General features: G+C 36.7%; 1 long non-coding RNA gene across 1 annotated transcript; it reads right to left on the minus strand.

Moving 5' to 3' along the window:
- Positions 1-18,349: 18,349 nt before the first annotated feature.
- On the minus strand, positions 18,350-30,229 carry LOC132667165 (uncharacterized). The gene is made up of 5 exons (XR_009605016.2): positions 30,178-30,229; positions 26,274-26,473; positions 23,726-23,866; positions 22,208-22,267; positions 18,350-18,415 (listed from the first exon to the last, which is right to left on the minus strand). It is a non-coding gene; the product is annotated as an uncharacterized LOC132667165 (long non-coding RNA).
- Positions 30,230-72,089: the final 41,860 nt, after the last annotated feature.

Below are 72,089 nucleotides of genomic sequence, written 5' to 3' on the forward strand. Positions count from 1 at the left end.
TGTTTGGGTTCCAAACTTTGGATTAAAGAACTTTGATCTCCTCTTAACATTTTTAAAGGAAAGTCTCTGTGGCTACCAGTCTATGAACAGGTATGAAACAGAAGTAGGATGTTGTACCCCCAAGAGGGTTAAAAGGATTGGTCGGTGACTGAGTTATGGATCAAGCATAGAATTGAATCTGGCTGAGGTGAGAGATGCTTTACCAGGGAAGGTCATATTCCATATCTGCTGGCAAATATGACCTTTCACTCCAGTCATGGAGTGGCCAGTGCATAGTTGAGAAAACAAAGCATAGAAGCATGGCAAGATGAAGGTGTTTACTCAAGAAGACTTACAGTTAAGCTGTGAGTGAGACATAATTCGAACCCAAAGTTTTTGATTGCTACTCCAGTTGTACCTACAGGATACCTTAATATCTCACCTAATTCATTTTACTTAAACAACATTTCATTGAGGTTATTCTGGACACTGTGGGCAGAACTCTGCAGAGAGAGACAAAGTCCCTCTCCTCAGGAGGGCATCAAGAGGCAAGATAAAAAGAATATGGACATTGAATGACATATATTTAATTAAAAAAAATTTTTTTAATCTTATTTTAGAGTGAGAATAGAGCATGAGTGTGGGAGAGGGGCAGAGGGAAAGAGAGACAGAACCGTAAGCAGACTCTATGCTCAGCCCGGAGCCTGATGCCGGGCTTGATCTCACCACCCTGGGATAATGACCTGAACCGAAATCAAGAGTTGGGCACTCAAGTGACTGAGCCACCCAGGTGCCCTTACATATATTTAAGATTAAATTCCACCTTTGAAACTTACAATGAGACCCTGGGCAAATATCTCAGGTATTCTGTTCCTTTGTTTTCTCAACTCATCTTTATAAACGAGGATGCTTGCAAGATTGTTTTAAGGATCAGAAATAACACAGAAATGTTCCGCAAGTGTCCAGCAGTAGCTTTTCACTAAATGTCCTCTCTTATTATTAATGGAGCAAATGGCAAGGAAACAGGTTATTCTAAGGCTAGGAAGACTAAAACGAGGGCCATAGGGAGGCACAATGAGTGCCGTGGGCATTTAATATACAAAAAGGTATACTGTGGAAAAAGTGTCTGTGTGTGGGTTTCTCTTCTGGAATGAAAGAGACTGAAGAACTGAAAGAAATCCTACCACCCTTATATCATTTCTTACCACCACCTCAGGTCTTTCTTGTGCTATTTTGGCTTTCGCTACCTTACTTCTTTCCCTTATATTATTTCCTATTTATGGAGTATACATACCAGGCTCTCAGTGTCATTTCCTTGAGCTCTATGAAAATTGCCCTCACGTTGTAAGGATTTATTTGGACATATAAGAAAAACGCTAATAATATAATTTGATACAGTCTTCTTTTCCTTTTCCATATACATCTGTCTTCAGTATTATGTAGACAGATTTACTACTATTGTGAAGTATCTGTGGGATGAGTATGTTCCTTGAATATTAATTTCTTTCTGAGAGCAAGCCAAATGTATAGGGGTAAATTCTTCTAACGCTTTTGTAAGTTTTTATTTTGTTAAAGCAGCTGTTGAAGCCTCATGAAAGACTTAAAGCATACATTTATTTTTTAGTGCATTTCTCTATTTACGATGTTCTTTTTTGTCTTAGTGCTCATTACTAGCAATATTTGCATAAATATAAATTTCTATCATTTCAATTTTCATTTCTCTCTGAATCTTATTGCCCACACTGAGTTATAATCTTATATTTGTGGAATTACCATCAGATGTTATGAAATCTCTTACGAATTTAAGGCACTAATGGCTATTAGGAAGTTAAAGATTTCTCAGAAGTAGATCAACTTAAAACCATAATCTTTTGTGCATAAAAAAACACTTTGAGATTAAAATTTAAATTGGCGAGGACAGAATAAGCAAGCATGTATCATATCGGTAAACCAATTTTGACAGATTTTTATACCATCACTGAGTTTCTTGAAACATACTGAGATATGATAATCCTCTACTGTGCTCTGATGCGGGAGAAAGGGTCCAGGGGGCTCAGGAAACTGGGGTCCCTTGTCAGTTCTCCTTCCTCATACCAGAGACAGTGTATGGTGCTTGTTCAGAAGGGGCTCAGGATCCAAAGTATCTGAGTTTTCACCTCCACCCTGGCACCCCATTAATTACAGTCTGTGAAAGCTGAGAAAGTCATCTAACCCTGCTGTGGTTCAGTTCCCTCATCTGTAAAATGGACACAATAAAAGTCAACCTTATCATGAAGACGATTACTATGGAGATTTATATATCTATGTATATATGTATACACATATATGTATGTATGCATACACATACATATGTTTGTATATACTCACATATTCATACATATTCATTTATATTTATGTTCCTGGCACTCGCTATTCTGATATACACACATATATAAATCAGAACAGCAAACACCTGGCTTGTGTTGAACTTTCAATGATTGTTATTTCTTTTTAACTTCCATCCTGGTGAGCTGGAGAAGGAGGGAGAAGGAGCAAGTCATGTTTCATGTACTACAGACTTCTCTTCTTACTGAGACTTAGTAGATTTTCATCAAAGCAAAGTTTTCTCCTATGCTGTCTGGTCTTAGGAGAATTTCCAGAGGCATTACACCGTTGTTCATGCTGTTTTAAAAATAATTTTCAGCGGTGCCTGGGTGGTTCAGTCGGTGAGCATCCGACTTCGGCTCAGGTCATGATCTCGTGGTCCGTGAGTTTGATCCCTGAGCCCCGGGTCGGGCTCTGTGTTGACAGCTCAGAGCCTGGAGCCTGTTTCAGATTCTGTGTCTCCTTCTCTCTCTGACCCTCCCCCATTCATGGTCTGTCTCTCTCTGTCTCAAAAATAAATAAATGTTAAAAAAAATAATTTTTGCCAGTTATGTTTGGTTTACTGAGGAACACGTCTGTGGGGATTCTCAGGTTGCCATTCAAGAACTAGCAGTTTGATTTTATAAATATGTATTTGAAACATTTTAGGGCGATTACATATCTGTGAGAAATTTTGTTCAAGGCAGAATTATTAGATTCCTTCTAATTAATTTTGCACTCAGCACAGACATATTTCCCTTAATTTATATGGACCTAGAAATTCCAAATTTTGCTGAAGGCAGTTTGAAACGAGCTTTCTAACTTGTGCAAACGAGAGATTCATAACCAATCCAATGAAGTGCACAACAGACTGAATATGAATCATGTGCCTGTTACTGTAGTCATAGCAGTAGGTACACTTATGAAGATATATATTGAGAAGAGGTGTTATGGTGATACGTATAATCATTCTTAAATCACTTTCAAGACATTGATTTCTGGCTTTTAATTTATAGTTTATATTTTTATTTAGTGTTCCCTTGCTTTCTGGAACTACAACATGCTCGAGGTTCTTTTTTAAAAATGTTTACTTATTTTTGAGAGAGAAAGAAAGCACGCGAGTGTGTGGCAGTGGGGGAGGGGCAGAGAGGGGGAGCCAGAGAATCCCACACAAGCTCCCTGTGGTTAGCACAAAGCTCGAAGGGGGGTGCAGGAGCTCAACCCTACAAACCATGAGATCGTGACTTTCGCCAAAATCAAGAGTCAGACGCTTAACTGACTGAGCCACCCCCGGTGACCCATCATGCTTCAGGTTCTGACCTAGAATCAGTCATTTGTCTACGAAACCCTGGGCCCTTTTATTGGACAATGGTGTTAGAAACCAAGATCTGGGTGCTGGGTGTGCTCATTACTACTGGTCTCTAAACTGGCAGAACAAGGATATCTATTGTGTAGACCTCCTTTTTAAAAATTATTTTCTGCCTTGTACTGTAGAGTAATATGGTAGGTTCCTATTACTTCCTAATATAGAGACAAATTGTACCGTTAAAATCATCTTTAAAATGGAATTGTACCTATGTATCCGATTTTGTTCTCTCTTATCAACTATGAGAAATTCATTCCCAGACTTAGTGCCATTCTGGATGAATTACTTACCTACCTATTTGAGAAACTAAAGGGGGAAAAATACCTTTGCTCCACTATCCCCTTTAAAAATACATCCCTCGGGGCGCCTGGGTGGCTCAGTCGGTTAAGCGTCCGACTTCAGCTCAGGTCAGGATCTCCCAGTCCGTGAGTTCGAGCCCCCGCATTGGGCTCTGGGCTGATGGCTCAGAGCCTGGAGCCTGCTTCCGATTCTGTGTCTCCCTCTCTCTCTGCCCCTCCCCCGTTCATGCTCTGTCTCTGTCTCAAAAATAAACGTTAAAAAAATTAAAAAAAATAAAAATACATCCCTCATTATTTTTACTAAAATACTGAATGGTTCATAACCAAGCTCAATATTTCTTTTCAATCAAGGAACCTTTGTAAAAGCAGAACAGCTGTGAATGGATTCATTCTTAAAGACAACAGTAATAGCAGGAAAAAAAAAAAAAATCTCTGACAAAAGAGGTACCTGGCTAATGATGGTATGACAGAAGGAAGAATCCCTGGAATCAGAGAGCATAACAACAGGGGTCTGGAAATAACAACTATTTTCATTCTTGTTTAGGAATGATCCACAACAGCAAATAAAGGGGTTTCGCAGTGACTAGAAGTGCACTTTGCAGTGATAATGTTAGAGTTGGGAGACATGAGTGCCAAAACTGGGAGGGAAAAAAGAATATCAGTGGCCTAGATAAAATGCTAAAGGAGTCGCTACTTGTATTAGAAAATTAGCTGGATAAGATGCCAAGGGGAATGAAATGAAAAACCTCGGTAACAAAATGACTTACAATTATATTATGCCTTTAGTAAGACTCCTGTCCATTTGCCTTAAAAATAATATTTTCATTTCTTCATTCTGGAGATTAAAAAATTAAATTACACAAATGTTCACAATTTTAAGGTAATTAAACACAAAGATAGATTATTATCTCTTCCCAAATTACAGTCAAAGCTAAACTTAGCTTTCTAGGTGTTTGTGTATTGACTCTACATATAAATCACTATAAATCGGGGTAGTTTCCCCATTACCATGAATGTATCTTCAAGACGCTTCCCAAACTGGATTTGAATAGAAGAGCGTTTTTAAAAAACAACTCTGAGTTGCCGGATGAAATAAATTTCCATTTCTGGCTTTTTAAATTGCAGCTGAAGGGCTTACTAATGTAAGTGACATCTTATCAATTATGATGGCCTCCTTTTTGGTTTCCAGTTTGCTGGGCTTCAATGTGCATCTGAAGTGAAATCAGTGGTTTCATGAGGATCATTAATATTTGCATTTAATGACTTCTCTTTAAGTATCAAATTTAATTTTTCCAGATGACTTTCAATTAGAAGCTCAGTGACTATGCTTGTAAAATTCCAGGGCATTTGGGAGGACAATTGGCTCCAACACTAACAAGATACAGCAATTCTGGGTTGTGTTTAAGATGTCAGATGACCTTAAACCTTGTATCAGCTTATTCATACTGAATAAGATTTGGAACTGAGGCAGGGGGAGGATCCTTAAAATCATTTCAAAGCATATGGTTTGTCTTTCAGTTAGTTATTACAACGACTTTTTCTGCCTCTTACGTTGATAGGCATTGGAGTATGTGTTAAACAATGCTTGAGTGGGGTGGGGCACCAAAGAGAATTGGTTCAAGGCCCTCTACAATGTGTCACATTTCCTACATGTATTGTAACTTGCCTGCACAACCATAGTTAAAAGTAAATTTGATTATTCCCATTTTATGGCTAAGGAAACTGACTCATAGAAGTTAAATAATTTACTCACAACTCTATAATGGTCCCGATACCCATTCACTTTCTACTACATACCCGTGATAGTTGAGCTCCACTCAAGAGTTTTATTCCATACTTTCGGCAAATAGAAAACATTTTCATACTAATACACATGATCATACTTTCGACAGTACTTTTAAGGTGATAATCCTCTATTTCCTGGCTCATAATAAAGCAATCATGTCTATGGAAAGTGGATGAAGTAAAGAAGATTACCTTAATAACACAAACGAGGCAAAATTACCAGAATTCCACCTTTAATTTCCTGTGTATTTTGTATTTAAACCATGGTTTAGGAAGTCATAAATTCAAACTTCAAGAGAACAGCACCAAAGATTGTTAAGCTACTGTGTTTTAGCAAAAGGAAACCAATTTTTAAAAATCATCGATCCTTTTGTAAAGTCTTTATTGTCTTTGTTTTGTTTAAAGCTATTATTATAAATTTTACACGAGTATGTGAATCAACCTAGGAACTAGAACTAGCTTGTATTTGGGTAACTCATCAGCTTGTTGATAATATACACATTCTAGTGTGAAGAGAAAGATTTTTTCCCCTATTTGGACAGAAATGGTGTAACTATTGCCTAATAAATGCATCCTTCTTGATCAACACACCGACAACAATTGCCTGATGAACAGCATCACGCTCGAGGGAACTTCACATCCCTGCCCTTGGAAAAATTATAGCAAAGACTAGTGAAATTGAAGAATGGAGGAAGAGGAGGCCTGGCATTAAGGAGAAGAAAAGCAGAGGGGAAATGTTCTCAGGGAATCCAGTTGAAGAGGAACACCTGGCAGGGAGTATTATAAAAGATTCCTAAGACTTCTAACCCTAGAATGAGAGCTGCTTGGAACTTTCAAAATGATCAATGTTAAAATTCCCAGGCCTAGGTGAAAACCTGATTCTTAAGATTTTACTTCTAGGGGCACCTGGGTGGCTCGGTCGGTTAAGTGGCCGACTTCGGCTCAGGTCATGATCTCACGGTCCGTGGGTTCAAGCCCCGCGTTGGGCTCTGTGCTGACAGCTCAGAGCCTGGAGCCTGTTTCAGATTCTGTGTCTCCCTCTCTCTGTGACCCTCCCCCGTTCATGCTCTGTCTCTCTCTGTCTCAAAAATAAATAAACATTAAAAAAAAATTAAAAAAAAAAAGATTTTACTTCTAATTGCATAAACACAGGGAATGTCAGAGGTGGGGAGAGACATTAACAAAAGCAGCCCCTCTTGATGTTAACCTAAATATCTGAAATGTTTTCTCGGTAAACATGGTCAAAATTTCCCTCCTTACCAGTTTTTAAGAATGTCGCAAGTTTGGCAGTCTACAAGAGACTTATCTACATAGTGAAAATGGGAACATTTTCAATTGCACGCAGGTTTTCCTGCAAGAATATCTTCCTAACAGCATCCTTTTTAGACACCTCTGTTGGGCTATTTTTCATTTTGGGACTTAATCAGTAGGAGGGCAACTTTTGGAATTAAGCTATTTTGATGAGAATTCAGGTTTTACCATTTAGATAAGTTACTCACTTTCCCTCACCAGGAAAATGATATAATTCTTGCCTCCTTAAAACTGGGAATAGTTAAAAGAAATATATGTGCAAGGCTTGGTACAATGCTAGTCGTGTAATTAGCACTTGCTTCATGTAAGCTGTAATTATTTTTCATATTGTGGATTACCCCTCCACCCACAGGAAGTGGGAAATGCAGTGGTAATTCTCTAAGGCCGTGGACTTTTATAGATCTGGGTGCAAACTATGGCTCCATTATCTAATAATTCAATGACCATGGCAGGAACCTCACTTTCCTGGTTAAAGTTTTTCCTCATGTATAAGACGGAGATTGAGGACAACCTATTTTTCAGAGTTGTCAAAATGATTGCATATGCTAATGTACTTAAGGCATTTAGCACTGTGCCTGTCAGGGAGTAACTGGTGGCAGTTACTGAGGCCAATATCTACTTCAGACAGACATCTTTCTTGCCTACTTTTAAACACTTAAACCAAAGTAGTAACTCATCGCAGGAGAAGTTCCTTGATCTTTTGGCACTCTTAATATACTCTCTGTGATTAGACAAGAAAAAAAAAAAACTTTTAAAATACCGCAGCCTTGAAATTCTCATATCTTCTTATGCTTTTGCTCATATTCTCTTTTTCCACACTGAGAACCCAAAGGAAGGTTTTGATGCAGGTGGTGCTTAGAGGTCCTGGAGTCCTTTATTCTGTATCTGCCTTTTTTTCTCTTCGAGTAGATACCCCTTCACTGATTCCTACCCTTGTGTTTTCAGTAATCTCATGCCCTCTCTTCCCCCTCATTAAGCTCCGTTCTCCTTTCTTGGTCACCTTGAAGTCACACTTGATAAAACTACAAATGTTGGCCCTCTCAAAGCCACACACATTCAAACTGGGATTAAAATCTTAAACCTAAGAAGGGAGAGTAGCTATAATTCAGCAGAGAGGTAGAATTCAGCTCTACAGCTGCAGGCGAGAGACAGCAGGACTTTGTGCTAGTCCCTGAAAATTACGTCTACGACTAAAACGAAACCTGTCTGGGAAAGTAAGATGATAGGATCAGGAGTGGGTAAAAGGAAGAGTGTACATGGCCAGAGAAGATACCAATTAGTATTATGCCTTGCCTTATTTTCTCTCTTCCGGTCTCTATTTACTTTCCATGCAGCCTGGGTCCTAAGTTTGATCTATTTCCATCACCTATTAGATGCTAAACATAAGCAAGTCAAACAAATCATCTAATCCTCGATTTCCTTATCTGTGACATATTTATTTTTAGTGTGTGTGTGTGCAAATTATTGATGGTATATGAAAATACTTTTCAAGTCCTAGCCTGGAATTGTTAGGAGAATGCTTTTCTGATCTAACTCAGGTGCAACTATCAATCTAGACCTCGCCCTTTCTACTTAGACTCTTACCCTTCATACTCTAATAAAAATTAAGAAAGATATTTTGTAAAGACAGTGTGTAAACATAATTTCAGACTTAAAAAAATCACACAAATCCTTATTAATAATTGAGTATAACATTTTACTTGAAAATACTGTGAAAAGTCTGACCCACTCTTTTTCTCATTTATGTTATATTTTTAGTCATTCAAAAGTGAGATCATTGTTTTCTCTTTCCTCTTGTCCAAGAAACACTAAAGGAGCTTTCGTGGTGTTACTGTAAGGAGGCAGCTGCTTAAAACTGCAGAAGAGCTTCTCCAGAAGGAGGTTTAGAAAGGGAGAGTTGCTTTTGCATTTAGCCTCTGTTGGACTGGCAAACCCTTCGTCAAAGTGTTCCCACCTGACTTTCACTGCTGATGTATTACTCAAGTTTTGGCGTATGTATTATTAGGAAAGAGTAAGCAGAGTCATGAATTATTCTCAATGTACTCATTTAATCAAGAGAGTGATTCCTTGAATCCTTACTAGATTTTACTTCTGAAAGAATGCTTAAGTTTACATTTTACGCAAAGGAGTCCATTTTGAGTGGAAATGCCTTTGATTGAGGCATTAATGTGATAATCAAATTTCAACTAGAATCAAGTTTCATGGAATTTCCTGTGCCTTTTTTTTCTTGCCATGAATAATAATTACTCATTTGTTATTTAAACAGATCTAGCTTATTCTATTCAGGTCTGATATAAGACAGTGAAGGCAGCCGCGTAGTTCCTGTCGAGGATCTGAAATCACCCAGTCATGCTCCTTATTTAGCAGATGGGGAAGATGGTGCTCAGAAAAGCTAAGAAGAGAAAGGCTTCATCCAAGGTCACACCAATGTGTGTTGTTACAAAACCGTACAGCAATACCTCATCACTTTCTTTGGAGCGTTTCCTGTGGCCTCTCTTCTTTTTAATCATGTCTTCTTTTCAGCTATTGTCTGGTCTTGTCCTCAAGCTCTCTGAGTGTGCCAGTGCTACAGATGGTGTCAACACTCAGACGCTTTCCTTCCTTGGTCTATATCACAAGATACGTGTCCCTTGTTTCCATGATATGTTATTTCATTATAAAGCACTAACAACCGATGTTGGATTGGCATACTATCGTATTTCCCAAATAGCATGGTTCAGTGTTGTAACTTTATGGATTTATGGCCCGTATATATCTCCAAATGACTTAAAATATTAACTCTCGAGAGTTTTTCGTATAACTCTCAAATAACACCCTCTATGTTTCTGTTTCCTCCAGTTACATGTAGAGTTGTCTGCATTCTCTCTAAGCTACAAAAAAAAATAAATAAATAAATATTCTGCATCTCCTCCATTTTAAGTGTTTAATAAAGATGTATGACCTTATTCATAAATGATTTTTTTAATCTCTTTGTTAGTAAAGCACAATCAGGTCCTGAAGAAGCAATTAAAACACTGAATTAACTAAAATGGATTCCAGGTAGGCCATAAGTGGTAAGAAGGGGTATTCAATAACCATGTTTTACTCTACAGCTCATCTCTCTTAAGTCTTTTCCAGAACAAGTCCATGAGAAAAGTGATTCAAGGGAGGAAGGAGAAATATTATGGATTCTTTAGTGAAAAAGGACAAAAAGGATACTATTCATGAATATTGGTGAAGATAGTAGTACCCTGAAAGAAAGTTTTTACCCAAGGTAAAGTTCAAGTTAATACAAGGCATGGAGTTGTATTTAGGGTAAGCAATACAATTGTTTTAACAAATTACACTGCTGAATAGTTACTTGTGAAATAAGTTGAATACAAGGATATAAAATGCAGATAGAATATGTGAGAGAAAAGTGATTTTATTTACATGTGTGTTACACTAGAGTTATAAAATTCTGTGTTTTGGATTTCTACTTTTAGGGACATGGAGTAGACTTACTTTTCCCTGTGCCTCCCATTAAGTACCACTAAAGCCCCTGGACATTTCATTAAAAAATAAACATGAGAATCTGAAACATGGAGAGGGGGTAGAATGATTAGGAACCGTGGAATCTGAGGAAGAGCATGTTTGTTGAATTCCTTGGGTTTTACTTGTCTTCATGTGCCTCGGACTTGGATCTAAAGAAGCCAACAACCAACTGGTGCATACAGAAAATGTCACCCCAAAGCCTCCTTTCTCTAGCCGAAGAGAAAGAGAAGGGGCAGTCTAGCATGACAGAACACTTGTGAGCAATAATTGCTTTACCACAAAAATAGTACCAGAGAAAAAACTATGGCCCCCACGGTGTATGTCACCTGTGCCAACAAAGTCTGATTAAGGAGCCTAGATTTGACCTTCATGACACTGTAAGGAGGTACCTAACACTCACATAGATGTGGTATCAGGGAAGGCCAAGTACGGAGCTGGGTCCTTCATCGCTATTGACCCATAATGGGGCACACCTCCCTCTGATGTTAGTAGAGACTGTGTGAAGAACCAGTCTGGAAGTAATGAGGGGCCCTTTCACTTCCCTGTTGGCATGGTGCGTGAGGTCCACTGAAGAGTCAGGATTTCCATCTTTGCCCGGAAGCGATGAGCACCTCACACTGTGGTGTAATGGAAGACCACCTGCATAGCTGGAAATATCACCCCTCCCAGCAGTAACAGTGAGTTGTTTTTCTCAGGTGTCAAGGGAGGCCAAATGGGGAACAAGTTCTTCTACCTCCACTAGGCAGTAAGGAGGGAGTGACCTCCTTCCCCTACCAGAGAAGTGTCAGAGAAAACCGGCTAAAAGAAATGGTTTAAATAAAATCTAGAGCCTCATAATATGATACAACAATGTGCAGGTTATCATGCAAAATCACGAGTCATACCAGGAAACAAGATTGCAAACAGTATGAAGAAGACAATCAAAAGATGGCAACACCAAGATGACCGAGATGATAGAGTTGGATGACAAAGATTTGAAAGCAGCCATATAAAAACATGATTCAATATGTACTTATAAAAGTGATTGAAAGAAATGAAAAAAAAAAAAAAAACAGAAATTTCAGTCAAGAAACAGAAATTCCTGGGAAAGACTAGAAGATATCAATGGTAACCTAATGAGAGAAGAACAATTGGAAATAAAAGGCTCAGTAGATAGGTTCAACAAAAGAATGGAGGGGACAGAGGAAAGAATCAGTAAACTATAAGACAAACAATAGAAATTGTCCAAACTGAGCAACAAAGAGAAAATAGACTAGAAAAATGAACGCAACCATAGGGACCCATGGAACCATAACAAATGATCTAGTATTTGCACATTTAAAATGTTTCAGTTTATAAATTAAAACCACAAAGTGATATCGTTGCACACCAGCTAGAAGGGCTAAAATAGAAAATAGTAACATCACCAATGCTAGAGAGGAAGAAGAGAGATCATATCATTTACATATTGCTGGTGGGAATGGAAAATAGTACAGCCATTTGGAAAAACAGTTTGGCAGTTTCTTAAAAACTGAAAATACAACTACTACACTCAGAAATTGTAGTGCTGGGAATTTATCTCAGAGAAATGAAGACTATAGTCAAACAAAAACCTGTATGTGAATGCATACAGCAGCTTTTTTCTTAATAGCCCAAAACTGGAAGCAACCTTCACATCCTTCCACTGATGGATTAAACATTGGTATGTCTATACTGTGGATGAATGAAAGGGAATAAACTACTGACACATGCAACAAGCTGGATGACTCTCCAGAGAATTATGCTGAGTGGAAAAGCCAGTTGCAAATGTTTACTGTACTGTTTCAATTTATATAAATGTCTTGAAAGAACAAATTTGTAGAAATGAAGAGCAGATTAGAGGTTGCCAGGAATTAGGAAGGGGGGGAGGAAGTGGGTGTGGCTATAAAATGGCAACATGAATAATACGTGAGGTGGTAGAAATGTTCTGTGTATTGACTGTCGATGTTGATATCCTGGTTGTGATATTGTGATGTAGTTTTTGCAAGATGTCACCACTGGGGGGGAAACTGGGTAAAGGGTATACATGATCCCTCTGTGTATTATTTCTTATTGCTGCACATGACTATACAATTTGTTTACAATTAATTTTTAAAAATTATTTTTTAAAATTTATTATTTACTTTTGAGAAAGAACGAGTGTGTGGAGAGGAGGGGCAGAGAGAGAGAGAGAGAGAGAGAAAGAGAGAGAGAGAGAGAGAGAGAGAGAGAAAATCCCAAGCAGGCTCCGAGCTGAGAGAGAGAGAGAGAGAGAGAGAAAGAGAGAGAGAGAGAGAGAGAGAGAGAGAGAGAATCCCAAGCAGGCTCCGAGCTGTCAGCACAGAGCCCGACACAGGGCTTGAACTCCAAACTGTGAGATCATGACCTGAGCTGAAACCAAGAGTTGGGTGCTTAACCAACTGAACCACCCAGGTGCCCCTATTTTTTTTAAAATTCTGTGCCTTATGTATATATATACCTTCGAAATTTTTCTGTCTAGGAAGGAAAATTCAGTATGTTGCATATTTTCTTTTGAGGAAATCTAAACAATATGAATAAATAATTTTAGATAGGTATGTATTTTCCTTGGAAAACTTGCACATGAGAACATATTGGTCTGAGTGAGGCAGTTAATGACTTCACAAGCCTTGGAATACTGTAGTCAAATCCATTCATTTCTATTAATTACCTGTATTAAAACTGCTAACAGTTCTATCATATATGTTGAGGAACTGAAATAGTATGTTCAAGATTGATTCTCAAGCGGTTCTCAAAGTGTGGTCCAAAGATCCCTGGAGATCTCTGAAACTATTAAAGGTATCCTCTAGGTAAAAAGTATTTTTATAAACATGATTTTCTTTCTTCATTGTGCTGATTTTCCCATTGACAGTGGGTAAAACTGTTGGCACTTTAGCCAGAATCAAGAAAATAGCCCTAAACTTTACTAGCAGTCATTACATTCTTCACTGTCATGGACCCACAGTAACAAAAGTGACAGTTACACCCTAAGAGTGCCCTTAACGAAGCAGTACAAATTATTAATTTTATTAAACTTCAACTTTTAGGTAAATGTTGTCTTTAATATTCTGTGTGCTAAAATGGGGAGTGTGCATCAATCACTTCCTATGCATATCAAAGTGTGATGGCAGTCTGGAACAAAAGCATTTGTGAGATTCTTTGGATTCTGAGTTGAGCACGCCGCTTTTTTCACGAAACATCATTTTACTCGAAGGAACCACTGACACACAAACTTTGGTTATTCACACTTGGGCAATTGGCAGACATTTTCTCAAAAACAAACAATGTGGGTCTGTCATTTCAAGGAAAACAACTGTCGGTGTTTGTTGCCAATGAGAAAATTTGTGACTTCAAGTAAAGATTAGAAATTTGCAGCATTTGAGTCTGCCACTGTGAGCTTGGCAACGTTCTAATACTTAAAAGTTCTCTGATGAGATTGATGGTAATATTAACAAGTATTATTTTTAATGTGTCAATATTTGGAAGATATGTGTACTTAATGGACCCATATTTTACAAATGGCCAATGAGTTATATAACACAATCATGCATCAGTAAAAGAACATCTGACATACAAGATTTTCTTGTACTGGATTTTCTTGGAACTGAATAGGGAAAGTCAATTGATGTCTCATTGCAATTTTCTTTTCTTTTCTTTTCTTTTCTTTTCTTTTCTTTTCTTTTCTTTTCTTTTCTTTTCTTTTCTTTTCTTTCTTTCTTTCTTTCTTTCTTCTTCTTCTTCTTCTTCTTCTTCTTCTTCTTCTTCTTCTTCTTCTTGTTTTGAGACACAGTGAGAGAGAGAGAGAGAACAGGGAAGGGGCAAAGAGAGGAGAAAGAAAATCTTAAGCAGGCTCCACCCCCAGCACGGAGTCCAAGATGGGGCTCGATCTCAAGTCTACAGGATAACCTTTTTAAAAATGTTTTTATTCATTTATTTTGAGAAAGAAAGTGTGCACATGTGCAGAGGAGGGGCAGAGAAAGAGGGAGAGAGAATCCCAAGCAGGCACCATGCTGTCAGTGCAGAGCCCGATGTGGGGCTTGATCTCGTGAACCAGGATATCACGACCTGAGCCAAAATCAAGAGTCAGATGCTTAACCAACTGAGTCACCCAGGTGCCCCACATTGCAACTAATCTTTAAGAAAGTATGTCTGGTTGTGGTGTGGTATCAGAGGACAGCCCCAATTATCTCAAAAAGCTGTTTAAATAATCTTCCTTTTTCCAACAATACACATGTGTGAAACTGAATTTTTGTCATCTACTTTAAGCACAATATATTTCAACAGATTGAATGCAGTAGCCAATATGAGAATCTAGTCACTTTTAATTAGTCCAGACATCAGGAAAACTTGAGAAAAGTATACAGCAATGCCACTCTTCTTACCAAGTTTCTGAAAATATAGGTTTTTTTGTTTGTTTGTTTGTTTTATAAATTAGGTCCTTTAGGTTAACATGTAATGGAGCTATTGTTAATTTTTAATAAATAATGTAAAATTTTTAGTTTAGATTTTTAACAAAGAATAAGCATAAATATAACCCACATTAAAAAAATATATTTAGACTCTTTTACAATGTTTAAGAATAAAGAGGATCCTAGGACCCAATGTTTTAGAACCACTGAGGTAGATCATTGCTACCAACAGATAAGACAGATTGGAACACAGAACTCAAGATCACTGTGGTAGTAGCATCATTCCCTTAAAACATGGTAATCCTTCAAATAATTAAACTGTTGGTAAAACATCTATATTGAATCTGTACTTGGAGAAGTACTAAATATATCATTTTCCAAAGCTGCACAAAAATTGGAAAGGGGGGAAAGTTATCTTCTTCCCAGTTGTACTTCCAGGTTGCACAGACTGTAATTTACAGTCTTTTAAGATCCTTTTAAAGTCCTTTATATATGGAATTTTTCAGATGTATATTTATTTTTAAAAGTAAAGAGAATAGTGCAGTTAAAGTCCATCGACTTATCCCATTACAACAATTATCAACATGCTGCTATTCTTTGTTCAATTATCACCCTTCCATTTTTTTTTACTGTTAGTATTTAAAAGAAAATTCCAGACATCATATCTTTTCACTCACAAATGCTTTAGTGCTGCTAACAGATAAAGATGTTAATAATATAACCATGCGGTAAATCCAGTAAAATGAGACTCATAATGAGAATAATTTTTTGCATTCCTGATAGTCATTCTATATGATCAATTGCTCTCAAAAATGTCTTCATAGTTCATTTGCCAGTAATGTGAGAGTGTAAACCAGACCATATATATATTGCCTATGGATTATAAATTCTGTAATCCATAATAGTTCCCCTTTCCTCTTTAAAATGCCAATTCTTTTTTTTCCCAAATGTTTCATAGTTCATATATTTTATGTGTTCACTGAGAACAGTGCCTATGTGTATGACATGAAGTAGATCAACAAAGGGACGTTATATTGCACAAAGGGTCATCTTCACCCATGAAAGCTATAAAGCCACTCACTGTTTTGTTTTGTTGTTGTTGTTTATTTTACTTTTTAGTTTTTAAAATTTACATCCCAATTAGTTAGCATCTAGTGAAATAGTGATTTTGGGAGTAGATTCCATAATGCCCCTTACCCACTTAGCCCATCCCCCCTCCCACAACCCCTCCAGCAACCCTCAGATTGTTCTCCATATTTATGAGTCTCTTCTGTTTTGTTCCCCTCCCTGTTTTGATATGATTTTTGTTCCCCTTCCTTTATGTTCTGTTTTGTCTCTTACAATGCCAATTATTTATTGAAGGAAATAGTCAATTGTCATATAAAATTCTCCTCTTTCTGTATTTTGCTGATAGCAATCGCATGGTATTGTTTAAAGTGTTCCTTTATCCCATTTACTTCCTATAAACTTGATAGGTAGAGAGGCTTGCATAGATTCAGATTCAATTTATTTTTTGGAGGGAGGAGCTAGAATAATTCATAGGTGGGGTTGTATATTTATTGCTGCCTTATACCAAAAGGGATATTAGTTTTAATAATATGGAGATTGATCAATGGGTTCTGGTTGTTGTAAGACTGAAACTTCATTTAAACGTTCCCAGAAATCTTTCTCTGAAAGGCTTTAGCAGATATCGATAACCATTGCCTATGCATAAAATGTCATTAGAATATTCGAAATGGTGATTTTCTGATTCTATCATTACCTCTGCTCTTATTAGCTTTGATTCTTCTATAAAAATAACATTCATTGACTATTTATAGTCCACACTGGAAAGGCAAGATAAACGCATACTTTTTTGTACTTATTTACCAAATTTTAGAACGAGTGGGTATCATAGCAACCTCCAAGAGTGACCAGTAAGTAATTTTTGTAAAATAGCATTATGGTTTTGACATATTTTCTTTAGTTTAATCCATTTCTCTCACTATTCTTTTTGATGTTCCAGTTGTTCCATTTTTGACCATTGGTAGTCCCTTGTCAGCTCCTGTATGCTTTGACATTTCTGTGATTTGCCTATTTTATGTAATAAATGTATTTTTTGCCTATTTTATGTAATAAATGTATTATGTAATAAGGTGTTTTGGAGATGTCTCTACAATGTTTTCATTATGTCTTTGCTATGGTGTGTCAGGAACTTCCAGGTTTCCTACCCCAGTCATGAATTAGCCATTTCTCCAAGGAGCTGGTACGTTTTAGGGGAAGTGATGGTATTTAGAGGTTGCAATCTGGGTACCAGGGCTTCTCATTGACTTCAGTCTATTGCTGCTTCTTGGTATTTACCATGAAGAGAGCTAGGGAACATATACTTTTTTATAAAAAGAGAAAAATAAATCGGGGCACCTGAGTGGCTCCGTTGGTTAAGCAACCAACTTTGGCTCAGGTCATGGTCTCATGGTTCATGAGTTCAAGTCCTGTGTCTGGATCTGTGCTGACAGCTCAGAGCCTGGAGCCTGCTTTGGATTCTCTGTCTCCCTTTCTATCTGTCCCTCCTCTGCTTGCTCTCTGTCTCTGTCTCTCAAAAATAAACATAAAAAAATTTAAAAAAAAATAGAAAATAAATCAAGATATTGTAAAATTCAATTTAAATTCAACTTTACAGGCTTTTTACTTCTATGATTTCATATTTTAATTTTTTGCTTATATTGAAAGCTTGAATTCTAACAACATTAATGTGAACAATTGTTTATTTGATTCTTCAATATATAAATGTATGTACATATTTTATATCCATTTTTACAGATACATATCCAATATTTTAATGTTCTAACAGTAAGATTATTGAAAGCATTTTGTTTTTCTCTGCCAAGATGTTGAGCTATTCCATATCAATATCTTACTAAACAAAATGGTTATAGACAATAAGATTTAGCTGTGGTTGGATAACTTATTTTCCAATGGTGTTGGTGTTACAAGAAGTTACATGTTTATAGTATTCCTGAAATCTACTCCATTGGTCTTATAATGCCTCATTATACATTTGGAGCTTTGCTGAGGTTCCCTACCTAGCATTCAATTTTCTACTGATATCTGGAATGCTTGATAAGCAGTTTCATTCCTGCTAGAGGTGAGTGCAGAATCTTTTTCTTTACACCTGTGTCAGGCATTAACTTTTTCTGTAAAGTATAGATAACAAATATTTTAGGTTGTGTAGGTTATATTATCTCTGTTGCAACAACTCAGCTCTACTGTTGCAGTGCAAAAGCATGTTAAAGAATGAGTGTGGTGGTGTTCTGATAAAACTTTATTTACAAAATCCTATGGCAGCAACACTCACCTCTTGGAAGTAATCTCTCAGCAAATGGAGCCCCTGTGCTATCACCAGACCATGATGGGACCTGGAATTGAAGTAAAATCAGTTTCAGGATCTCTGGATGATGGCTTCTGTCTCAGGAATTGAAGTGAGAGAGAAGAGAGGGAGCTCTGTTCCTCTGAACTCCATGCCTAATTTCTCAGAAAAGTTCTGTCTGTTGGCCTTCACTCTCCTACTGAAATGGTTTCTGGGAAACGCCAGTCTGGACTTTCAAAAATGACATTTCAGGTTAAAGGCGAGGAGAAATTATTAAGTTACTTAGCAGGAGTCTCAGGGTCTTTACTGCAGCTTCAGTCAGGCTCTTGGCTGGATCCCCCTTTGGCCAGGATTTCCACCCCATGCCATATTCTTTATCTCATTAAAAGCACAGTTTTTACAAGGAAAAAGAGTACACTCAACTAGGCAGCTCGCATAGTCAAATATCCTTTATCGTTCATTCTGTTGTCCCCACAACCTGCTTACTTCCTTGTTCAGGAGATACAAAAACCTACATGGAAGGGTTAGCCTATATGGATGTGCCATTGAGGGTCTCTCAGATGATGTGTCGGGCGGGGGGGCAGGGTATTGTTAACTCCGAGAAGTCTACTGAGTCATATCAGGGACCTGTCTGCTGTACATGGTGTGATACAGAAGTAGGATGTGGGTGGTGTGGGCAGGTGGAGGGAATTTCTGCTCTCCCTAACAGTGGTTCTCCAGGTTCACTCACCCAACACACTCAGTTCCAATTTCTCTCTAGAGTTAGCATGTATTACATGTTATTTTCTTCCAGAAAGGCTTTTCCTTGTAAAGAAGGACATTTCCTCTAGGTAATGACACTGATTGAAAAACAGAATTTATAAGGAATAAAATGTTGCTGCTGCTGCTGCTAAGAAGTTGCATAAATTGTAGGAACAGAGAGGAAAATAGTGCCAGGAGCTGGAGGTGGGGAGAGAGGCTGAAATTTTGGGGGTTATGAGATGTTCTTTATCTTGATTTTGATGTTGATTACACACTGTATGTATTTGTTAAAACCCATAGAATTACACACACATGCACACACACATCAGATGATGGGCTGTATTTGGTCTGTAGGTTGACCCCTATCCTACTTCATTAGTTAAGATCTTTCTGGAAGCATATGGCACATATACTCTGTCTGGAGATTTCCCACTGCAAAATCAGTTAGCAATGCCTTTTTGAGCCATGACTGAGGTCTTTCAAATAGGAAGTCAACATTGACCCTTGGAGATCACTATCTATGACCAACTTGGTTTTCACAATCTATTCCCTCTTGGATCTTCACTGAGTGTTACTGAGCCCTAGTTCACTCCCAAGGTTATACAAGTCTTAAGTTCTTAAGACAAAGAAACCCCTATGTAAAAAGTCCTGAACAAGACAGAAGTCTATTACTTTCTCACTTAACCTCCTATTCCAGGATAGAAAGGGCATGGCTGACATTCTTAACATATGGCTTCCATCTCTAGATCCCATGATACTAGTGGCTTCAGTTCTCATAATCCCAGTTAGTAGGAAGTGAGAAAAGAGACTAGGCGATCCTATGTATGTTTCTTTTTAGGGCTCCAATACAGAAGTGGCATGCCTCACACATGCTCACTTATCATTGGCCATTTCTTAATCACCTGTTATATCAAGTATCAAGGGAGGATGGAAAATACAGTTTCTAGCTGGCCATCCATATATCCACCTAACACTCAGGAATTCTGTCATTAAAGAAGGGGAATATAGATTTTGTTGGTCAACTAGAAGTCTTTATGGGATTATGTTAGGATGAATGAATGTTTAATGAAAGAAAAGCACTTTGAGAAATGTGTTGTATATCCATAAAATGTGGAGTTTTTTGAGAGCCATAATAGATTGATGATCTATTCATTCCCGCATTTTTAGGATATCATTAAAAAAAAAAAAAAAAAAAAAAAAAACACTCCACAGTCTCTATTAGGACCTAGTTCAAGATCTAGTACTGTGGCAGAATATGACATTAAAATCCCTAGAAATCACTCCCTAATAAAAAACATATAAGCTTAGCTTGAACGAAAAATGAAACTCCAGATGCCAGAAATGAAAGGGAACTCAAAATGAGAAAACAAATTGATGTTGCAGTGGCTTGGGGAATTATTGAATCTGGGTAAAGGTCCTTAGGGCTTAGGGCTTGAGTTTGGTAAACAGAATATATTTGGGCTGTAGTTTTATTTAATCCACTCTCTCAATCTTTGTCTTTTCATTGGTGTATTTTGACCATTAAGCTTTAAGATAATTACTGATATGTTAGAACTTAACACTGTCATTTTATTATTTGTTGTTTCCTCTGGTGCTTATGACTCTTTCTCTTTTTCTACCTCCCTTTAGGTTCCTTGAATAAGTTTTAACATTCAATCTAGCTTTCTTTATAATGCTTTTGATTTATCTCTTTGTATAATTTTCTATGTGTTGTATGTATTACAGTACACTATGTGACTTATCACGGTTTACTGGTATTAACATTTTACCATTTTTTTGTGTAGTATGGAAACTTCACTTCCCGTTCAGTTCCTTTACCCTCCCCACTTTCCATATCATTGGCTGGAGTATCCAATGGTATAATGTTTATTTCCATTTCAAATATAAAATTCACAAGAGAAACTACTGCCTATTGTACGTGACCATACTTCTGCTTTGTCCATTGATCTTTCTTCCTGATGTTCCGAGTTTTCCTTCCTTTTTTCTTTCTCTCTCTCTCTTTTTTTTTTTTTTTTTTTTTTTTTTTTTCTGTATTTCCTTTGTGTTAGAAGAACTCTCTCCAACCAATCTTTATGGGTAGGGCTGCTGGCCAACCACAAATTCTTCCCAGATGAAATACCTTCATCTGGGCATGCTTTTATTTCTCTTCATTCATGAAGAATAGTTTTAACAGAAACAGAACGCATGGTTGACAGTTCCTTTCTTTTGGCACTTGTGACATGTTTCGCCACTTGTTTCTGACTCCATGCCTTCGGATGAGAAATGATCTGTAACATCAATTGGTGCTCCCCTATAGGTAATCAATCATTTCTCTTTGGCTACTTTCAAGACTTTTCTGTCTTTCCTTTTCAGATCTTTAATTATGATGTGTTTTGGCATGGGCTTCTTAGGAAAAAGCTTTCTTAGCCTTTTGGTCTGTTTTCGATAAGATTATAAAAGGTTTTTCTTTATATTTTTGGTAATCTGCCTAGAAGACAAAGATTCTGTGTTTTCATCGAAATAATTTCCTGTGCTTCATGTTGTCTTTATCAAGTGTTTGATTACCTCAGAAGACGGACTTTTCTCTATTAAAAGAGATAAGTTTTTTTTCACAACTATATAACTTCTGTATTTGCCTTTGAAATCTTTAATTGCCCCGCAGTTAAATGGATTTGTTTCACAGTGACCTATGATCTTATTTAATCAAATGTTTTAAGTCTTCTGATATTTTTGACAAACTTTTCAAAAATCAAATTTTAAATTAAGTTTTGATCTTAAACTGACTTTGGGTTTTTTTCAGGTCTTCTGGAACAGCTCAAAAGATTTGTTATCTCTCCTTATACAAGAGAGATATTAAAATAATTAGGCTTATTTGATATGTTAAACCATGTGGGAAGCATTGTCAAGTAAGAAATGATGCAAAGTTTTCTTTAGGTTATATTTATATAAAAGTATGTTATTAATGTAAGTATCCTTGCAAAAGTGCTTCCCCAAGCTACCTGCATAGCCCCACAATAAGTCATGGGATGGTAACCCAAGATCTGTCCCTGTTCTCCTTTTCCACATCAGTAAAGTGGACACATTACATCAATAATACAATGTTAAGATGTGAAAGACTTGCCTTGTCTGCAGGACACTTTGCTGGAACATCTATCTGCAAGGAAGAAGGTGAGTAGTGAACCTGCAAAAATTCAAAGTTTAGGCACCACTGTAAAGTTTTGGGGCATCATATGGTTGGGTAAGTTGTGTGTTGTCCCAGAAGCTGTGATTGAAAAGATGTCAGCCTATGTAACCCCTAAGAACATGAAAGAGACAAGCTTTTGTAGTGATTTTGAAATTTGGAGGAGTTTTATTTCCCCCTGCCACGGTGCCTCTGTATTTCATACTGCCTGGCGAAGGAAGGGCACATGTGACTGGGTATCAGAGCAACAAGTCACTTTTCAGAGGGCAAAAATATTAGTGAAGCAGATGCTTGGGCATCTCCCAAGCAAGGCTACCATTTGAGTTAGATGTGTCTGTGGCTCTGGAAGGTATAAGTTGGGCATTGTGGCAAAGACAACAGAAGGGGAGAGTACCTCTAGGATCTGGGTCCCAGTTCTGGAAGGGGGCAGAAACCAAATATATCCCCATAGAGTAACAGCTCCTACCAGTGTACCCAGAACTCCTACAGGTAGAGCCAGTCATGAAGGAACAAATGTTATATCTTGGTAAGAATCCCCTTCCTATCGAGGGATGGCCTGGGGATATGTTCCATTAATCCATCTCTACCATGACTTAAAATCCCAGCGTGCCTATTTGCAGCAGAGGAGCATCATTTCTAATAGCCTAGAAATTCAAGTCCTACTAGGTTCTATAGAGTATGTAAATCTTCCAAATGCCCTTGCCCCTATTTCTGTGGTGGCCCCTACAGCCTATAGAGAAGGAATGGGAGCGATTCCAATGACACAGGGGCCTAGAACCTGTAACAAATCACAGCAGCCAGTGGACTACATTCAGAGCAGTTTGGCTGGTGATCACTCATGAGTCCTTGGCCATGAAGCCTTTGTAGTTGTAGTTGGGCCATTCGAAAGGGATTGACTCTATGATTGGACAATAGGAAGCCAAAGGGTGGGTGATCATGAATAAATGCTTGAGGGATCAGGATTTGTGGGGAAAAAAAGTTTTGGTTCACTTGCAAGAGCCTGAGGCAGTCCTCACTGTCTTCCATATCCTGGCTTCTAAGGTGCTAACAGCTCCCGGCAGTCAGGAAGCTGCCCCAGCCTGGGTATGAGTCCTAGCACCAGACCCAACAGTAGATACAGCAGACTCGGTGCATAGGAAGAGTCCCCACAGTGGTGCCCAGGTGGGATGGCACATTGCCAAAGACGCCAATTTCCTTTGAAATACAGCGACTTGGTTAATTCAGTAATAGCATGTTCTGTGTGTTCTAAACAACACTCAAGACAACTGCCAAAGGAGTCTGGGGCCATCCACTGGAGTTCTAAACTGGTGAGGGATTGGCAAGTTAATTGTATTGTCCCCCTTCCTCCAACTGAGGGTTATAAATATGCCTTGGTTCTTGTGGAGTGTTTGGCCTAACCAAAATTTACCCCGTCATCATGCAAACCAGGATGCCACAATTAGGCGATTAAAAAAGTACCATGTTCTGATAACTTTGTTGAATAGTCAGTAATCACAGGTCACATTTCCAAGGTCATGATGTCCTGATGTACAAGACTGGGTAACAGAACATGATATTGAGTGGAGGTTCCATCTTCCTCATAACCTGCAAGCAGTCAGACTGATAGAAAGGAAAAAAATGAAAAATTAAAGCAGCAGATTAAATTATTAACAAGTAAAACTATCTTGGCCAGGTGGATTAAAGTACTATCTTAGTCTTCAATACATCTGAATAATCAACCAGTAGGGCCTGTTGCCCCACATGCTAGATTGGGATTCCTGCCAAGACACCCAATACTGTAAAGATATGGAAGTCACAGGAGACAGCCATTGTACCAACTCTCACTGTGAATCAATGTGCTATGCTGCTGAGAACACGGGGCCCCATCGTGCCTGGAAAAGCATTATCAACTAGAATTTGCAATGAGCTTCCCACCAGGATGGGTGAGTTACTTCATACCCCTGGTTGAGGGGGAACTACTCAATCTCCACTGGGATCCCACTGCCCTGATAATAAGCTGAAGCTGTTGAAACACACCATACTTGGAATGAAACACAAACCATTGAAAGAGGGGAAAAAGTGGAGATCCTGGTCTGGCATATCCTGGTCCCAGTTCATCTCCTCGCACCTGACAAGGCTGCCTCCCTCATCTAAAATGTATGTTATGTATAACCAAGTCAAGTTCCTAAAGCTGCCAACCCCCTTCTCCTCAAGGCTAAGGGGCACATTTTTTTTTCCCACTAGTACAATCATTTGGTGGCCACTTTTGCCTCTGCATTGTCCTAGAGGACATCATAGCACACATAGAAGCCCTTACTAAATTCACCCAACAAGCCTTAAATGATAGCTCCCAAAGTCTGTCTTTACTTAACACTGTTAATGTTTCTAATGAGAAAAGCTATCCTGCCAAACAGCATGGCCTTGGATATTATTATCACCTGTGCCGTTATCCAAAAAGAATGGTATCTGTTCATACCTGAAGAGTCTGCTAATGTATCACTTTTATTAAATCACATGAGGACACAAGTGAATGCTCTGAGTGATCCAACCCTCATTTCTAGGGGACTTAGTAAATCAATGCTTTGGATCTTGAGGCTCTTGGTGGAAAAGATCATTACTTATTTTGGGAATCATTATCTTAATCTATGTTTTCTCTTGCATGTGCCTGGGTTGTTGCTATAGTGTGTGCTTTCAATACAGCCCGATAGCTGCCAAATGAGCCACCACTATGCTAATGGGATCCTTGCTGATGGCGTAGCACACAGTGTGGGAGAAGAGGGCGGGTGAGGTTATAATAACCAGTCTTGAGGGGTGAAGGTTGGGCGGAGGTCATCCAGAGGACTTGACCTCCAGCCGACCCAACACCTGTACCAGGGCAACTGGAGGCCCCTCTCTCCTACCCCATCCTTGGAATGTATGTTCTGCCCACCATTCCCACAATCAGAGCCCTTTTATTTTATTTTAATTTTTTTAACGTTTATTTATTATTGAGAGACAGAGCATGAGCAGGGGAGGGGCAGAGAGAGGAGGAGACACAGAATCCGAAGCAGGCTCCAGGCTCCCAGCTGTCAGCACAGAGCCTGACACGGGGCACAAACTCACAAACCGCGAGATCATGCCCTGAGCTGAAGTTGGCCGCTCAACCAACTGAACCACCCAGGGCCCCCATCAGAACCCTTTTAAAGGATGCAGCCTTGGGAGAGAAATGCGGTCTGAGGCCACCTGCACGGTGTAAGTGAGTGAACCCAGTTAAGGACTCTAGATAAACTTTTATGATTCTGGTGGGCAGGTGTGGAGGTCTATTTGCTTTGTAGCTGCTCACGACAAGCCTCCTATGTAAGTGTCCTTGCTCGTTGAGCCTACCAATCTGTCACCTACTGGTCTGCAGTGGTCTGTTTGCCTTTCTTCTGTCTTTGCATGGGAGCCAGTTTGCAAACCCTTTTTCTCTCCTTTTGAGACTTTGATTATGTGAATATTGGATCTTTGTTAATATGCCAAAGCAAACAGACTTTGGTAAGTTTTTTCAGACTATTTTCTCTGTTTTTTGTTTGTTTTGTTGCTGTTGTTTTTATATTGGATAAATTCTATTGATCTGTTCTACTGATTATATCTTCAGCCATAATAAGTTCTGTTTCTTTGCTGAGATTTTCTATTTTTTTGTTTGTTTCAAGAAGACATATAGTTGCCAATGAAACATATTTATGATGACTACTTTTAAAATCTCCATCAGATAATTTCAACATTTGATTCAGCTTGGTGTTGGACTCTGTGATTGTTGTTTCGATAATTGTTAAGTGATTTTCCTGTTTCGTGTTATGATGGGTGGTTTTTTATTGTATCCTAGACATTTTTACTGTTATGATAGGAAACTCTGGGTCCAATTTGAATTTTATTTATTTATTAGCAGAAAAATACCCTGTTTAGAGGTTTATCACGAAGTGACTGGCCTGATTTTATGTGCTGTGGTTTCCGATAAGAGTTAAATTTTCAGAGTCTTTGAGGTATTATTTTGGTCTGCTTGGTTTACCTGGTCCTGCTGTTTTCTTACTGTTTCCTGCTGGGGCTCCCTACAGAGGCAGAAAGAGGTTTTACCAGATGAGGCAGCTTGTTGTATTTTAGTGAGGATGAGGAGGTTTCCCAAACCAGGTGCTTGTTATTGTGATTTTTCCCCCAGCGCTCTTCAGATGTTGAGGCTTGAGTTTTGATCTTCAGTATAGGAACTTGGATCTAGAAAAAGTACATATCTCGATTTGAGATAACTCCTTAAAGTTGGGACTGCAAAGAACCATTCAGTCTGTGAAAACATAATCGAGAAACTCTGCTCCTAGTCTCCGAGAATTCTACCCGCTATTAAAGACTTAGGTGAGTTTCCTCCAGGCATTGGGCAGAAAAACATTTTTGAAAAAATCTAGCACCACACATGCACATTGGGTCTAAATTTACATTACTTAAGTGAAGGGTGAATTTCAGGCTCAGAATAAATTCCACAAACAGATCTAGCTCTTGTAAAATCCCTGATCCCTTAAGAGAGTCATTCAAGGAGGCTTCTTCAAGATACTCCTAGATCAGGTCTCTCTTATCTCTGATAGAAGAAAAGGCTGAAAGTTAGAGTCATAAATCAAAACATAAATGGAATGACCGTAAAAAAGTGCCAGTGGCTGCTATAAAGAGTAAAACTGACATCCCCAAATGAAGTAAAATAGAACAATCTAAAAGAGATTATAAAATTACTATATTTGTAATGACGAAAGAGGTCAAAAAGGAAGAGAAACCATGACAAATGAAGAGGATGTTACGAAAGAAAATATATCATGTGAGGAATTAGGAACATCATTCATGTTTCTTGTTACAAAGTTCTTCCACCCAGGTGGTACGTGCCTGGGACTGTACTTTTCCAAAAGGCACCTAATGTCACAAAAAGACAGGCTGTGAATTAATGAAGGTAATTGTAGGCAAAGCTCTAAATTTGTCTCTAAATTGTCATCATAACAATCCTTATTGAAAAAGTCAAAAAAAAGAAAGTTTTACTTTTAAAGATTTAGGTGAGAAGAATCACAACTGAGAAGAAACACTTGTGTTGTCTCCTACCTGAAGCTTTTACATTTCAAATGGTGTTTAATGACCCATGAGATGGATTAAATTGAAAGCTTAATGTGTCTTTAGGTTTTGGGCATCTTATTTTTTATGATTTATAATTTTAGTTCTCAGTTTATCTGAACTCTCCTGTGTGCCAGAAAAAAACAAAACAAAACAATTTTCATGTTTGTGAAGATTCAATGACATCTCTTACGAATTGGATCCGCATCATTCAAAGCTGGATGGTTTTCTCTTACACACACTGTACAAGCATAATTCGTATATCAAGAGGAAATAAGTCAGTAGGATTTCAGACTGGCTTACAGCAGACATCCTTGAATTTGATGTAAAGCAAAAGCTACATGGTCAAATACATGTATTTAATCATTGTGTATGCGATATGCTATTATTTTCTTCAGGCAGCCACACAAATTAACAAGTATATGTTGTTATAAAGGATTGCACAAGGAGAAGCTTGTGCTTCTCCTATGTGATGTTTATTTATGTTAAAATGTGATTTTGGCTTGTATTTTATGTTGAAAGGTACTGGAAATTTCCATTGCTCCATTTTCTCCATCTCTGATCAGGTGACATACATTATTAAATTTAAGTAGAGAATATCTTATTCTCTTATTAGGCTTAATTGGAAGTCCTTCCACTTAGTGTATACTTTTTGTCAGCATTAATCTCGCAGGTAACTGTGAAACAATAGAAGATTTTATTTGAAGCATTGCATTTTTCTTGTCCCATCCCCCTTTGTGGACTTTCTTTCATACATGCCTATATTTCTGAAGACATGTTTTGATATTAACTGTATCTTCCCCAGACATGGGTCATCCTCAATCATGATACTGTTTCCCCAACAAAACTTTCATTCCTACATGTCTTGGGTCACTGTTCTTTACCATTGTTGAATATGAAGTTTTCTTTTTGTAACCAAATGAATATTACAAACTCCTCTCTTAGTAGCAATTGTTACCTTGATGTCCGATGAATCAGAAATTAGTATGGTGACGAGCTAACTAAATATGCATGCACATGACTTTTGAAGCAGTTTGTATTTAGTTACACTCTGTGAGACGCATGTATGAAATGACAGTGCATTGGAATGTAACACACTGACTCAATCTGCGAACAACGCCTGCTCTGTACTTTCATTTGTAGAACCTTTGTGGTAATTGACCCAACTATTGATCAAAATGATTAAGAACCAAAGCCTACACCTTTTTCAGGGGTAATTGCTTCGGTTTCCCATTTTCATTTCCTGCTCTGATATTATCCTCTCAGGGATTCGCGTAATAGGCATTTAAAAGATTTGTTGAATGAATTAATGGCCCCATACCTTTCTTCACGATGGGTGGTAAAGCCTTTATTGTATAAGATGTTTTCTGTTAATGTGCAAACTGGCTAATGTGCTTTTCTTTCCAGGTGACGACGTATCCAAACCCAGTTAAAGGGCAAGAGTTTTATTTTGCTTAGTTTAATTTTAGAAGACAATTTAGGAATAAAGCTTATTTTGTGACCGTAAGATAGTGGAGCAGGCTGAAAAGCAAATCTCGTGTCACCTTTTCCACAATTGGGATTTATAAGTACAGTAGCCTCCCTCAGAGGTTTCTCAGGAAGATAGATTGCCGGTGCCATGTGGGTGGTTTCCATTAGGCTGATGAAATTTTTTCCAAAGACATTTTATCTCTGTTGAATGAGGATGAATAGTTTGCCTATCACAGGAACTTTGGGTAGGTCGCAGGAGATTTGACCTTAAAAAGGCAACAAGCTAAGATCTGGAAAGAACCTAAAATTACAATTCCGACAAATAAAATAATGTAGAGATTCTCCAGGGTTTAGAGAGATCAGTATATTTGTTCTTAGATGCAATTATCAAGTATTTGGTGATGCACCAGATTGGGATAGCCAAAAAACAACGAAAAGCCAATTACCGCCATCTAAAGGAAGGTGAAGCAATAAAAGCAGTAAACTTTCTTCACTTGATCTTTGGTCTTTATAAAGTAACTCTACTTATGGCCTTGCTTAAAGTGATTATTGTTAACCTAAGCAGCTCAGGAACCTAATTTAAGCCAGAAGGCACTTCACAAAGTTTTTGTATTTTATAAGTCAAAGGTCTCTAAAAACAAGCTAACAAAATTAGCCACCCATATCCTGTGGTTTCAGTGATATCTGGCTGTGAGTTTTCAGGCACTCTCCAATTGATTTTATTTCTTTTTTATTTTGTTTTGAAGCTTATTTGTTTCTATGGAATGCTTAATCAGTCTTATTGGAAAATAATGCTATCTGGTGGAAGGTAGAATAGAGTTTACTCTTATTTTTCTGGATTGAATTAGATAAAACCTTTTTCAAGGAATCTTGAACCAGAGTATAGGCAGACATAGATTAACTTTGTTCTAAGTGTTATGTGTATTTCAGCTTTAATGACTTCCTTTCATTTTTGTGTATTTTTTTTTCTGGGAGGCAAGCTATTTCTGTCTTGAAAAATGATACAAGTATTGCAGAAATCCTCTTAGTGAAAACAATCGTGATTAATGGCTGATTATTAAATCCAAAAATTTAGTTTATATGTGGAATTACAAATATACACATGCGGTAGGCTGGCTTATCCACAGGGGATACATTTCAAAACCCCCTGTGGATGTCTGAAACCAAGGATAGTACCAAATCCTCAATATACTATGTTTTTTCCTATACATGCATACCTGTGATAAGATTTGACTTATAAGTTAGGCACAGTAAAAGATGAAAAACAATAACTAATAATAAAATAGGACGATTATAACAACATATTGTAACAAAAGCTATATGAATGTGGTTTTTCTCAAAATATCTTATTATGCTGTACTCACCTTTTAATTTCATGTGATGATGTGAGATGGTAAATGCTTATGTGATGAGATGAGGTGAGGGGAATGACTTGGGCATTGTGATGTAGCATTAGGCTACTATTGACCTTGTGACCATATGTCAGAGGGAGGATCATCTCCTTCTGAAGTGTGGTTGACTGCATGTAACTGACAGCCAAACCGAAGGAGGGGTGAACTGTGTAGAGTTCTTATTCTGCAGGGTTCTTGTTATGCACACATAGCAGTGACCAAAAGTGATTTAAATAACACCCATTCCTCAATAAAAAGGTTTCTATTTCAGTTACCGTGTGACATTAGCTAAGAGTAATCACATGAATTTCAAACTTTGTTGCTAGATCATCAAATCCTCAAATTACTAATTAAATAACAAATGTGCATCATGATTGGTGACCAATCACATCACTTCTGTCAGATTCTGTCCACGACCGGTCACTGCACATCTGTTATTCAGTTCACACACAGACAGCACAGGTGTAGTTGTGTTGCCTTCTCATTGCCCAGTGGTAAATGCATGTGATATTTTAAAACATGGATAATCCAAAAAGGTAACTGACCAACCAAGGTGAAATGCAGCAAAAAAAAACCCCACAAAAAAGCGATGACACTGGAAGTAGAATTCAATTACAACAAATTATGTATAGTTATAGAAGTTATGTATAGCTATAGAGGAAATAGTTACATATAATTATAACATATATACATATATATGTATATATATAGAGAGAGGGGCAGAGAGACAGAGAGAGAGACAGAGAGAGAGAGTTAGGGAAGAAATAGCTAACCAAGGGAATGTTGATACTTTTGGCATTCTAGAGACTCTACATATTTATCAAGAGGAACTTAGTCAAGGAAATTTATCAACATAAATGAGGTTGTAATGAAAAGGATGCCAGCAAAAATCTTAGCAATAAGAGAACTCTCAGAGATATTTCATAAACTGAAAGAACAAAAGATAAAATGTTGGAAAATGATCCAAATTTAAGAATAAGAGAATTCTCTCTCTCTCTCTCTCTCTCTCTCTCTCTCTCTCTCTCTTTCCTTTCACTCTTACTCTCTATATATTTATTTTTTTCAGAACTTTTAGAAAGTTGCCTATGGAATACCACCTTTCACTGTAAATATTTGCTCATTTTCTAAGAACAAGTACAGTTTCTCACAAAATGATGATGCAGCTATCAAATTCAGGAAATTTAACATTGACAAAATAGTACTGTCTTATCTACAGTCTATATTTCAATTTTGCCAATCGACCAAAATTTCTTTTATAATGCTTTTATTTTTCTTGGTCCAGGGTCTAATGCAGAACCATGTGTTGTGTTTGATTGCTGTATGTCTTTCTTTAGTTTTCTTTTACCTGGACCAGTTCCTTTGTTTCCCTTTGATGAGTATAGGTCAGTGACTTTGTAGGATACTCTCCAGTTTGGATTTGTCTGCAGTTTCTTCATGATTATATTCAGGTTATATATTTTTGAGAGAAATATTTCATAGATTATGTTATCCTCCTCTTAGTGCATGACATCCGATTGCTTATGATGTTGCTTTATCCCATCATTCCTTATGTGGTGGCCACCTGTTCTCCGTAAATTTATTATCCTTCCTTTGTAATAACTGTGCACTGTAGGGGGAGGTTCTTTGACACTGTGTAGGTCTACCCTTCCTCATCATGTTTCCACCCACAAGTTTAGATTTTTTTTAAAATTTTTTAATGTTTGTTTATTTTTGAGAGAGAGAGAGAGAGCGAGCAGAAGGCAGAGAGAGACAGAGACACAGAATCCGAAGCAGGATCCAGGCTCTGGGCTGTCAGCACAGAGCCTGACATGGGGCTTGAATCCATGAGCTGTGAGATTATGACCTGAGCCGAAGTTGGATGCTTAACCAACTGAGCCACTTAGGCACTCCAAGTTTAGCTTTCTTGTATAGTTGTCTTACTGACACCAAGATGGTGTGTATTTTTCAAAAATAACTTGTCTAATATTATGATTTTGTAAAGAATTCAGCTGATTTTTAAGAAAAACAACTTTTTACAAATTTTATAAATATATCATATGTATATATACATATGTATATTTGTATGTATATGTATACGTATATGTATATGTATATGTATACATATGTATATGTATATGTATGTATATGTATACGTATATACCTGTATGTATATGTATACATATGTATATATACATATGATATACATATTTACATATATATAATATATATTAAAGCAGCTCATTTTGTTTCATTATAATTTATATTTTTAAGTAATCTCTAAGCCCAACATGGGACTTGAACTCAAGGATCCCAAGATCAAGAGTCACCTGCCCTGTAACTGAGCCAGCCAGTCACCCCTACAAATTTTGTTAAAATGAGAAGTACCTCTAAACAGGAAAAGTGGTATACACCAATGACTCTTGACAAACAGACAACTCAAGATTGGGAGAAGTGAAGGGAAAACAAAGTAGACAACTAGTTTTGCACACTCAAGGTGTAGTAGATATCATTCAATAGTTTTTAAAGAAAAAAGGGAGAGTGTTGGTTCATCCCACAAGTTGGTTAGTTAGGGATCAATAAATATATTGTTTGTATTTGTCAAAATTGTTTTCTTTGAATATAGCTTTGGCTTCATTGCATTGGTTTTATTAAATAGTATTTTCATGGGCCAGGACTTCACGAATAATGGAGTAAAAAGCTTAGTAAACTACCTTCCCAGCAAAACAACTTTAATTGTTTGAAGTTTAACTTTAACCCATTTTAATTGGTGAAAGTTATGAAAAAAAACAAAACCCTACTTAAGGCCACACTGGAATTATTTTGTAAGCATGCAGAAAATGGAGAAACATTCATTCAAGAGAATTTGCTAAATCTTAGAAATGAAAAATTCTGTGGCCTTGGAGCCGTCTCCTCTTCATTAATACCACCCAGATCTATGCTATAGAAGCTGTATGTGAGGCATGTGTAGCCAAAAAGGCAAATGCTTACTCTCCACTGAGCTCCAATTCTGGGATTAGGCTTCCATACTGGGAAAGGCAGGTTTCTGGTGTTTCTCACCACCCTCCTCTAGCCTCACATTGCAGAAATTCTATTTTAAGCAGCTGTAGCTAACCCAATTTTGCAAAATCCTGAAACTAATCCTGAAACCCATCTTGAAACTCATATGAAAGTACAAAGGGTGCCAGAAAGCCAAAACAATCTTGATAAAGGAAAATAAATTTGAAAGACACATACTTCATAATTATAAACTTACTACAAAGTTATAGTAAACAAAACAGTATGGTACTGCAATAAGGCTATGACATGTAGAACAATGGAAGAAAACTGACAGCGTAGAAGTAAATCCTTGTGTTCATGGTCAAATAATTTTAAACAAGGATGCCAAGTCTATTCAATGGGAGAGGAATTAGTCTTTTCAACAAATGGCATTGGGACAACTGATATCCATACACAAAGTCATGAAGCTGGATTTCACATCGTGTGCAAAAATTAACTCTAAATGGATTGGAAGCTTAAATGTATGAGGTAAAGCTATAAAGTCTTAAGAAAAAAAACAATTAGTTACTGTTTTCTTACAGGTGACACAAAAAAGGCAGGTGACAAAAGAAAAAAATAGTTAAATAGAAAATCATTAAAAGTAACAACTTATGTGCTATAAATGATACCATCAAAAAAGTGAAAGATAAATAACAAATTAGTAAAAAAATATTTGCAAATGATATATTTGGTAATGGGCTTATACCCATAATATATTCTTAGAACAATGACAATTAAACAAAAAAAAAAAAAAATAGCTCAATTTAAAAATGGGCAAAGGATTTATATAGACATTTCTCCAAAGAAGCTATACAAATGAACAATAAGCACATGAAAAGATGCTCAATAACATTAACATTTGGGGAGTGTAAATCAGAACAACAATAAACTCTAACTTTATACCTACTAGAATACATATAATAAAAAAGTTAGGCAAAAACTGAATTGGCAAGGATGTTAAGAAATTGGAACCTTTATACATTGCTGGTTGGAATTTATTATGTTGTAGCTATTTTGAAAAACAGCGTTAAAGATAAAAAATAGAGTTATCATACGATACACTTCCAGTCTCAGGTATATACACAAGAAAATTGAATGCATATGTCTGCACAAAACCTTGTACATGAATGCTTACAACAGTATTATTCATAATAAACAAAGTGGACTCCAATGGACAGCTCAAATGTCTATTAACTGATGAACTGATAAATAAAATATGGTATATCCACCCAAATGTTATTTAGCAATAAAAAAGGAATTTAGTAATGATAAATCCTATAACATGGATGAATCTTAAAAATATCATTCTAAGGTAAAGAAGTAGTTTCAAGGGATTGAATATTACATAATCCTTTTTATATAAAATGCCCTGAATAATCAAAGCTGTAGAGACAGAAAAAATATTAGCTGGCGCTAATGGGTAGGGACAAGGAGTGGTTTGATGGGGTGTGGGAAAAGGAAGTCACAGTTAGTGATTACATATTTCACTTAAGAGAGATGAATATACTGTACAATTAGATTGTACTAACAGTTATATAACCCTGCAAATATACTGGAGAATAATGAATTATACCCCATAAATCAGTGAATTACATGGCATGAGAATTATATCTTAGTTAAACTTAAAAATTTAAGTAATTAATTAACTAATTAATTAACTTTTATTTTAGAGAGAGACAGAGAGCATGAGCAGGGAAAGGGGCAGAGGGAGAGAGAGAAGCTTGTTAAGTAGATTAACATGTTGGTCATGGAGCCATCCCACAACCCTGCGGTCATGACCTGAGCTGAAATCAAGAGTTGGATGCTCAACTGACTGAGCCACCCAGGAACCCTGAAACATAAAAATTTAGATTGTGATACTGATTTTATCAATGGTCTAAGAATTATTCAAAAGAGTTTTTTGTTGTTGTTGTTGTTGTTGTTGTTTGGTTGTTTGGTTGTTTTTTTGTTTTTGTTTTAGTTTTTAAATTGTGATTATTTTATTATTTATTTCTAGGATTATATTGTTTTCGAGTCAAACAATACTATGTTCACTACTTTCACTCTTCATTGAGATTTTTTGTGATTATTTATTTAGGCATCACACATGGTTGATTTCTGTTTCATGGATATTGGATTATAAGATGCATTCTTTCTATGTGATATTTATTTGGATATATATTTATAGATAGTGGATCTCGGGATCACTATCATACCACCGAAGTCACACTTTTATAGATTTTGATTACATAGGCCTCTACCATTTAAATGAAATCCTTGGTAATTCAGATGCAACATGGCTTTTGAGAATTACTCTATTAGGTCAGTTTTATTAATGGCATTATTTGCAATATGTCTTTTTTTTTTTTTTTTTTTGGCTATTTGGTCTATGAATCACAAATTTCTGTTAAATTTTCTCTCTACTGTCTTGTTTGGTGAAAGATTTTCCTCGGAGGATTTTTTATGAACTCTTGTTGGGACAGGTTCTTTCAGATTGGGGCTCACCCTGTTCTGTGGGAAATGCTTTCTTTCTGTACCTTCTGGTGAGAGGGTGAGTTAAGGTGATTCCCAATGGCTCCATAGTTTTTAGTTGATTGGTGTTTAATTTACATTTGGGCCTGCACAGCTGTGTAGGGTCTGTACTTTCAAAATACGCTTGCCTCTCAATCTCAGCCATTACTTTGTATACCAGAAAAATTGTGTTACTTGGCCACACAACTTACTTCATTCTCCGCAAGTGGTGGCCTTTGCCAATTTTCAGCACGAGAGCAGGTTTGATCCTTGTCATCCACACAATTTACCCACATCGCCAACTACAGCTTTATTTAACATTATTGGAATATGCCTGATTTTCCCCTATTTAATTACGGAAACACTTAACTGAGTCCAAGAATTTCAAAAGTGTTTTACTTCTTTTTATCAATTTTCACTCTGGTTGCAAGAAGTTTTTTAAAATTGTGATTTTTCTGGCTCCTTTTATTTGGAGTTATAGTATACAGTTTGAAATTTTCATACATTCAGATAGAATTTGATTCATTATTTTGATCTTTGCCTTTCATGTTGTAGGCATTAAAAAGTATGCAGAACTTTTTTATCAAATGCATTTTTGTAAGTTATCTCTACTGTTAAGTATTGGTTTTTAAATTTCTTTTTGTTTAGAGGTTTAATTTGGATGGGGTTCAAAAAGAGGAGTTTCAGATAAAAATGATGTAACAATGGTGGTTTTGAAGATGTTTTCTGTTTGTTCATATAATTAATATACACTTACGGAGGCATTAGATGCTCATCAGGACCATGTAGTACAATGGGGCAGAAGGAGGCACAAGCGAATGTTAGAAGTTCCATCCAGCAATTGAATAGAGTGAGCATTTTGGGAAACCTAATGAAGCAGGGAAACTGAGTAGAATCCATTTATTACAAATATTATTACAATAATCTAAGCATGATCAGAGAGAAAGAAGCAGAGGTCAGAGATGCTGAAGAGGTAGAATTGCCAGCACTTGGTGGCTGTTTGTATTTGGGGAGATTGAGGAGGGAAACAGAAGGAGGAATAAGACATAATTCTCAGTGCTCTACCTGGGCAACTGGCTGGACAGTAGAGAAGACTGGAGAAAGCAGGCTTACAGTCTCAGAGGGCATTTGAGACACCAGAAGAGTTTTAAATTAACTTGATTGAACTTTTTGTTTCAAATCAGAAATCTGTACCATGTATTTATGGATGAGTACACTCTTTAATTGAATTAAATTACCATTCTTGGCCTTTGAGGCAAGAGGAAACAACAAAGCCTGCCTTCTGCCTTCAGCGGTTTTCTGTGCCCAAAACTGAAAACCAAGAGACAAAACATTGTCCGTAATTGAAGTGAGGAAACCCTGGCCTCAGTGACCCTAACATTGCAGCAATAGGGAAATGATTTAAAAGTTCTTTGTGGAAATGTTGATTTACAATGTAGAGCTAACTAATAAAGATGGACTAAATTGCCCCCATATGTTCTATAAAACAGTCATCCATAACCCCCGAATTCTCCCTAATTGTGTACACTTGGAAGACAGTCAGTGCTATTTTTTACCCATTGATGCATTTTTTTTTTTCCCCTTTTCATTGTGATTCATTGTGTGCTTTCCTTGGAGCAAATATAATCTGAGATTGAAATAGCCCCATTGGGAATGCTCACATTAAGCATGAGCTATTTTTTGATGCAGACTATCTGTTATACCTTAAGTAGAGTAACAGTTTTATGATCTTCATAGGCTTAGGGAGGCGGAGGACTTAGCAGGAAGGACAGTCGCACAGGTAGACTAAAGCCTGTGATTCGATAAGGCTGGATGGAGTTTCTAGAAGGAGGCTCTTTTGTGTATCTACTTTAGCTACAAACCATTCATTGTGAATAAACATGCCATGGACATTCTAAGAAGTACTTTCCCCTCTCCTCACTTACTTAAATCATATAAACGTTCCAAATTAAGCATGGTTTACTCTGTAAAACCTATCCCCGCCCCTTTTTTTTTCTGTCAGATTTATGTGTCTCTGCCCTTGACTCAAAGAACATTTCTTATTTGCCTCTTTCATTTGGTCTTTGGCAAATGCTGCCTTGTATTGGTGTTACTTTTTAAATTCTTGAATGTGTTGTGTGTGTTCTTTAGGTTTCCTTCATGTGATCTTTTTAATGTTTATTTATTTATTTTGAGAGACAGGGAGAGAGAGTGAGAGAGACTTTTGTGCTTTTGTATGAGCAAGGAAGGGGTAGACGAAGTAGACAAAGAAAGGTTGAGATACCTTCGAAGAGTTCACATGGTAATATGCAAACTTAGAATTAAATGAAAAAAAAAAAATCCAAAGGGATAGAATAGAGAAAATGATGCCTTTTCCAATTTCAACACATTTAACAATACTTAGGAAGGAGCAATGATAAGTATGGAGGTCATACGTGATGGGGATTTAAAAACTTACCAATAGAAATAAAACACATGAATAAATGAAGATAGATACCATACTACTGGAACTAAAGACTAAATTGTTTCAAGTATTCTTTCCAAACTAATTGTGTTTTAATGTGATTCATATCAATGCCAAAAATAACTTTTAGCCAGCATTATGAAACTGAAATTTAATCGTAAGAATAAACAGAGAAAAACACTGGAAAGTTTTGTAAAGAAAAACTGAAGGGTAAATTGCACCCTTCAGCCATACAAATGACACAGTCTATCATGATTAAAGCAGCATGGCAACTGTTGGGAAATAAAACAGGTTATTGGACCAATCACCAGGTCCAAAACTAAATATTTAACATAAAAGTAGACGTGACATTGAAGGAACAATTAAAGGCTGTACTATTAAATAGACGTTTTAGAGATAATCGGGTTAATTATTTGGGAAAACGAGTTAGATTCTAAGGAGTTCAGCTTCTGACCAGAAACCTGCCTGTGATCTTGCAGGCCAGACCACAGGTGATTTCGAAGGCTTTACCAGGCGGGCCTCCTGGGGGAAGCTGTCCTCTCCACCTCAGAGTTGGTGCACAGCAAGACACTGAGGCCTCTGAAGGAGGCTCAGCAAGGACTCATTTGCCCCTGTATGGCTAAAAGTCATGCAGGTATTTTTGAGGCACGTATACATTTTCTTAAGAAATATTATAAAAATATAAAACATATTTTGCAACCAGTAAGGGAATCAGCACCATAGCATTAGTAATAAAGGTAGGGGCCAAAACCACTGTCCATAATAAAATAGAAATGTACATGGCCAGTAAACATACAAAAATACTTATGGTCTCACTGGATAAGACAAAAATCAATTTTAAGGCAAGTGAAAGGCACGGCATTGGTGGGGGGCTTGAGTGCCTGTGAGTCTGAGGGGTGGGGCTAGAGCAGGGCCAGGCCCCCAGGTCTGTGCCTGCAGGGTGAGGGGAAGAGTATCCTGACTGCCCCAGGGCTGGGCCTTCCCTGGCAGGCCTAAGTACTGGCTTCCCACCCTCAGTCCCATATAGGAGTCTGCAGAAGAAGGGTAACTAGTGTTGGGCTCAGAAAGGAGGGTTGGAGGGTATTCTACTAGGGACTCAAGGGCCATAATCCAAAGCAGGGACTGCAAATAGTTGTAATCCTCAAAAGCTTGTTGTCTTTAGGGTTTACAGGAAGAGGAACCTCAACAAAGCATTATTTGATTTTTTATAAATGTCGAAAATGTCTCATTTTGGGCTATTGAGTTAATGATTTCCATATTCATTGAGAACATATACAATGCCATTTTCTTTGAAATTCCTGAAGATTTGGTTTCTGGCCTACTATATAATTTTTAAGATAGTCCCTGTGTACTTAGAAATCACAGGAAGGTTCTTTAGAGGGAAATATATAGCTCTCTGTGTATACATTTGATAAAACGTATTAAATGTGTTATTTGACTATTATGGGATTGGCTTAGTTTTTCAGCTAGATAAATTTTGAATAAGTAATATCAAAACATTTAGTATAATTATTTGTTCATATATATTTTCCCATACTACTGTTACTGTTTTTAAATATTTAGATGCATATCATGAGTATGTATATATGAATAACATATTAATGAATTCATTAAATATGTATATATTGCTTCCTATGTTCCACAAGCTCTACTAATAGTTACAACGAATTCATTTAATCCTTGTAGCAACCATAGGAGTTAAGACTATTTTTAGACTTACCAGCCCAACTTTTCTTGCACTCATTATCAGTTGTTTTCATGAGCCATTTCCGGGCCATCATAAAAGAACAAATAAACATCTGGAATCATGATAAATCAGGGAAACTGAAAATATTATTATCGTATATGGTGGTGCCATATACATTCTGCATGTTAGCACCACAGGCGAGTAGTTTAGCTCTCTTACAATCTTCTGTCCAGTCCAGGTATTGGCAGAAAGATGGTACAGTTTCATTAAAACAAGAATTTAAAAGATAAAACAATTTCTAATGTATTTCAGAAATGTTGTGTAAATGTCCTATATTTTAGCACATTGCAGTGACTGTATTCTATTTATTTGTACTTCTCTAAACCCAAGGAAACACTCTTAAATAGGAATTCGGTGAATAGTCATAATTGGCCAAGGTATCATTTCTTTGTTTTCTCAGACCTTCCGCTTTGTACCCTAACTCACTGCAGAGATGTAGTCTAAGATTATCAGGACAAGCAGAAATTTTAAATGTGTTGAGCAGAAATTTAATTTTCTTCCAGAAATTGTTGGTTTTTGAAAAAAATTATTCTATCGAAACAAAGTGTAATTTTCCTCTTTACAAATAAACAATTGCCAAATGCTTTGACTATGATTACATGGGGTAAATGCATTCCAGGAAGTTATATTTAATGACACAAGTCCTTGCTCTGTGTGGAAGAATATACTCGTTGGAAACCACTTCTTAGCAAAGAAAAGAATTAACTTTGAAAATGCAAACTGTAGTGTGTCACTGAGATTTTGGGAAGATTTGCTTATTTATAAATGCATGAAAAATGTGTTGTCATTATTATGGCTTGTAATTAATTTGTAGGAACAATGGTTTACAGATACTGCACATAGGAAACTAAACAGATATTTGGAGGAAACACTGGGTTAAAATTCAGTTCAACTGTGACCTAATCTCATATTTTTTGGCAAGTGGCTCTATAATTGAAACATTTGTTTTCTTATCCGTAAAATTGGGATAATAGCTCAGACCTATTCTGATATATTTTAGTTTTTACAAGTAAAGTTTAATATAATAGGTAGAATAATGAAATATACATTTGTGAATACGTGTGTGCATGAGTGAAGATGCGGTCATGAGGTAAACCACTGAAAACATAATTTGTTACTTAAGGTATGTGAGCATGCTGTCAAGACTGTAAGCGTGTAATTATAAAGATATTACTTATATTTGTTTTTCTCCCACGCAATAATATTCACATCTATGGTTTGCGTTGGTAGGGATACCCATAGTACCGATTCAGTAACAATTTGTATGATCCCGCAACCCAGTGGTCCTCTGTGGTAAGGAACCTTGAATACCTTGATATTGCTTTCAAATTGAAGAGGAACTTAGGGAAAGGAAAGAATATGGAAGAAGCAACCAATAATTTGTCTCTCAATTTCTTACCCTTGTCACACTCTTGTTATATATTTACATGGCAAGATTAGCATTCTAACAAATTTCATTATGAAAGATTACACTTTTTATTTAAAATATCTCCCTTTATCATACTCCTTTTTCATTTGCATTCCAAACAATTTCTATTTATTACAAAATTCAAGGAATCCACACTTCCACAATTTCTACCCATCTATCTACTACTATGGGAAGAAGCAAAAAATCCAGGCGGATAGGTCAACACCCAGGTCTTAAAGCAGAAGAGTCCATGCAAGCACCCCTTTATAGCTTAATCATTGAATAGGCTTCCATTCAGTTGTCAGTTTTTATCAACATTAAAAACCACCCAACATGGCTCTTTTTTTTTTTTTTTTCAGTATCTAGGTAGTTTAGTAAGTCCTACTTGCTTCAATGCGGATTCTGTGCCTAATCTCTGGAAAAGACAAAGAAATTCAGAAATGTTGACACATAGAAGGGAGCTACAGCAATATATTGATTGTACAGTCAGTTCTCCTTATTTCTGGTAGGTATGGTCTATAAAGTTGCTGTGAGCACCAAATTAGGGAATACTGAACCGTTGCTCCTAGGAAAAATACAAGGTTAGGGTCTGTGAGCCTATTGTCACACTTTGTCAAGAAATCAATGCATGACTTTGTTTTATATGTGTTTCTGTTTATAGACTTTATTTAACATATGTTGACTCATTAATGTTGAACACCCAGCCAGTTGTATCTTGCCTAACTAAAGTTTATCTGACCGACATCAAATGGCTGAAGCTTATCTAGTACACATCAGGCTGTAAGACACATCCCAGTCTTCTTGGGCTTAGAAACGCTAGACAGCGCTTCGATACTACCCTTTGGGGCTGTGTTAAACTGCCAAAAGAAAAGCACAAAGATGTAAACAATGTGGCACTGAATAGAGCACAAAAGGAACATCTGTTTACAGTATGAGAGCTAAAACAAGAAGGCAGAACACCACCCTGTGGGACTTCAGCTGGGAACATACCTGTTGGGCAACTCAGATTCTTCCCGGCTCCGTGTGTGTCTGTGAATGACTCTAAAATCACAAGCAAGTGTCGATTGGGGGAATTATTGATAAATTCTAGCTAACAGGTGAATTTGCAAATGTGGAATCTGCAAAAAAAATGAGGTTCGATTGTATCTGGATGGTTAACTGAGATGCTGAGTTTTCCTGAATGAGTATGGAAACTTGTAAGCAGTTAATAGTTGGCTGAATTCATGAAGTTTTCTCAAGTCACCTAAGGAAAGGTGAATCTTAGTTACTTTTCAAGTACTACTTCTGAGCATTCTAGAGATCCTCAAGTGGCTCTTCCAGGGGGTCAGGCTAAATTAGGTAGGAGAGGACAAGGGAGCTCATGTCATAGATTTATCTCTGAAAGAGAATGTGGTTTTGATGGCGGATGGTGAAGGTGGAGTAGTGGAAGAGAAAAACTCATCCAAAGAGGATAGTTACCGAACAGCAAGAGAGAATGGTTAAGTGGATTGCCATAGGACAATTATGACCAATGTACTTGTCCTTCCTTTCTCCCTCCCTCTCTCCTTCTCTTCCTTCCTCTCTCCTTCTTCCTCCTTTTCTTCCTCCCTCCCTCTTCTCTTTTCTTGAATGCCTTTTTTTTTTTTTTTACTGACCATTCTTTTTGTCCACTTACAAGGTGGCAATCAGACACCTGCTAGCTTGAAGCAGCGTCTTCTAAGACCCTTGGTTGTTGGTAATTTACGAAATATCACCTCCACTGCGGGACAAATAATTTTCATGGCAGTCACTTCTGCCCATATATATTGGTAAAAATAATCATGTTATGCCAATTAATTAACACAATAAAAGCCTCAGAGCTTATGGGAAAAAATGGGACTGGCTCATAAGACTCAAAACTTTAGTCAGTGACACATTAGAAAAGATAGGAGCCTAATTAAACCAGGAGCACAGTTTTACACACATTAAATGGTTAAGAAATATATAAATTTCTTACAATAAAGGTGGTGGTTTTCCTGGATCAAAAGCCTTAAATTCTCTTGTGGAAGTGGGCATCCAAAATGTTGCTGCAGCTTTTGGTACGGTCAAGTGATGGAAGGAAGGTTACCTGAAAGCAGATGGAATGTTGTAATACCACGTATTCATGGATGCACTCTCAACACACAGCCCAGGCAACGAGTTGAGGTAGCTGGTAACAAGTTTGAGGTGTGTGTGTTTTGTGTGCTCTTGCCTGGCTCATTCAGCTAGGGACAGTTTTCTGCATTCATCTGGTGTTTCCTGTGGATGGAGTTACATGTAAGCAAATGCAAATATTCTTTATCTTCAGATCCAATATATCAATATAAAAATCATGTTGGATGGGGCGTCTGGGTGGCTCAGTCGGTTACGCAGCCGACTTCAGCTCAGATCATGGTCTCGTGGTTCGTAGGTTTGAGCCCCGTATCAGGCTCTGTGCTGACAGCTCAGAGCCTGGAGCCTACTTTGGATTCTATGTCTCTCCTCTCTCTCTCTCTCTCAAAAATAAAGAAACATTAAAAAATACAAATAAAAATTATGTTGGAAAAATTCAGGTTTGTGTCACAGGTTTTGTCACAGAACTGACTGTACAGCATTAGTAGACTGCCGTGTGATTAAATTTTTGTTCAAGCTGAACTTCTAGATTCCCCCAGAAATATTCACTGGTACTTAACGGAGCAGTTGAATCATGTTTTAGGTCCACCCTTTCATCTCCTGAATTTATACTTCAGAGGTTTTGCCATCTGTGCGTGTATCCGCTCAGTACTCCGCTCTTTTCTTTCTGTTTCTACTCACTGTGGCTTATTATATTCTCAAAACAGCGAAGAAGGAATATGAGACTACACGGCAGGGGAAAGATCAGGTGATCTCCTTAAGTATATGACGCACGGTTGTCTTCATCTAAACAATTCACTCAACCTGTATAATTTCACTGCCTTTGCTGGGCGAGGGTTTTTCCTAATACAGCCTCAATGGACTGTGTGGGTCTGGATTTTGGCTGAGGCTCAGCATATTTCATCAACACTGTGATTTCTGTGGATGCATGCCAAGATGACAATATTGAAAACATTAAGAAGCAGAGACACGCTTTCAGTATTAAAGCAAAATGACAAAACTTCCTTCAAAGGAGGAGTCCTTTTGGAATTAGACTTTTATTTAGATACTTTTTCCTTCCCTTTGACCTAAGTTTACTCACCCCTCCAAGACTCATCGTCCTGCCTCCTCCAATGATTCTTGAGATGCTATTTCCACCCTTCTTGTTTTCACATACCCCACATTATCCATCAGATCTAAGTTCGTTGCTTCAGTCTCCACATTGCTTCATAACCCTGGACTCTTTGAAATCTGCCTTTCTCTTAGCGGTTTGTAGAGGGCATAGAAGGCATACCTGCCTGGAGCAGCACGCCTACCTTAGTGAGAACCTTCCTCTTCATAGTGTCCCTTGATTGACTACCTTTTTTCCATGAGCTAATTAGGAGGAAATTGTCCTTTAGTTGTTTCGCCTTTAATAATTTGTTCTACTCAGCTGACTTTTTGGTTTCAAGAGTAAAAGATACCTAGCAAAGTAGATTCATTTACTAGACCCTCTTGGTTTTGTAAGACTCCTAAAAGTCAGCCTTGCCCAACTGCTCGTCAAACTTATACATATTTTTGCCAGTGAAGAGCTTACTATTTGTCGAGGCAGCTCACTTAGCATTTAGAGAACTCTTTAATAATTTTTTTTTCTGAATATGGCACTGAACTATCTATTAAGAGTATTCAAAATGCCATCTCGTAAGGCCCTCCTGGAACAACACACATTTTTGTCTCCAAGAAAAATTTTAAAATATACTAAGAAAGCCAACTTTCCCCACCAGGGCTGAGTTCATTTTTCTTTGGGCTAATGTTCAGTTCCTTAAACTGATTCTCAGAAAACACAGACATGAATCCTTTCAGTGGTCATTTCTTTGAATTTTGAAGTGTGTCTATTTCTTTTTTTAGACCACAGCATCCAGAATCATACCTGAAGGTTGTTTTGTTTTCATCTTTCACAGTAGTTGGTACAATGTTAAGGCAATAAGGAGATGATCGAAATATTGATTATTTGAAGTAGATTTTCTGTATGATGGATTTTAGAACTGCTCTTACAGGAGACTTTTTTGAGAGCAATATTTATAGATGACTTGAGTAAAGAAGCATACAATTTTCAAGAACTTTTCATCCTTTGCTTTTAGGTAACCCTGAAGATTCTGCAAGCTCACAGTCAACTTCCCTTGCAACATCCTTCTCTTTTTATTCGCTTGCAAATGTCTAAACTTAAGTGTTAAAATTGCTAAAACCATTAAATGCCTCTTAAAATTTTGTCATTTGATGATATAAACCATGAGAATCTCCCAGTTGGTTTCGCCACATGAGGAGAAGTTACACACAAACACCCCCCTATAGCCCCAGGTCAGATTTCTGGAGTCCTTGACAACCTGGAATATATCTCAGTGGAGAACTAACAGATCCTCACCCAAGTTCATTGTGATGTCTGATGATCTTCGATGTCAAGTAATTTACCCCCTCTCCAACACTCAGAAAACCAAAAATACATTGAAATTTCTTCTGATTGATATTGTATGTTTGTTTTTACACTACATCTTTTATTAGCAAAGGAATAGACACTCTTCAGGCCTGGTCTGCACAGTATTGAAAGGAAGAAACCCCTACGAAAAATATGTCTGTATATGGATAGAATACCAGTCTCCTCTAGAATGAGAAGAGAAAGTGGGAAACCAGGAACATTGAGGAGAGTGAGAAAGAATATCCAAATTTTTAAGTAGAAAAATGTGGGTAGGTAGCATATTTAAGATTACTTAAATCCCTATTCACTCAGGAAATTATGAAGCAAAAAAAAAATTTTTTTTTTTTTGCCTGAAAGCATGACATAAAATGTACGGTCACTATACAAAAGAGAGAAATTTTCCACAAATTCATTACTACCAGCTATGGAATAAAGTATTTTCTCTTACAAAATCTTACTTGCCTCTCATGAGGGGAACCACCACTAGACATATTACCTGGCTCACTGATAACGTGTGTATGATTGAGTTATGGTGATTCACTGGCTAGATCACCGGCTTTTCACTATCTAGCAGGCTAGTCTAGGCTTATTCACATCATGGTGGTCACAGAAGTCCCAAAGTCAGCAAAAGAGAACAAACTCCAAAGCACAAACACTCTTCAATCTGTGTTGTATCATATTTCCTTTTGTCTCACTGGCCAAATGAGGCAAAGCCAGATGGAGTAGGGGAGATTGACTCTGCTTCCTGGTGGAAGAAAAGAATTTGTAGTGGCTTTTGCAATCTATAGTATCCAATTCGACCTACCACCATTTATTGAAGAGACTTTCCTTTCTCTGTCATTCTTTAGTGTTATTAACCACAAAACAAACATTCTATAAGAATGGGTATCATATTCTCTTTATTTTAAAAATATTTGTAGGTTGCTGTCATGTTCAATTTTTCATTAATTATATTGATTATTTTACTTTCCTCTCTTAATGTCTCACCCATGTCTTATCAATTTTTTTAAGGAGGCTTTATGCCCAGTGTAGAGTCCAACATGGGGCTTGAACTCACAGCACTGAGATCAAGGCCTGAGTTGAAATCAAGAGTTGGATGCTAACCATCTGAGACATCCAGATGCCCCTGTCTTACCATTTTTATTAGTCTTTTCTGAGAACCAACTTTTAACAATTATGTATGAATCTGTGGATTGTTTTCTATTGTATCTTATACTTTTTTTGTTTCTCATTTCTTCTACTTTCTTTAGGTTTAACTTGCTAATATTTTTTAATTTAATGTTTATACCTATCAGTGTATGCTGTGTTATACTATTGTAATGAACAGCCTCCAAATCTGAGTTGCTTAAAACCATAGAGTTGTATTTCTCATTATTACTTTGTGCCCATCATGAGTCTTTTGATTTTTCTTCAAAAATCATTATTCACACTCTGTGCCTTCAGTAACTGAAGGGTCAGCATCTCATAATTGTAAATTCTAACTTTTTCTTAGATATTTAAATTTTTACTGAGATCAGAGCCTCAACCAAAATCTGTGAATGTATAATTGTCAAAAGTCAAATATCAGGAGGGATTCAGGATAAAAAGCTCAGAATTTTCCCTAAATACTCAAAATACTTATCTTATGATTGGGACATGCCATATATATAGCTTGTGCAAGTTTGTTTACTTTTTACACTTAGTTTTAAGGAGAATTTTAGATGACAAGTACCTGGATTTTTGTCTTCTATTTTTTCCTATGTATTATACCAGAGGTCTAACAGTACATTTCTGCTCCCTAGAAAATGTCAGCCATGCTCCATGTGATTTACAAGGGAAGGATTTCAGAAATGGTAACACACAGAGACGACATTTTTCACAACCACTGTGTGAGTCCCTAAGGCAAATTTTCAGAGGACTGTGAGCCCGATAACTCCTCTAGGAGGGGATTCTATTTTCCAGAATCTTAGGTAAAATGCCTGAAGGGGCATGGCCTATGTAAGATGTAATTTGGAGGTTGTAAATTAGTTTTAACAAAGCGTGTAGGGTTGCTGAATCCAGTACTCTCCACATGTTGCAAAATTAATGCTTTGGGGCTTTTTTTTAAGCTTGGATAAAGCTGGGTACAGATTGGGTTTTCTTCCATGCAGGACATCGTCATAACAATTACTTTCTGTTCCGACTTGTCTGGAGGGAGAAATTGAAGCTGAGGGGTGTGCCCCAGGCCATTAGGCAGTTTAGAGTCCTTGCTGGGGCACAAGATTCATCTCTTGGCTTGTATACTTTATATGAACTACTTACTTAGAATTTCTTCCTAAGTGTGCCTGTCTGGATAAAATATCTCAAGACTTGAGATATGTCTATATATCTAGATCTAGATCTAGATCTATATATGTATCTACATCTGCCTATATCATCTATATATATGTCTAGCTATATCTATATCTTATTTATCTATATCTGAGATGTATACGATACATATATCATACTAAAGCCATCTTGGGTATACATACCCAAGATGGCTTTAATATGCCCCTCAGGTTTACTAAACTTCAGATATTCTCCTTCTTGGGGCGCCTGGGTGGCTCAGTCGGTTGAGCGTCCGACTTCAGCTCAGGTCACGATCTCGCGGTCCGCGAGTTCGAGCCCCGCGTCGGGCTCTGGGCTGACGGCTCAGAGCCTGGAGCCTGCTTTCGATTCTGTGTCTCCCTCTCTCTCTGCTCCTCCCCTGTTCGTGCTCTGTCTCTCTCTGTCTCAAAAATAAATAAACGTTAAAAAAAAAAAATTTAAACTTCAGATATTCTCCTTCTTGACTATAGGCCACTGATCTTCCTTCCCTTCTTTAAAAAAGTTTTTGTTTAAATTCCAGTGAATTAACATACAGTGCAATATTAGTTTCAGTGTACAATATAGTGATTCAACACTTCCATACGTCATCCAGTGCTCATCACAGCAAGTGCTCTCCTTAATCCCCATCCTCTATTTCACCCATCTGCCCTTTCATCTGTTAATCATCAGTTTGCTCTCTATAGTTAAAAGTCTGTTTCTTTGTTTGCCTCTCTCTTTTTCTCCCCCTTTGCTTATTTGTCTTTTTTCCTTAAGTTCCACATGAGTGAAATCATATGGCATTTATCTTTCTTGGACTAACTTATTTTGCTTAGCATAATACTCCCCAGTTCCATCTACATCATTACAAATGCTTATTTGTCTTTTTTCCTTAAGTTCCACATGAGTGAAATCATATGGCATTTATCTTTCTTGGACTAACTTATTTTGCTTAGCATAATACTCCCCAGTTCCATCTACATCATTACAAATGGCACTATTTCATTCTTTTTTATGGCTGACTAGTATTCCATTATATGTATATACCACATTCTTTATCCATTCATCAGTGGATGGACACTTAGGCTCTTTCCATAGTTTGGTTATTATAGATAATGTTTCTATAAACATCAAGGTGCATGTTTTCCTTTGATGCAGTATTTTTGTATTCTTTGGGTAAATACCTAGTAGTACAATTGCTGGGTCATGGGTTAGTTCTATTTTTAACTTTTTAAGGAACCTCCATACTGTCACAGTGGCTGCACCAGTTTGCATTCCTACCAACAATGTACAGGGGTCCTTTTCCTCCACATCCTCGCCAGGACCTGTTGTGTCTTGTGTTATTGATTCTAGCCATTCTGACAGGTGTGAGGTGATATCTCATTGGAGTTTTGATTTGTATTTCCCTGATGATGAGTGATCTTGAGCATCTTTCCACGTGTCTGTTGACTATGGCTATGTGTATGTCTTCTTTAGAAAAAAATTTCTCTTAATGTTTTCTTTCCATTTTAAAATGGGATTATTTGTTTTTTGTGTGCTGAATTGTATAAATTCTTTATATATTTTAGATACTAACCCTTTGTTAGATATGTCATTTGCAAATACCTTCTCCCATTTGGTCAGTTGCCTTTTAGTTTTGTTGCTTGTTTCCATTGCTGTGCAGAAGCTTTTTATTTTGATGAAGTCCCAATAGTTTATTTTTGCTTTTATTTCCCTTGCCTCAGAAGACATATCTAGAAGGAAGTTGCCATGGCCAATGTCAAAGAGGTTACTGCCTGTGTTCTCTTCTAGGATTTTTAAGATTTCAGGTCTCACATTAGGTCTTTAATCCATTTTGAATTTATTTTTGTGTTTGGTGTAAGAAAGTGGTCCATTTTCATTCTTTTGCATGTTGCTGTCCAGTTTTCCCAACACAATTGGTTGAAGAGACTGTTTTTTTCCCAGTGGATGTTCTCTTCTGCTTTGTCAAGGATGAAGTGACTATATACTTATGGGTTTGACCTTCCTTTTCTTAAAATATTAACTTTAGAAAACTTTCAGTTATAAATTCTTTCTCTGCTCCTTTGAGATATAAAACTTCTCCCAGACTCTTTCCAGTTTTGCAACCCAGGAATGGCTTTCTTATGGTCTTGGGAGCCATCCCTTTGAGATGTAATCATCAAGAAAGGCTTTTTTCCCATCTCCCAGTCTCTGTGAGAGGGTAGGAGTCTAATTTCTATAAGCAACAATTAGGAAACGCAGATGGCCTAATCACATTAATCATCCTTCCCCCTAACATCCTGTAGTACTTTTCCATAGCCCACCCTTGTGTTTAAAAACACTCCAACCTTTTGTGTCAGGGAGTTAAATTCAGTCTCTTTTCCCTATTGCAATAGTCTTAAATAAAGTCTCTCCTTCCTGTTTACTATTACATTTTTTCACTGACATACCCCATTACTATTTTGTATTGATGAATGTCTTCTGAGGAGCTATAATAGAAAATCACCAGCCCTTTTGTTGCTTGGTCATAGAGATATTTGTTAGAGGAAACATGTGGTGTGTGTGTGTGTGTGTGTGTGTCTGTGTGTGTGCAGATTCCTTTAGTTCTGGGTGGAAAGTCATCATTTTTAAATTTGTCCCACAATTATGCTGTCTGATATGTATCATCTTACTCTCGTTGGGAATGGAGCCAGGGCTTGGATTTGAGTGGATTTTTGTTGTGCTTTGCAAAATCACTCAAGTGAATTGTTGCCAGATTGTGTTTGTATAAGGTAGGCTAGAGGCCTATCTTATTGATTATTAGATTTAATTCAAAGTGTACCCTAGATGTTCATAAGTTTTTTCAGCCAGTGAGTAGTAGGAAAATCCTATACAGTATCTCACTTGTCAAATCGTAGACTCAAAGGTTGGACAAAGCGTCCAGCATCATATTTTACTACATATACATTTTGCAACCAATTCAATCTACATTTCCAAACTTATTTTCTATATCTTTTAGCCAAAGCAAGGCTCTCTACCTGCTTATAAAAATCTTTGCTGATGTTGGTTCACATTTCTAGTAAACTTACGAGTTTATGCTACTTCTCATTCATTTAGTTTACATACTTGTGATGAAAATACTTTTAAATTTGGGTAAATCATATGGTTGGTTAATGAGCTTTAATAATTATTTATATTAGGACTGCTCTATACCTGTGGAAGCTTGACTTCACGATGGTCACCAGCAATTTCTTCCCTCTCTGGATGCATATAACCCTATGAAGAGGTCAAGTCTATTGCTTTTTTTTCCCTTGAGTCTATACTGGATGGAGTGACTAGTGTAGCCAATAAGGTACGAGAAAGTGACATCCTTCAATTCCTAAGATTAGGTCATAAAAATCTTTGCAAATTACCTGGGTTCCCCTTGGACTATTTGCTCTGGGAAAGCTTACTCTGGGGGTAGTAGCAGCCAGTGCCGTATAAGGGCCTGTTCATGCTGTGAGATGTCCAAGTTACATGGAAGGGCCAGGTATGTTGAAATACCAATTACAGAGAGAGAGAGAGAGAGAGAAGAGGCCAAAGGCAATGAGATGCCAAACATGTGAGTGAAGAGACTAATTATAAATGGATTCCACAGCCCCAGTCTCTGCATGGGATGCTAAGTCAGCTAGAGATAAACTGTTTGGGTAAGCCCTTCCCAAATTTATAACTTTCCAGATCTTTAGAAGAATAAAGTAGGTATTTTAAGTATCTGGGTCTTGGAGTAGTTTGTTATGTAGCAATAGATAACTGGGACAATATCCATGTTTCAATTTTAGATTTTAGAGCACAAGTGTCACTGCCATCTCTCCTGATTCAAAGCTTTCTACTCTTTTCCCTCCAATCAGCTCTGCTTGAAGTTTCTCCAAGGGAGGTCAGTACCAAAAGTTTGGTGCAAGTATTTTAATAAAGTGAATTCTTCTCTTTCTATATCTCATTTGTAAAGGAACTTTGCAGATATATATAGAGAGAGCCTAAACATGCTTAGGAAAGTTAGATTTTTGTTACAGCATTTAATAATATTAGATAATTGCCTATGAGAAATGAGTGCAAACTTATATGCCATGTAGAATGTATTCAGGATCGCAATCCCCTAAAATTTTATATATTTGAGAAGAAGGGTTTGGGGGCTGGCAGGCTTCAGTTTAAATCTTAACCCTCCCAGTTATCTAGAGAAACTTACTTAAAATCACTTGAAAAAAAATCACGTCTTCATCTTTAAAATGAAAATAATAGTGCTTTGGAGTATTGTAAAATAATACATCGAGCACCCAATAGATGTTCAACAAATGCCATTCTCCTCCCCTCATTTTATCCTTCTGCTCCAGCTATTCATCTCTCTCTCTCTCTCTTTTTTAGTTTAAATAACACTGCCATTATTAATTTGTAGATAACTTTCTGCCCTTAGAGTGTACACTCCAGGGTACAAGGCTATGTATCCCTGCATGTCTAGATAGCCCACACCTTGGCATACAAAATATTGAAAAATATTCATAGACTATAAAACACTTCCCTTGTATTGTCTTCCCTTGAATGGCTTAACTTCTACTGCTCTCTATTTTTTTCTAAAATTTAATAAAACAACAACTTTACCAGCTGTTTCATTCTTTTGGCCGTCATAAGTTAGACTTTTTGTGTTTTTTTTTTAATATTAATTTACCATGGGTAATTTGGGTTTTCTCTTATAAAACCCCATAAAGTTAGTTGTAAAGTCCTTTTCTTTTCTTTTTCTTCTTCTTTTTTTGTTTATTTATTTATCTTGACAGAGAGAGAGAGAGAGAGTGAGAGCGAGAGCGAGCATGGGCTTGAGCACTCAAGTGGGGAAGGGGCAGAGAGAGGAGAGAGAGAGAATCCCAAGCAGGCTCTGTACTGTCAGCGTGGAGCCTGATGTGGGTCTCAAACCCACGAACTGTGAGATCATGACCTGAGCTGAAATCAAGTGCCAGATGCTTAAATGACTGAGCCACCCAGGTGCCCCATTATAAAATTTTTCTATGAAATGTTTAGGTATGTGATTTTACTAGTCCAACCTTGCCTTAAAACATTGCCATGCGCATATATTTTGAATGGATACAAAGAGAAAGGGTACAAGAGGAAAATAAAAGGTCATGAAACATTCAAGTTTCATGGTTTAAAATAATCATGTTCTCTCCTATTGGTTAGGAACTTATAGTCTTAACATTAGAAAATATTAGGTGTCTTTAGTTTGGAGTGGTTCAGTCTCATCCATAGCAATTTAAAATGATAACTTCATTGTATTATGATTAAAGAATGGGCCAGGGTATTCTAATAGGAGATCAGTCTTGGAAAACTATCTGAAAAGTGACTGCTCTTTAATTGGACTTGTTTACAGTCACAATCCATCTTTTAAACTATTTTAGGATTCGAACAAGTGAGAACAACTTGAACTCAAGAAACTCATTTAGCCATGAAAAAAAAAAATAGTTGTTTCCCAATGTTAAACAGAAAATTGAACATTCATTTATGCCGAGGGAGATTAGAAAATCATTTTTTTTTCTTTAGGAAAGACACAACATAAGAGCAAGATAGGCCCTTTAAGAAGGAAAATAATAGATTTATATTAACATCCATCCCAAGAGCAAACGTTGATCTAGCTGTTGACCAAGCAGGCTTGCAGCTTTGGTTTGTTCATTGCAAAGCTGTTGCCATCAGAGAGACTTCAGAAAGCCAAATTCTTGCCAATGACCGTGGAATTTGTCCAGTCCATCTGCATCTAATTATTTGTCCAAACTAGGTTTTGCATTTCCTAAGTAATACTGCCCTTGGAATTTCTCTACGGGCATTACTCCATTATTTAGTTAATCACGTTGTCAGGAAGCCATTAGAATTTTTTGTAGAAGTCTTCTATCTGCTTTTTTTTCTTTTATGTTCCATTTTACTTATCTAAATAATTCTTTTCCCCTTGACTTATCAGTCTGCCACAGTGTTAATATATTCCATCTTCTTTACAACTGAATGTATCTATAAAACCAATTTCCTTTCCCCTCACTTTCACACATTAAGTTTCCATAAAAACATAAAAATGTTTTTATTTTATTTTATTTTACTGTATACTCCTAAGGAAGTGACCCAGATTATCTAGCAACAAGATAGTAGGTTTTTTTGTTACAAAATTACTCATGATCACAGTTCATTATTTAGATAGTTGTTTTGTTCTCTCCCGTAGGTTTGCTATGGTTGGTTATTCATTTTAATGCAAAATATATTCATATGCGGGAAAAAAATGAAAAAAAATAGCATATAGCAAAATCAATATGTATTTAAGGGGAAATGAACAAAAATATTACAGAAAATGGAAAAGAAAAGCAAAATACATTCATATGCAGGAAAAAAATGAAAAAAATAGCATATAGCAAAATCAATATGTATTTAAGGGGACATGAACAAAAATATTAAAGAAAATGGAAAAGGGATCCTCATTCAAGCACTTAGCTGATAGTTTTAAATTATATTATTTATAAATACAGATTAGAATAAATAAAAATCAACCCATTTGACTTCTAATGAAAGGTATTAAACTAAGATATATTAGCAGAAAAAATTACCCTTATCTAGAATCAAAGGAGAGGTGTATGTTTTCTTTTTATTTGATGATGATACCTATCATATTACATTTTGAGTAGGTAAATTGTTATCATTTACATTTTTTTCTGTAGTCTCTCATATCTTTCACCAAAATGCACACAAACTAATATAAAGGTTAAACATTCTCTAAATTTTGGTTGACCTATTTATGATAGCATAAATCAACTCCTACTGCAAACAACTGTGGAGTCCCTGCACAAGCTATAGCCAATCCAATGTGTACTTTGATAAGTAATATTGATAATACAGCAGTTAAGTCTATCTTTGCCTACTCCTTAAAAATTCTAATAAAGGGATTTTGATATTGTTAAGTCATTTGAATATTACAATGCTCTACTGGGTTTGGATTATATTCTCTATTATTAATTATGGAAACTGAGACATGGACAGACTCAGTGGCTATGGTCAAGATCGTATGTCTAGTACTAAGCTGAACTGGAATCTGACTCAGTAATCCTAGGGCTTTCTCAATTATATTATGTCATCACAATATATTGAATTACTAAAATATAAATTAGCATATTTTTTTTTATAATGCTTGATGTCTGGACTGAGATACAGAATCGAAATATATACGCTCACATTTCTTACTCTGGGGACTGTTAATTTTTTATAATAGATATAAAACTTAGAATGAAAGCTTTTTGTTAAAGTAAACTTCATCCAGGCATAAATCACATAAAATCTATCCCTGGCTACTGTATATTTTGATGCGTTTTGAGAACTGTATACAGCCAGGCAACTCCCACTACTGTTAAGACAGAACATTTTTATTACCCAAAAATTTCCTTCCTGGTCAATCTCATCTCCCCATCCTCAGTCCCAGACATCACTGGCCTGCTTTCTGCTAGTGTAAATTGTAATTATTTTTCTAGATTTTCACATGAATGACTCAAGAGTATCTGCTCTTTGTGTCTGACTTCTTCCTCTCAGCATGTTCGTGAGATGATCCGTGTTGTGGAGTTGTACCTGTATTTTATTCATTTTTATTGCTGATTAGTCTTCAACTGTATGATATTATAACATGTGTATTCATTTGCCTCTTGATGACTATTTGAGTGTTTCCCAAATTTTGGCCAGGGGGAATAAGGAAGTTATACATGTGTGTACAAATCTCTGTGTGGACATGTGTTTTCATTTCTCTTGGTCAGTATCTAGGAATGAAATTGCTGAGCCATATGGCAGATATTTTTAAATTTATAAGAAACAGCTAAATTGCTTTTTTAAATGGTTGCCATTTTACATTCTCGTAAGCAATGCATGTAAGTAACCAACTGTCAGTGTTGGAATTGTCAGTCTTGAATTGTAGGCATTCTATGAGGTTTGTGTGTTATTTCATTACAATTTTATTTTGTATTCCTGTTCATTGCTAGTGTAAATATCATCTATATCTGTATCTTTATATCTATATCAATCTATACCTATATCTGTATCTATATCTATATCTATATATCTATCTATATCTATATCATCTATATCTATATTTCATCTATAGCTATATTTAATCTAGATCTGATATCTTATAGCATTTACTAGCTTACTCACAAGTTGTGGTAGTTTTTTTTGTATATTCCTCAGTGTATATGCAGATAAACACTTCTTCAGGTGTCACATGTGAATAAAGACCGTCTTAATTCTTTATAATCTCCACACTTTTTAATTTTTGATTTACTGAATGATCAATGGGAATCATTTTCTTTTTGCTGATATTCAAAGAAAAACATGTACTCTTTTACCATTAAGTGTTATTTTAGCTGAAAGTTTCTCATAGGACCCATTATGAAGTTGAGAAAATTCCCTTCTACTTGCGAATTTGCTGAGAGTTTTGTTTTGTCTTTTTAATTTATTTATTTATTTTTATTTTTTAAATTTTTTAATGCGTTTATTTATTTTTGAGACAGAGAGAGACAGAGCATGAGCAGGGGAGGGGCAGAGAGAGGGGGAGACACAGAATTGGAAGCAGGCTCCAGGCTCTGAGCTGTCAGCACAGAGTCCAATGTGGGGCCTGAACTCAGATCATGACCTGAGCTGAAGTCGGACGCTTAACCGACTGAGCCACCCAGGCGCCCCAGTTTTACCTTTTTTAAATCATGAATGAATATTGATTTTTCTCAAAGGCTTTTCCTGCATGTTTTGTGATAATTATGGTTTTATAAAAGCCTATTAATTTGGTAGATTATACAGGTTGATATTAAAATATTAAACCAACCTTGTTTTCGTACAATAAAATTAACACACCTTTGATGCATCATATTTGCTAATATTTTGCTTAAGAAACTTGTCTTTTCATGAAGATATTAATTCCAAGTTTTATGTCTTTGAAACTTATTTTTTGGCTTTTGGTATTAGGGTAATGTTGAAGAAAGTTGTATAGGAATAGTATCATTTCTTCATTAAACTATAGATTTTAACTGTGAATGTATGTGGGACTATATGTTCCTTGCTGTAAGGTTTATAAACTACAGATTCAATTACTTTTATATACAGGACTTGCCATATTCATGGATTTTTTTTATCTGAAAAAGTTTGTTTAGAGTTTGTTTATTCATTTTGAGAGAGAGAGAGAGCAAGAGAGAACAAACAGGGGAGGGCAGAGAGAGAAAGGGAGAGAGAGAATCCCAAGCAGGCTCTTCACTGTCAGTGCAGAGTCCAACACAGGGCTTGATCTCATGAATGGTGAGGGTATGATCTGAGCAGAAATCAAGAGTGGGAAGGGAGCTTAACTGATTGAGCCACCCAGGTGCCCTTGAAAAAGTTTTTGATGTTGTTGTTTTGTTTTGCTTTGTTTTTTGTTTGTTTGTTTTTCAAATATACACTGGGTATAGAATTTTAGGCTATAGTCCTGTTTTTCAGCACTTTGAAGATGTTGCTTGCACAGTTCCTGATGGGTGATATGCAGCCACTTATTTATTTATTTTTGATACAATTTGTCTCTTTTCTCTGGATAGTGTTAAGATTTTCTTGTTGTCACTGTTTTTTAGCAATTTTATTTTGATTGTGTTTTGTGTTTTGTTTTGTGGTTTGTCCATCCTGTTGGTTATTGAACTAATACTGTAGTTTTATTCAAATTTGGGAACATTTTAGCTTCTGTTTCTTCAATTCTTTTTTGTTTGGTTACCCCATCCCCACCATTTTTGAATCCCTATTCCATGTATGCTACAGAATTTCATTTTATTCTGTAGATTTATAATGCTGTTTTAATTTTACTTTATCCTTTTACTTTCATTTTCAATAAAGATTCATTGATAAATCTGTAAATTTACGAATATTTTCTTGGGTAGTGTCTAATCTGTTAATTTGTCTAGTTAAAATTTTCCTTTAGATATTTTTTTATCTCTACAATTTCTATTTAGTTCTTTCTTTGAAATTTCCATTGCCTTCTTTATTTTGTTCGTATTTTTTTACATATCTTTTTACATTTTTTTTTACATATTTTTACATGTTTATGACTGTTTAATGCATTTGCTAGCTTCCTCATTTATGTCATTTATAGTTGTATTTCTATTGATCATTTTTCTCCTGTTTTGGGCTGTATTTTTCCACTTAACATAATCCGTCATTTTGATTTTACGTTAAACCTTACAGATATGATTTTGTTAAGAATCCTGGATTTTTTTCATCCTTTAACGAGTGTTAGGCTTTGTATTGTTAGACAATCAAATCCTTACAGATCAGTTTCATCGTCTGAGGCATTTTTAAAGCTTTCCTGGAGCAGGTCTGGAGTAGCATTTGTTCAATTGCTTGTTTGCCCCCAGTTACTTACCCAGGGTCCCTTCTGACAAGGATTCACTCTCCTAAATATGCTAAAGGATCATCAAGGACACTCTACTCTTGCTGGTTGCAATTCAACATATTTTCCTAGAGCCTATCTGGTACAAGTGCTGGGAATTTTGACCTTACAGATACCTGATTCTTCTTTATCAGGCCTCATGGAGCTTCACTTTATGCTTACATATCTGACTATTCAGCAAAGATGCAAGAGAACTCTTCGTGCAGATTTCTGGAGCTCTTTTTCTGCAAAACTCCCTCTTTTCCAGAGCTCTTCCCCTACTATTTCCAGCTGCCTCAGCCTTTACTGCCCACCATGCATATCCTCTCCTCAGTGTGGTCGGTGGATTTTTTTTTTCCCCTTGGTTATATGTCTCTGTTCTTGAAATTGTGTCTAGATAGCAAGCCGGAACAATTATAAGGCTGGCCTCATCTATTTATCTTCTCTTAAAGGTCACAGGTCTGAGGTGCCTTTAGCTACTGTGTAAGTTTATAGCAGAAAGGTAAATCCAGTTGTTCTTACATTAGGGCTAGAAGCTAGAACTACAAGTATTTTTAGATATTAATTTCTTTTTATTATTTATTATGTTTTCAAGTATTTTTTTAGCCCAGGCTACAGCCACATTCAGAGATATAATTACGGATTTTTTTTTAACTGCTGAAAAGAAATAGAAATTTGCTGAGAAATTCAGGATTCTATTAAATACTTATTTTTTTGGGCAATCAGATCTGTACCAATGAGTTCACTTAATTGTTGTTCCCTCTGATAGAAAAAAAAAAATAGTTATAAGCACCAGGATGGGAAAGAACAGGAAAGATTCAGATAACCTAGCTGTGCCTAATTCAATGATGGTCTTGTGATACAAAAATAAAGAAAAATCCTCAATGTAATGCCATTTTCAGAAATATTTCAGAAGTCTTTGTCATATATGTTAAAACAAAAGAAAATAGACTTTAGAGCATTTTTCAAACAATATCTTGAAGTAGTCAAGAGCAGTATAAAGAGATCCTTATCCTTTATTTGTAAATGTTCACAGAACTAAAAGAAAGGAAGTAGAAAATATAAATTGGAAGGAGAAATTGCCAACTTATAAAATCTCCAAATGTGGCTGAACATTTCAAACAGGCTTAGAATATAAATCAGCTAGAAGTGAAAACAAAATTATGGCCGTCCAGATAAAATAAAAATACCTGACCATGCCAGAAGTAAAGGAAGGTATTAAAGACATGAAATTTCAGATTTAAAATAAATAATAAATGTTAAATAAAGCACTTTATTTGCTTTGGTGTATACAAAACACTTAAAATATTGAAAATTTATGATAATCTTTAGTCACTTCTCATATATCATTCTGTAACTGTTAATTTGTGGATGTTATCAGAGGAAACTCATTTATTCCCTGTGATACAAATCTTATAATCTTTATATGTGGTCACCTACTTTGAATGTTGAACTTCCAGATAAAATTGATGGAAGTATTTTTTTAAAGTCACTTAAATTTCTATAAGTGATGCATTTATAACCAATTTAGACATAGCACTTATACTGTGTAACTTGAGAACTAGGAATCACCAAGGAATCCTAATGAGAAAAATCCACAATAGGAATTGGAGAACAGAATAATAAGAGAAGAGCCATAAAAATATAGATTAATTTTTCTTAGACTATCAGCCACTTCTGTTTATACATATATGCAAGGATTAGTTCATTTTTTAGGAATGGGAAATCAGCAACACAGCACACCTAGGGTCCAGACTGATTCTTCCAGGATTTCATAAACTTTCTCTTTTATGTATACGAAAATATTAGATTATGCTCTAGAGAGATAAACTCAGCAACATGACACCTCAAAGACCCATTGCTTATTGTAAATATGCCTTGGATCAGTATCCAAAGAATTATCCCCTTTGTCTCAGAACAACTGTAATCTTGGATACATTAATCAAAATCATATTCCAATAATCTAGCCATCTCATATGTAGTTCAGGAAGCATTGAAATATATTAACCTTCTCTTGTCCTATCCCCATGTCCTTACTGGTGAAGGAGATCTGATGATTGTGCTTCTGTACTTTGGAAAGTGTTCATACCCCAAACAAATATTTTGAATACTTCAATACCAAATTCTCATTTAACATTTTTTGGATCTTTTCTTCATTATTCATGACTAACGTCTTTATGCGAGGACCTCTCATCAAATAGAACCCATGAAAAAATTCAAGGATTCCATTATAGGTGCACAAAATTTGCTTTCCAATTCTGAAAAGAACAGGTAGGAATTGTCAAGTGGCAAGAACCATGAAGGTATGATCTAAGAAAATTATGATGGCTGTCTGATGGCATCAGATAATTTCAAATAGATATTTGGTAACATAGTCCATGAGCCATAACAACAGGGACAAATTGGCCATGATTTGAAACATCAGTAGAGAAATTTTATTAGGGTGAGTTTTATACTACTGCCTCTTTCTGCGGGTGCCTAGTGTATGCTAAAGGAAAGATTTGAAAGATTCAAACTTTCTTTTTCTTTTTTCTTTTTTTTTTGTTAATTTTTTTAATGTTTATTTTTTGAGAGAGAGACAGAGACAGAGTATGAGTGGGGGGAGGGGCAGAGAGAGAGAGAGAGAGAGAGAGAGAGGGAGGGAGAGACAGAATCCAAAACAGGCTCCAGGCTCTGAGCTGTCAGCACAGAGCCCAGTGAGGGGCTTGAACCCACGAACTGTGAGATCATTACCTGAACAGAAGTCGGAGGCTTAACTGACTAAGCCACCCAGGTGCTTCTCAAACTGTTTCAACAAATTCAGTCATTCCAGAACAAAGCTCAAGAACATTTCCAGGATGACAAAACAAAAACAAACAAAACAAACATACACACAAAAAAACAAAAACAAAAAACCCCAAAAAACAAAAAAACAAAAAAAACCCAGAAACAAAAATACCCTTCAAGCATCCCACAGGGTAGAATCAAGCATCCCACAGGGTAGAATCCACAATGTTTATCATATATAAAATCCCAAGGCATGCAAAGCAGAAAACTGACCAATAATGAAGAACAAAATCATCCCTTCTCGTAGATCCCTATTTCCTTCTCTATTATTTTCCTTTGGCCTGAAGGAATTTCTTTATTATTTCTTATAGTTCAGGTCTGCCTATTGCCTTTAAATCTTGTTAGGCGGGACGAGGGCAGAAGTTAGCCTATGGCTTATTTTGCCCCACAATTGAGGCAAAGGTTTTCTGAGTACTCTGATATGTTGTGAATTATTAGAATTTCCATTCTGGTTGGCGAGAAGAGGCATTTGTTTTTTCAGCCCTGTGTGAACTCAGAGGATTATTGCCTTTCATCTTTCTGGGCATTTCTTTAATCAGTTTTAAGTTGTTTTCCCATGTGCATCTGCTGGTTAATATTCAGCTGATGATTTAAGAGAAACCCTTTCAGATTTCTGGAGTTTTCTATCTGTGCAACTCTTTTCTGTTTGGTATTCTCTACTGCAAACTCTATCAACTGGACCTCCATACTCTCCCCACTATATGCTCTCAAGCCATGGGCTCTATCTGATTTTCTTCTCTTGTGTCATCACATAGAAACTCCCTCCGGGCAGTAAACTGGGGCAATCAGAGGGTTCACCTTGTTTATTTCCCATCTCTCAGTTATTGCTCTCACTAATGTTCAATGTCTCAAAACTCTTTGTTTCATGTATTTTATCCATTTTTTGATGTTTGGGGCAGAAGGATAAATCTGATTCATGTTATTCCATCTTGATAATGAATGAACATCTTAAAAGTAAGCTTTTAAAAAATTCATGTAAATTTTAATATATCAAATTTTTGTGGATGAACAAGAAGACATTTTTATTAAAACACAAAGTTCACATTAGTATTCTTTCTATCTCTAATATTCATTTACTTACATAAATCCCACTGGCTATGAGGCAATTAGACAGCAGATGGTTCAGTGCAAATCAATTAAATTGAATGGTATGTGCTATGAATAACTGAGACTATCAAAGTGTGTGTTCAGAAAACACTGTTCTTTTAACAACAATCCTTGTGATTTTGATAGTCCTTGAAAAGTTCAACCTAGGTTCACTTTCAATTTTTATCAAAATAATTAATCCTGGCATTCCCGTGGTCAGAGATTGAAGTCTCATGGTCAGACCATGAAGTGGTCAGAGACTCAAACTGTATCTTAATAAGTATTTATCCCAGCATTTTTAAAGACATCAACAATATTTTTTCATAAGCAAGTATTGTTATGTGGGTTAATTATACTTTTATATTTTTTTCATGTTTATTGTTGAAGGTGTACCAAAAGAAACAATCAATTAGACACAACTTAAATCTCTGAGAGATGAAAAAAATTAGAAGAACTCATTAAGTAGAATATTTTTATATCTCGTTTCCTTTGTAACACAGCAAATGCTTCAAGGTTATGATTTATTTTTTAGTCTTCTATGTTTCCCCACTTCACTTAGCATGATACTCCTTCACTAAATTGCCTTACCATTATTATTATTCTGTCGATTAACAGTTAATTTAATCTACTCAATAGGTATACCAGGTCCAAATGAAAAGCACTGGGAGAAATAACCACTGAACTGATATTTTACACTTCAACTTAACTTCCTCTATAAGCACATTTGTAAAGTAGGGTCAATGATATCACATACTTATTGGATAGGTATCAATTGAAATATGTTTAAAACCCTTAGAACAGCAACTGGAATACTAAAATAAGTACTTAATAAAATAAGTACTAAAATAAGTACAATTAAATAAGTACTTAATAAATTATAACTATTATTTTAATTATTAATCTATTTATAATAAAATAACATTACAGACTACTTAAATATTTTTCAGGCAGTAAAGTGTTACTGTTAGAAGAAATCTAATAATTCAGTATTAAAATAATTCAAAAATATGGGTAAAACAATAAGGCTTGTGTTGATGCAGAACAGATTGAAAGTGAAAAACAACAATACAAATTATTTAAAAAATATCAGATTTAACTGCCTTTTAACAATTCAGAAAATATTTATTTGGAAGGTATCAAGATTAATGATAAAAATCCCTGTCTTCAGGGAGCTTACAGGCGTGTGCCTAGGGTGGTTACAGAAAGATGTGGTTTCAGCATGCAAAGTCAGTGCTATGATAGCATAAGCCCAGAGAGGGAGCACCAAGGCTGGCTTAGAGTTTGAGGAAGGCTTGCTTGAATGAGAAAATCCTTCCCTTTATTTGAAAGGATGAAGAGGAGTTAGGTTGGCAAAGAAAAGCAAGAAGAAGCATGGACAGAGGGAAAGAAGGATGAATCGGTGTGCTGGTCAGTATTTCTAGGGGAGAGACCATGTGTCAAGGAAATGTGTGTAAGGCTGACGACTTAGAACTCAGAGCACCTGACATCCCATGCATGTGCAAAGAGCTGGGCTTAATTTTGTAGCAATAGGGAACCACCTGTATATGTCTTCGAGACTATTTTTCCCAAGACTTTGTGGAATATATTTTTGTTTGGGGAATAAAAATAATGTCTGGCATAATGGGGAAAAAAAAGACATAAAATAAAAATCTAGACACAACTTCAGATTACAGCCATTATATGATAGAAATACAGATCTTAAGCCTAAAATAAACATTAGAGATTACTTAATTCTACTGCCTCAATTTACAAATAAGAAAATGTAGGTCCAGGGGCACCTGGGTGGCTCAGTAGTTTAAGCATCCTACTTTGGCCCAGGTCATGATCTCATGGTTCTTGAGTTTGAGCCCCACGCTGGGCTCTGTGCTGTCAGCTCAGAGCCTGGAGCCTGCTTTCTATTCTAGGTCTCCTCTCTCTCTGCCCGTTCCCTGCTTAGGCTTTCTCTCTCTCTCTCTCTCTCTCTCTCTCTCTCTCTCTCTCTGTCAAAAACAAACATTAAAAACATTAAAATAAACATTAAAAAAATAAAAAAAGAAAAGAAAATGTAGGTCCAGAAGCAATCAGAGCCTTGCTGAAGGGACAGAGTTGTCTTTTAATTCAGGTCTCAACATAATGCGAGCAGGCATACATATGTCCTATGCACACTTATGCAAACATTCTAATAAAAAGCCATTATAAGGAGGTTATAGTGTTCAAATGCGTGGGTAAGATTAGCCAAAATTTTGTAAAGTAAATCATCAAGTGATACACTGTGTCACCAATGTGGTCTACAAGTGCAAGAAATTTAGCTTTTGTATAATGACACATTCCTAATCCACATTCACACGTGCATGTGTGTGCACACACACAAACACACTCCCCCCGGGAATAAGTAAGTGGCATTATTTATTCCCATGTTATAAGTGGAAAATCAGAATAAAGCATGAAATTAAAATGCAATTATTATTATTATTTTTTAATGTTTATTTATTTTTGAGAGGAACAGAGATAGAATGCGAGTGGGTTGGGGCAGAGAGAGGGAGGCACAGAATCCGAATCAGGCTCCAGGCTCTGAGCTGTCAGCACAGAGCCTGACGTGGGGCTCAAACTCACAAGCTGTGAGATCATGACCTGAGCTGAAGTTGGACGCTCAACCGACTGAGCCACCCAGGTGCCCCAAATGCAATTATATTTTAAAGAAAGTAAGTCGGATTTAATTAAATTTCATATTTGGGTGTTTCTTTACTACAGTTTTAGTGTCATAGACTCAAGAGTATTTGTTTTCTTCCTACGTTGGTTTGTACTAAAATGAAAAGTGGTAAAGGTAGAGAAACTATAGTAACCCAAAGATGGTGAATATATTCTTTATTTAAAGTATACATCTAATATAGTATTTATTAAATTATTTTGCTTCCTGTCAATTTATCTGTATTCTGTTCATTTCAAGAGATTCTATATATTTAGACATAGAGGTCAGAATAAATATTTTGGACTCCAGAATTTGGGCCAAATTAATCACATCTCTAGAAATTCCTTATTCTTTCTGCTAACTCCATCAAAGAAATCAAACTCCGGTCAGGACCGAATTCATCACCTTCCCAAACGACTTATCTCCTAGGGTTTCCCAACTCTGAGAAGGACAACATCTTCTACCGGGTTGCTCAAGCACAAATTTGGGAGATGGTCTTGACTCGTTCCCTCACTCACATCCTATATCATCAGAAGTCCTCAAGCTTTCACTTCTATACCTGAGCTAGCTCTGAGTTCTATCTACCTGTATTCTTTCCTACATTCACTTCTCTAGTCCAATTTACTGGTTCCTTACATTAACCCTAGCTTTGCTGCAACCCATTTTCCTCGTTCCACAACAAAAATGTGAATATCACACCCTATGTTAAGAACAAAACAAAAGAAACAGGCAAACAAACTTACATGACTTCTTTTCATCTGTAACATAAATTCCAAACTTCTTCACATGGTCTAGAAGTGCTTCACCATTTCCTTCCTCCTGTCCTCCCTTTTTTTTTTCTTTTTCTTTTTCTCTTTTCTTTTTTTTCTTTATCATGAAACAAATATTAATTGAGGACCCAGTGTGTGCCAAGCAATGTTCTCATCAATATTTCTATTTGCATTTAGAGTAAAATACAGATTTCGGACAAAAGCACATTCCATTGAGAATAAATAAAATGCAGAAAAAAATAATAAAATTTATGCTATCAAAACTGACAGGTAGTAAGAAATTACTAGGCCAATTTTAAGAGATAGTAAAAACTCAAAGGTGCAATATAAGTATTTTATGTCAGTTTTGCCAAGAGAGGAAACTAACTTATGGAACTGAATTGCATGTTTGGGAAATGGGGCCAGATATCAAAGGCCAGGCCCCACTTTGAGTTTACTAGTCTCTCTTCATTCCAACACTGAACTTGGCCTCTGAGAGTTTAGTTGTTGCTATAGACTGAGTGTCTGTGTTGAAACATAAGTCTCAATGTGATGGGCTTAGGAGGCAGGGCCCTTGGGAGGTATATAGGTTATGAGGGAGGAGCCATCATAAATGGGATTAGTTCCCTCATAAAAGAAACCCCAGAGACCTCCTTCACCCTTTCTACCATGTGAAGACATGGCAAGAAGAAGGCTATTTATGAACTAGGAAGATCCTTACCAGACACTAAATGTTCTAGCACCTTCAGCTTGGACTTCCCAGCCTCCACAACTATGAGAAATAAATGTTTGTTGTTTAAGCCATGTAGTCTATGGTGTTTTTGTTATATCAGTCCAAACTGATTAAGACACTTGTCCTTAATAAAGATCAACCAGAATAAAATCACATCTCTCCCCATACTTACAAGGAATTTCATGGAGAGTTTCTCTGGCTCTAAGGAGATGAAAGGCAAAAACCAGATGGATAATTTTCCCCAAGAAAATTTATCCATTGGCTGATGCTACTTAGATTTGTCCAATTCACATCCCCAGGATTTGGGACTCAGTTTGAAGTGGTCCCACACTGTTAGTGGTCTTATGTACCTAAGAGAAACAAATACAAAGTATCTCTCAAAGGAGGCACTTTATCTAGGCCTCAGGGAATCATCATAATGTTTTTTTTTTTTTTTTTTTTTTTCACAAGCAACAAGCGCACAGTCCTAGATAATCAAACATACAAGCTAAAAAAGTTTCATGAAGGGGCGCCTGGGTGGCGCAGTCGGTTAAGCGTCCGACTTCAGCCAGGTCATGATCTCGCGGTGCGTGAGTTCGAGCCCTGCGTCAGGCTCTGGGCTGATGGCTCGGAGCCTGGAGCCTGTTTCCGATTCTGTGTTTCCCTCTCTCTCTGCCCCTCCCCCGTTCATGCTCTGTCTTTCTCTGTCCCAAAAATAAATTAAAAAAAGTTGAAAAAAAAAAAAATTAAAAAAAAAAAAAAAGTTTCATGAAGAAAAAAACAATACAAACACCAGACAGGAGAAAGAGACTCGTGAAATCCTCAAATATTGGAATTACTCAACGCCTAGTATAAAATAACTTTCCTCACTACATTTAAATAAATAAAGAATGCATTAAACATATCTCCAGGCACAGGAGCTATAAATATGTAGAAAAGCATATTATTTAAAAATATGAAGCAGAGGTTCTAGAAGTGACTACCGTGTACAATCAGTAATAATAAAAACATGAACGGGTTTAGTAGTACACTAAACAAATGAAATGATAATAAGTAGAAGAGAGTTTTTAAAAACCTAGACGACAGTATAGAAAGATACAAAAATTCAACATACAGAAAAGAATAATTATGGAGAAAAAATATAGAGCATAAGATATATTTAATTGTAGTTCTACTGGGGCAGGGACTGGGACATAAAACATTTGATGAAACAGTGGCTGACAATTTTCAGAACTGAAGAAAGACCAATCTGCACGGCTTAATTTTATTCTTATTTTTGTCCGTTTGTTTATCCCCACCTCCACCCTGTCCCCTGTTCTGGAACGTGACAACCATGGTACAGGAGGGGGTACGCTACAAAAACAAACATACAAAAAGGAGAAAAAATACAAAATGACATGTTTTGAGACAAGAATTAAACTCAGATGGTGGAGTACATAATAGCTGGGTGACATTTGTTAATGGATTTGTCAGAAAACGCCTTTCTGAGGAGAATGCAAAACTTTGAGTTGTGACATAAATGATAAGACAGAGCCAGTCCTGAGAAGATAAGGGGAATAATATTTCAAGTATACAAAAATAGCTGTTACAAACATTTTAGAGTTGGAAAGAGCTTGGCAAATTCGAAACAAAATGTTACTACATCTGCAGTCTAATAAATAAAGTTGGTGGCATGAGATGACTTTAGATGGATAGACAATGGTCTGGTATCCCAGGGCATTGTAAACCAAAATAAGTAGTTTGGTTATATGTGTGTATATATGAATATATGTATGTATTTCTTTTTCTCCTCACTATTTATTTGTAACAGATTTGTTGAGATACAATTTATATGTAGCTTTATTGAGATACAATTCACCCATATAAAGAGTATAATTCCATGGTTTTTATTTTATGGTTTGTTTTTTTCCCAGCTTCAATGACATATAATTGGCAAAAATCATACATGCATAAGCACACAATGTGTAATAGATCAATACATCATGAAGTGGTTTTATTTCAATGTAATGGAAAATGCCTGGAGGTGAAACTGACCTACCATAATCACTAAGAAAACTCACGACTCCTACAAACATTTATCAATCTGGTCTTTAATTTGTAAGCATAAATGGTGAGCTAAAGCTCATCAGACATATGGAGAAATTCAACTAATATTTTATTCTATATGTATTACATGCGGTGGAAGATAATGCTTGGGCATCCTGTGGGCACGGGGTCTACACGATCTAATTTACACTTTACAAACTCACTTTGACTGCTCTGTGGAGAGAGAGTTGAGATGCACCAGAATGGAGGCAAGGAGACCAGATAAAAAGCGTTCAGGGGGACATGGCAAGTGTTGCTGGTGGTCTGGTTTAGCGTGGTGGTGTTAAGATAGGGAAGTAGGGTAGATATGGGTTATACGATGAGTGCAGAGTGGTCACAACTCGCTAATCGATTAGGTACTGGTGATTGGAACACAAGACTTAGGGATTTCAGTTCAAGATAGAGGATTGCGGTACCTTTTATAGAGATAAGGCAGCCTAGGGAGAAACAGGATTTGGGCGAGAGGAAAGCAGAATTCCCTTTTGGCTGTTTCACGCTTGAGATATTTACAGGCCACTGTGCGGATATATACAAATTGGCTGTTAGTATCTGGAGTTCTGAAGCTTCGGACAGGAAATAATGGCTTAGTAATCATTACATTCAAATGTTTCATAAAGCCACGGGACAGGATGAGGTCACTGAAGAACAGAGATGATGCTGGTTGGAGATGCATGAAGGTCCATTTTTTTGTATAAGAAATTTTCAATAATATTTCTAAATTTTAGCCCATTATTTTGATTACAGATTTTTTTTTCTGGTCTCAAAATCAAAACTCTTACTTTTCGTATATAAAATATCCAGTAAGAGTCTTTCATTTTCCTCTTCTCATCCCCCTGCCACCCATCTCATGTTGTGGCCTCTCCAGCATCAGGGCAGGGACTCTGGTCTACTTGTGGCCTGGCATTGGTGCTGTCTCAACAGGCCTATGCTCTTTTTTCATGGGACATGTTTATTCATAGCAATCTGATCCTGTTCTTTTCAGATAGTCCCAAATATACCAACTGGGCTTTTTGGAAATTCTCTTAATACCTAAATAAACTGTTTCTTTCAGAATCATCTGTGTGGTTTATTCATTTGGTCCTTCTTTTTCGTGCTTCTGGTTTTCTCTCTACGTCCAATGACCGTTAGATGTCCATTCTTGGTTACGAGTTATGGCCACGTTGATGAATACTTGCAGGAGTCATGGGTTTTCTTTCTCGTGATTTTGTAGGTCAGTTTCCTCCACAGGCCTCTCCCCTCTGCAGTGACTGAATTGTGGTCCTTATGTGTGAGGGTTGTTCATGCCAACAGCCTTGCTTCCACAGAGCATGTGTGAGCAGACAGTCCAGATGTTCCTGTATTTGCCAAAATGAAGAGGTTTAGTCCATATGAGGAATATTTTAGTTTACTTTATTCCTCTGAAAGCTACCTGTCTTTTATGTGTTTGTTGGTTCACACTGCCCCCTTTGCATGAGATGAGAAGGTACAGTCAACAGTTAATGTAACTCACTTGCTAATACTCTCAATGGGAGCACTTCTAGATCCTTCAGAGAGAAGTTTCCGTGCTTTATCTGGAGACTTCATCCCCTCTCTATACACAGGGAAGCAGAGGCATGACTGCTTTCTCTTCTGGATGCATTTAGAAAACACTGTTTACTTTACATCATGGTTCTATTTCTTTATTCCAACCTGGGAGCTTCTCTGAGCCAACTTAGGGAAAAAACTACCCTGAATCTGGTTGTCTCTGCTCTGGTTTGGGCTGTGGTCCTTTCACACTGTTATCTCCAGCAAAATGATTCTCTCTGCTTTCTAGAAATTCCACTGGAAGTCTGGCCTTCTTGTGGCATCTTTAAAAATTTTTGTTTTCAGCGTTCTTCTTTTTTTTAGTTGATTTATTTCTTTTGGGAGAGACAGAGAATGAGAATGGGGGAGGGGCAGAGAAAGACTGAGAATCTCAAGCAGGCTCTGCTTTCAGTGAAGAGCCCACGTGGCCTTGAACTCATGAAACTGAGATCATGACCTGAGCAGAAATCAAGCCTGATACTTCGTCGACTAAGCCACCCAGGTGTCCCAGCAGTGTTATTTTTTGATATATATTTTGTGTCATTTCATAAAATATGAGGAAGGAAGGGAAAAAGCTCAGTGTATAGAATTAACCACATGATCTGGAAGCATACTATTTTGAACTAAGATTTGTTGAGAACTCCTTAATTTATTCTGCATATTAGTATCTTTTGGGGAATTAAAAAAAAACCACAAAATAATTTTAGGCCTGACTCAGAGAAATTACATAAAAATCTCTGGAGTTAGGGACCGGCTATCCACTTTTTTTTTTTTTTTTTTTAAACTCCCAGGCAATTTTTTTTAAGCCAAGTTTGACAGATTATGGTATATTCTCTTTTTCTAATGAAGAACAAAATCCTTAGGGGTAGAAACTTAACATTACTTATTTATGCAGCCAGTGCTTTACATATAGGCAAATAAAGGTTTATTAAATTGAATTATTAGTGCTTTGAAAAGTTTAGCATGTGGAAATTAAGGGTAGTTGTTCATTTTTATTATATATCCTGGGTTTTTGGGAATTAAAAAAAATTAAAGGTTCCTGAAAATATATTCATCTCAATTTTCTATGTAAGTAAACTAAATTAAACAAAAATCTATGATCCGTGTGATATTTTGAAAAATGTCATGCATTTTTATGGTTTATTAATCACAGGGCACATCCATGCATACACAACCAACATTCACACCCATGTGACTTCTCCATTTGTTCTTATAGTTGAAATAAAGTAATGTTTTCACTTGAGATGTGAATTTTTCAATTGTCAGGGTAGCAATTTCCATGACTATGTAGTGCCCAGGATTATGTTCGATGAGTTTCCAGGGATTACTTACTCTCTCATTTTGCTTCATATGCTAAGCAATGAGTTTCATCCATCTGGGATAGTGTGGCCCAGCCTAATGAATAAACTGACTACCCAGCACTGACTCTAAGCCTGGGAACTATGAATCACCAAGCTATAAATATTCTGGGAGTGCCCAGAGAGGTGCTGGTAAATTACAGGACAGAACTTTTTCTGTAACATGCTGCTGCATCTTGAAGGTGAGTCAATACCCAGGTTCAAAGCTTTATCTATGTTTTAATCTGAGAAAGCAATCTGTGAAATATAATGTTGAATACAATTAATAATAAACACAAAATGCACCTTTATACTCCAGTGCTGTGTGCACCCTGAGGATCTTTTTAATCATTTAGACCAGAGAATTTTCCTCTAAATTATGTCGTGTTTGATCCAGAACCTTATTAAAGTGACCTATACTCACAACTTCCCTTTGATGGATAAACCCTTACAGATAGGAAAATTCCCCTGAGGTATGCTGCTGGGAGAGAAATAGGCTATTCCTACAATTAAAACCATATTTTGGGGGGGGCAGGTGCCTGTGGGGCTCAGTCGGTTGAG

Source organism: Panthera onca, chromosome B2, assembly GCF_046562875.1.
Source record: "Panthera onca isolate mPanOnc1 chromosome B2, mPanOnc1 haplotype 2, whole genome shotgun sequence".
In the NCBI taxonomy this organism is placed as follows: Eukaryota; Metazoa; Chordata; class Mammalia; order Carnivora; family Felidae; genus Panthera; species Panthera onca.